We start from the raw sequence: 72,089 nt of genomic DNA, 5'->3' as shown, positions 1-72,089 counted from the left end.
TTTCTACACAATAATCTTTCATCTCATTTGACAGATATTCTCTGCCATTATCGCTATACAAGTGAACAACTTTTAAATTAAAATGAGCCTTGCTTCTGGTTACAAAATCTTTAAAAGCAGAAAATACTTCTGATTTATATGTAATCAGATATGTTATACGGTAAAGTGTATATTCGTCCACAAACAGGAGAAAATAATTCTTAGCGTTAATCGTTGAAGGAATGATAAAATCACATACATCTGAATAAATAATAAACAATGGTCGCTTTATATGCTCCATATTCTTTACCTTTTCGAATGATAACCGTACTTGCTTATCTTTAATGCAAGCCGCACATAAATTATCATACGACACTATCATTTCAATATGATTTACATCATTGAACATATTTTTATTCTTCAATTCTACGAATTTTATATTCCAACGTCGCCCAAACGCTGATGCCACAGTTCATAGTCATTATTTACTGTACTATGAATCTCGTGATTAATCAACTTTTCACCATTTTCCATTTGAAAATTAGTAATAGATAAGTTTCATACCTTTCATTGTTTTCTGACCAGTTTTCATTACCCCAACGTTTCCATCTGTCACAAATACGATGTTCATTTTTGCTTCTTGCATCCTTTTAATGGACAGCACTTTCCTACCACCGAAATCTTCAAGGGTGTACTCAACTCGTCGAATGTCAAAAAAAGATTGTCACATTTGACAATGTGATCCGACGTTCCGGAATCCAACAGAAACTTTAATTTGTTCTTATCGTCTTCGCCATTTTCATTGTACCCTGTCATAAAGACAAACGAGGATGTCCCAGCCTTTTGAATATCCAATTCTTCTGTTACTTGAGCTGCCTGGGCGATCACCTTTTTCTTTCCTGCGTGCTGGACCGTTTTTTTTATAATAAAAACGTTCTTTTATTTTATGCCCTTTCCTCCATAATGATGGCATTTTATATTTATCGTTTCTTTGACCATTGAAATTATCCCATCTTGCCGTTTCTATCGTTTTGTCTATTATGTACTTTTGGATTAAGATTATCTCTATCTGTATGTATCTTCTGAGTATGTAATATTTTCGCGCTTGTCGAGCAGCCTGTTCATAATTTTACTTCGTGGACGGATAAACGAGTTTTTTCAAACGCTAATGTTAGGTTGTCTTCGGAAAACGTTCAATCGCCGTAATTACTCGCCATAACACGTTGGAAGGGTTAGCAGTAAATGGGAAGCTTTATCCGTTTCTTCTAATTTTGCACACGCTGCTAAGAGTTCCGTGATTATGTCGTTGAGTATCGTAAAATGTTTGATCAAGGGCTGCTCTCCCTGTAGTTTTAAACGTAATAGTTTTTTCTAACAGCCAATTGCGTGGTTAAACTCTTCCTTTCATATATGCCATCTAATTTCTGCAAAATTTCAATAGCAGTCTTCGCATTATTTGCGAAGCCCAAAAAGGAACCTGCCACATATTCAATAATGACACCTTTCGCAATCCTCTTCGCTTTCTTCCAATATTTAGCTATTTTTACTGGAATGGGGTCATCAATATCTTTGATGACATCTAATTCGCTTGACAGTGCACGAATTCACAATTTCCACATTTTGTAGCGATCACTATCAAATTGTTTAATGTTCCTTTTGGTTTTTGCACTATCCTTTTTTTATTTTTAAAAGACAGATTTATATTCACTAATAATGTTTCTTTTATAGTTTAGTCACTTATTTATACTTCTAATATTACACTTATAATCACGCTTAATGTTTTCACTTATATTAAACAAAAGTTATCTGGAAACGATATTCTGTTGCATGCAAGTGTAGGATTCACATTCTTCTAAAGTCTAGATGCAGATAAATATAATATACATATTGCATAGAACATTGCAATTTACCACGAGTCATTGAAATGAGTTGCGACATCGCGTTGAATGAAGCATTCGATCTCTATTTCATCGACAGGTAGCTATCCCCTCATCCAGAAATGCTATCCCCTCGAAAGAAACTTTAGGATTTACATTCTTTTGAAGCGTGGACGGAAATAAACGTTACGCGTTGCATAGAATATTACATCTTACCTACTTTGAAACGTTGAAATGAAGTGCGCTATCACGGTCTATAATGCATCTATCTTATACTCTAACCGACTCGCAGTCATGCGTTTACCACTAAGCTTGCCGGGATCAGTGATATTGATTCGTTCAATTTAAATTATTATTTTCTTTTAAAGTTGTCAATTTCTTACTTTCTCTCACCACATCGTCTATTTCGTTGTATCTTGTCCTTACGGTATGATATATAATTTGATGTTTGATATCTCTAGAATTTGCTCTTAATAAATGCAATGTTTCCACAGATTTTCTTTTTTTTTCTTTTTAGTTACGTTGTTGCTATTTTATGCTCTTTATCCTCCACATTTCCTTTCTGCACCATCCCGGAACCGGCATTATACGATTACTTCATGATGGCGCCCTGGTCTCGCTACCCCGGAATCGAGTGTTCTCCCTTGCATCCGTCGATTTGTATATGTCCCATATTGGAGAATATTTCCACTTATCCTTTGTATCTTTCGAATTACGTTTTAGTTAGATGTATATTGGATTCGCGTCGAAATAATTGCCTTCCATAGCCGAAGGCGCTCCTGTATTTAAGGCAGACCCGCTCCGATAGAATCCGCCGATTATTATATTATGTTACGTGAATAAACGTTCAATCGGAGCGAATCTCTGCCACTCCGTAACTGCGGAAGACTTACTGTATAGCCACATCCCTGGGATAGTTGCGGAGGTTGCTTCCGTTCCGAGATGGAAGTGTGGTTATGTTAGACTTAGTTAGGTTACGCTCGGTTAGGTTAGGTTGGGTTAAGTTTGGGAATGTTTGTAGGTTGTTCGTTTATGTTGGATTAGATTTAAGAAAGCGTAGGTTTGATTTGTTTATGTTTAAGAAAGGTAATGTTAGATTGCGTTAGGTTGGGTTAGATTTGAGTGAAGGCAGAATAAGTCAGATTAGGTGTAACTGAGGTTAGCTTGGTTTAAATTAAGTTTAGAGTTAATATATCATCAGTTATCGACCGCAGGCATCACCTACTGTCGATATATCGTGAGTTACCGACTACACGCAACACCAGTCGTTGATAAGTCTTGAATTACCTACTATCGGTTGCAGCAGCTGTATGTGAAAGTATGCGCTATCGGTTGTTGGTAACACCAGTCGTCAACAACTTATGGATTATTAAGCACAAGTATCACCAGCCGTCGGTCGATTGTGAATAACTGACCGCCAGCAGCACCATCCATCGGTAACTTATAAGTTATTCTTAATGGGAACAACCATCCGTAGGCATGTATTGACTTGTTTCACCATCTCTTCAATCATTGCTGAAACAGAATTGCGATTAGCTTGAGCAGTTTTCACAGAGATGACGCCACTGGTCTGACAACAACGAACGACACATATGGGTTCTCACAAAACCATTTGTCACACAACTCAGGCTGAAAAGGTTAATAATGCTAGCGCCATTACTTTAACCAGGCATAGAATCCATAGGTATGAAAAATTATGATCTTGTAAATAATATCAATTCTAGATGAACATTTCCAGTGTAAGAATAAAAGTTCTGTTTTAGTTGTAGAAATAAAATTCACTAATATGACATTATACTTATTTCAGGTCCAAGATATGCTTACCATATTTAAAGAAAGGCACAAATCCTCAAAAAATAAATATCAGCCCACCACTAAGTATAAAAATTAAACAAATATGGTTTCAAACTCGTGTCAATTATATAATATCCAAGATTGAAATGTTAATGTTAATGTGTGCTCTTGAAAGGGCCTATCTTGAAAATGAATATGAAAATGATGGTATTGTTGTGAATGCAGTCTTTTCAAAGACTGCAGTAAATTATACATATTCCTAATTTCATTGTTAAGAAAAATAATTCTCTCAATTTAAGATTGGCTTACGCACGTGTTGTTTCAGGTATACAAATGGCTGCGATAGAGACGTTAGTTGGTTCAGAATCACAAAATTATAGTGGGAAGCTGGAAATAATGGGTGATGAAATGTACGCTTTTATTTTCCAAAGACAGTAAATCTGTTATTAATCAGTCTTTAATCAATAAGGCAATATTAAAACACTGAAGGAATGTCCTATTTTACCCATTATGCGTGTAATGCAGGTGTGAATAATTAACTAATGGTTTACAATTAATACATGAATGTATAATTTATATTTTAGTAAACAAATCAATTTATTTGACAGAATATAAATATTATTGATAAGATAAATTGTTGCCTGATTCCATCTTAGAGGAGAATTTGGAACATAAATTTGGATAATTATATATGACAATTGAAAGGAGCGAACAAATTATACAGATAAATCAGAGGAAAAGATCATGCAAATGTTAATTGTCATCCAAACTAATTTAAACAGCGAGTTTGTTAACAAAACTGTAAGCTCAAATACTATATTGTTCATTATATTAAAAAAAAATTTACTATTCCTCGTACATTACAGCACATCATAGATCAGTCTGATTTATTGCTCAAGCAACCATAATTCAAGAGTTCATTAATACCACTTTTGCAAAAATTTACAGTATGTAAATTTCGTAAATTTTAAAAGTGACGATGCTGGTAAACGGTTATTGGATCTTAAAAATGATAAAAAGGTGTTGCAGGGTGAGGAGAACCTAGTTAACCGCTAGGTACAACATTAACAATGGATTCTCAAAATTTTCTCGCAATGCTATCTCATAAGAAGTATATATTTTTTACGTTCAAATTAATGAGAAATGCAAAATAATTTTACTAATAACACAATACTATATATCTTTGGGAGAATTAAAACTTGCATCGACAAAGTCGTAATGGGAAAGTTGAAAATTAACGGTGATCTATGAACAGTAATGAAATTATAAAAATTGATGGTCAATTTAAAGTCGAAACATACTTTGAAAAATTAAATACCATCTTTTTAAAATGAATCGACATATTAACTAATTAAGGAAAAATCATTCCTACTTATAAAAATTTTGTTACTTTTTGTAAAAGTTTAATATGATAATATAAAATATTTAAAATATTAAAAAAACTAAAGTAAAATATATTTTTATATATTTTTTAAACATATTTTGTAACGCTAAGTGATAAAAATTAAATAAATTACGTTTGAAAATATTTATTCATGTAGATTAAACTTTACTCATACATTTATAATAAAATGAACATAGTTATTCGTATTTAATATTTTCTTTGGAAATAATGAATAAAGATATAAATTACTTTATATTTCTAGCTACTTCACCAGTTCCGAAAATGATAAAATAGACCAACGCCAGAAAAAAGTCTAATGTTTCATAATTATTTTATAGTTGAAAGGTTATCAAGTTTCATGCCGGGATGGATGCTTATATATAAGTATAACTGCCAAAATGAAATGAGATCGCAAAGTGATATTTACACACCTGCGTGCTGCAATTTTGACGTATTTAAATTTCTGAGAAAAGCATATAAATGTTTATAATCCAATTATCAATTACAAATTGAATTCTGCAACTTATCCATGTAATAGTCCTTTCTTTTTGTATGCGTCCCCCAATACATACACAGTATCTTTAATCTTGATGGTTTTCGTATGTGCATGTGCGTGTGTGTGTATGTGAGCGTGCGTGTGGGTATTCCAGTGGGCGTTTCCAGTGATTCGGTGAGCGGAGTAAAGAAATATTCTACTTTCGATATTGTCATTCATCTGCCGACATCGTGAACACTGTTTTTTGGCTAAATTACAGACAAACAATTATATTATAAAGAATATAATAAGCATCGTAATATTAAATTTAACGTTGCTCATCGTTGCCTTGTTGGACACATCCGTAACAATATACAAGGTAGGGCAGTAATAACTACACCTCAGATATCCTTGAAACTATAAGTTTCATAGACATTTCAGCTGATATAAAATTGCACAGTACAAAGGGCCCATCTGTTGATGAAAATAGTTTTTTTGAAAGTGGAGGTATGCTGGACATTTAAAGATTACCTTCATATTTTAAAATGAATTGGTGTGTTCATTCTTCCGTAATACGATAGAGTATTTTAAAACGAGTTCAACGACCAGTAACATGAAGCCATTGAAGGTAATAAAAAGTAAAGAAAGGCGATAATACTTGCGGTTTTGATAGTAAATGAAACATACGTTTAATTTAATAATGTTTACTGTTTACTTCACTGTGAAAAACACTGTTCGAAGGGCATTTTAATAGTTTGCAGGATAAGTTAAACATGCTAAGATTAGTATTGAAAAATCGGTTCGATTACTTTTGTTTAGGCTGGTCTTTGTGTCGTCCATTTTATATGTACTGAGTTGCGGATTCCTGAGGACAGCTCACCGAATTGTTGAACTACGGAAGATTTTCATTGTGAATTTGAATCAAAAGGTAATTATATTCCATTAGATTGTAAACAAATCTTAATATTTCATTCTAAATAGTAAGATAAAATACTCTTTACAAAACTACAAGACTGGATACATACCTCTCTATTATTACTATGTCATAAAGTATTCTAATTGCAATTATATAGCTCACTACGATAAAAAATATTTCTCAGGAAATTCTAAATATTAAATTAGAGAACTATGCAAAACATTTTCAATAATTACGAATATAGAAAATACCTGAACATTCCAATAGAAAACTGTTCTAAACAGGAGTTAGAAAAATCAAACGTTCAATTTCAATTCCAGAATGCATCTATAGGAGATAAAATAATTTGAAAACTTTAATTACAGTCTTTAGTACAATCAGTTGGACAGTACTTTAATTTTTAAGAAAATTGATGAAGGTCAACCATTTTGAAATGGTCAGAATCTTTGCCGTTTGAGCTATAAGTGACTAACAAATAACTGCATAAATTTCAGGCTTATGAATAAGTTGATTAAATCTTATGCAGACACGTTTATATACCAGTTACTAAATAATAATCAACATTAAGTAATCATTTTAAAACTTAAACAACTACATCTCGCATACATTTATGAATATTGCAAACGTGAAAAGTAAGTGGTTTATTAAAAACTCTTCTAAAAGAACGGACGAAGCCAATAGAAATCTTTGTTGAAGTAAGCAAGTTCTAAAGTTCTAAGCAACGCGATATCTGCCTACGTTTCATAGCAAGTAAGCTCTGAAGATATATGAAAACGAATAGTGGTCCTCACTATCAACGTATCAAAGGAAGTTCTTAAATTCTCAGTTCAACGTTTAAAGCAATGTGTGATCTATATATCTAGCGCTTCTCATTTCTACGGTTCATAGTAAGCACTTTCTAAATCTCCATGTAACGCGATGCAGCTTGACAGTCCTACGTTTCAAAGTAATTCCTAAAGTTCCACGAAAAGGGATGTCGCATCAGAGCGTCTACGCGTCAATGTGAGTAACCTTGAAGTTTTCTTGCAACAAGGTGGAGCATCTCAGCACTATAATTCGTCGTAAGTAATGCAAAATGTTCTGTGCAACACGATGGTGCTTCTCAGTTTCACGCTTCGAAGCAAGTATGTTGCAATATTCTATGCACAGAAATATGCCTATCTGCTTCTATACTTCAAAAAAAGTGAAATCTACAGTTCCACGCAACGGCATGGCGCTGTATTGTGTCTGGGCCTCAGTGCATTAGAGTTCTAATACTCCATGCAAGGTGATGGCGCATAACATTTCAACGTTCCACGCTAAGTAAGCTGTAATTTTCAATGCATATCATTATGCTTATCCGCTTCTACATTTCCAAAGAATGTGAATTATACAGTTCCATGCAACGTATAGAGGCGCATCACAGTGTTCGGTGTCACAACAGTAGAATTCTAATGCTCCATGCAATGCGATTGCGCATCTCATATCAGCCTTTCAATGTAAGTAAGCTGGAATGTCTGTAGCGGCTAGCAGTGCAAAAGTTAGATTCATTTACTTCGGAATTTAAAGACAGAGAAATTAACTTAAATTCATTGTGAAAGATGAAATGGCCATCCATGATGTTTACTGACGTATTTTCGCTCTGGTTAAGTTCATACATTCGTTATGATCGTATCGATAACGAACAGCGTCACAGCCGGCAGTACAAAGTTCGATTAAATAATGTCTCAGTTAGAATCAAAGTACGCCATCAAAGTTCAAGATATTTTTACCAACCCGCTGGAGACTCAGAAGTATGAAACGCTGAAGGCAGAACTAGTGCTTAGACCGTCCTTATTGCAAGCACAAAGGATATGCCGTCTACTAGAACAGGAGGAAATAGGAGATAGAACGCCGTCGCAGTTCTTATGTCATATGAGGGATCTGGCAGGAAGTACGGTGTCCGATGAATTCCTAAGGCCGTTCTGGTCCGGTCGCCAGCCGTTTATGGCCAGGGCATTCCCGTAGGGGACTGTATAATTAACATTCTATTGAGTTGTAGAAGCTGATAAGCATAATGCTATGCATAGAATGTTACAACTTACTTACGTTGAATCGTTGGAATGAGATTTGACATTGCATTGCATGGAGTACTGGAACTCTATTGCTGTGATATGTAAACACTGTGGAGCCCCATTCCAATGCATGGAACTGTAGAATTCATATTCTTTTAAGGTGTAGAGGGACAGATGAACATAATGCTATGCATAGAAGGTTACAGCTTACATACTATGAAACGTTGAAATTAGATGCACCATCGCATTGCAAGGAGCATTAGAACTCTTTTGCTTGATACGCAGGCACTATGAAGTCCCATCCCGATGACTGCAACTGCTGAATTCACATTCTTCTGAAGTGTGGAAGCAGATAAGCACAATGTTGTGCATAGCAGATTACAGCTTACTCTGATACATTGAAGTGGGATGCGCTATCGCATGGCATAGAGCATTAAGCCTCCATTGCTCTGAAACGTAGGTACTACAAAGCGCCGTTTCAAGGTCCTGTGGCATTCACAGTCCTTTGAACTCTAGAAGCAGGTGAGCATAATGCGTTGCTTAGAACATTATAACTTACTTATGTTGAAACTATGAAACGAGACACGCCACCATATTTCATGGAGCATTAGAACTCTAATGCTTTGAAACGTAGATACAACGAAGCGCAATCCTGTTGGAGGGAACTGTTAAACTCACATTCCATTGATGTGTAGGAGCAGATAAGCATAGTGCAATGCATTGAAAATTACAGTTAATGGCGTATTTATAGGGGCTATTTTAATTAGAATTAACTATAATATATGAAGAGTGTAAGTATACATACTAATTAGGAATTTTTATTTAAAATATCATGAAATGATTGAAATTTAGATAGTATTTTAGATGCAATGGAGTATTTAGAGGGAATATTTCATTTGCAGTTATTTAAAATACATGATTAGTGTAAATATACACACTAAATTGAAATATTTGTTTAAAACTTTATGAAATGATATAAAATTAGTTAGGATTTTGGATGTAATGGTGTATTTAGAGGGGTATTGTAAGTGTAAATATATGTAGTAATTTGCAATATCTATTTAAAATATTATGAAATGATATATAATTATACAACATTTTAGATATAATGGAGAATTTAGTGGGGACATTCTATTTACAATTAACTAAAATATATGATAAGTGAAAATATGTGCACTCAAATGAAATATTAATTTAAAAACCCTGAAATGATTCAAAATTACATACGATTTTAGATGTAATGTAGTATTTAGAGGGGATATTCTATTTACTACGAACTAAAATATATGACAAGTGTAAATGTACACATTAATTTTAAATACTTAGTTGAAACATCATGACAGGGTGTAAAATTAGATTGAAGTTTAGGTGTAATAGAGCATTTAGAGGGAATATTCTATTTTCATTTAACTAAAATATATGGTAAGAATTATTATACATACTAATATGGAACATTTTCTTAGAACGTCATGAAATGATGTAAAATTAGATAGAATTTTGAATACAATGGGTTATTTGGTGAAGGCAATCTATTGACAATCATCTGAAGTATATGATAAGAATAAATATATATGCTAATTTGAAATATTTACTTAGAACATCATGAAGTGTGATTTCTGTTGATACTTCAAATTGTGAAGTTTGAATATTATAACTGAGAAACACCATGGCGTTGCACGGATCTCTGGAAGCCAATTGCTTTGATAAGTTGACACATACAAACGCTATACAGTGTGACAGAAATCCGTCTACAATAAGTCAGAGAAGCTCGACAAAAGGGTTACTATTTAGCACGGTAAACTGAAAACGTATTTTTAATACAGGATATACAATAAGTACAATTTAATCGATCGTGTACAACTCTTCACGGGCTTGCGATCGCAGAAATAATCGACAGAATGGGAGTATTTCGAAGCTGCGAGTCTAGAGTTTCTTGTGCACCAGCTACTCAAAAAGTAACAAGGAGATGAACTACATGACCCGGAGAACCCGGGACAGTACAACTCTCGAAACTTCGAATTGCTCCTTCTCTCGACTACGTCCAGCCGAGTACGCAAATTCGGGTAGCGGGATACTGAAGTCGCGGCTTCTTTGTTTATAGTCTTGACGCGGGTTTAATTAATAAGGGCTAAGAGAATTACGCAACACGCCGCGAATGACCGGGCATCACTACCCGTTTCGCGATATAAAATACGATATATCATACGCGACAAAAGAAATGCGGCAGGAAAATGGGACGCTTTGGCGTATAAGGACTCACGCTTTCTTTTCCAAGCTGTCCTGGCTGGCTATTCCTCTCGTTTTTTTCCTCTCTCTCTATCTCTCTCATTTTCACGATCGCTCACTGGATCTAATTCGCTTGCTAATTGATCTTTCTTTGGTCCACGGGCTTTCTGGGCCCTCCTCCGGGGCTCTTGCAGAGCCACTGGACTTTTAACTTTTTTTTAGGAGTTAAGAGGCTGGAGATTCTTCTTGCATCCTAAAGGACATCCTCTTCATCGTAGTGGACGGCGGGTAGCAGTCACGTCATCGCAGGGTATATTCTAGTGTTCCCCTGATTAATGGGTGTCCTTCACTGTCCAATTTTTCGACTCCTCCACCGTCGAGTCTCTAACGCTACCACGAGAGACAACTTCTTCAGGGTCGTTTCTTCCTCGAGAATGGGGAAAAGGTCCTACCAACGCGTACTTTACACTTCTCGCAAATACGGCTATCACGATGCTCCGCGTCGCGCATTTTTGCACGCGTGGTTGTCTGCGAACTAAGGCTAACAAAATTGGGGGGGGGGGGGGTCGAACCTTGTGACGTCACAACGTCACAATAGTTACATGAATCTGTAGGAATTACATAACTCGTAACGTAGAAGCAGGTAATTTAAACTGCGTTCTATGGAACTTTACAAATTACATACCTTGAAACGTAGAAATGAGATGGGCCATCGCGTTACATGGAGCATCAGATCTCTACTGTATTGACACGCAGAACCTGTGAAACGCCATCCCGTTGTATGGAACTGTAAAATTCGCATTCTTTAGAAATGTAGCAGCAAAAAAGCATAATATTATGCCTACAAGATTACAGACTACTTACTTTGAAACGTTGAAATGATATGCGCCACCGCAATGCATGGAACACTAGTACTTCGCGGCTTTGACGCACGGACACTATGAAGCCCCATCGTATTGCATGGACTTGTAGTATTCACATTCTTTCGTAGTGTAGAAGCAGATAAGAATTATGCTATGCATAGAAGATTACAGGTTACTTAATATGAAACTTTGTAATGTGATGCGGAATCGCATTGCATGGAATATTAGAACTTTACTGTTGTGATACGCAGATAGTATGAAGCTCCATTCCGTTGCATGGAATTGTAGAGATCATGTTCTCCTGAAGTGCAGAAGCAGATGAGCATAATGCCATGCTTAGAACTTTGCAGCTCACTTACATTGAAGCGTTGGAATGAGATGCACCATTGTATTTCATAGCGCATTGGAACTCTACTGTTTTGACACTTAGACACTGTGAAGCGCCATCGAGTTGCATGGGACTATCGAATTAACATTCTTTTGAAATTTAGAAGCAAATGAGCATAAAGCGACGCATAGAATATTAGAGCATACTTAATTTGAAGCATTGAAATGCGATGCGAGAGCTATAGAAGTCTATCACAAGTAGATTCTATGAAGCATCATCTGAGTGCATAGGAGAGTAGAATTCACATTCTTTTAAAGCGTAGAAGCCGACAGGCATTGGGCTATTCATATAGAATAACAGCTTACTCACTTTAAATCGTTGGAATGAGGTGCTCCATCGCAATTGCATAGAGCATTAGAACCTTATTGCATTAACACGCGGACACTATGAACTGCCATTTCGTTGTAATGATTTGTTGAATTCACATTCATTTGGCGTGTAGGAACAGATACGCATAATGTTATGCATGGAAGATTACTGCTTTCTTACTTTGAAACGTTGAAATGGGATGCTCCTTCGCATTGCATGAAACATTAGGACTCTATTGCTTTTTACTGTCTCAGTCACACGTATGGAGGGGTGTTACCCGCTGTCTTGCTCAATCCAAGGACGTCCCAACAGGACCAATCCCTGCAGGAGCCAATCTCGAGAGCTCTCGCTATACCGAGAACACTTCGACTTCTCGTTTCCCGGTATTCCATCCACAAAATACTATTTTTGGAACTATGTGAATATCTGCTACATTCTAAGTTCGTGTTTCAAAATCATAGTATATAAATTCTGCACGACACAATATTGTACTGACACGAACAACACACAATTTACTTTCAAGCCATAACTTGTAGGTCCATGTTGTATTCTGTATTCTTACGTTGCGAAGATATGATTCGTCGCGATGCGCAAGAACGCGGCCGCCTCAGCGGCACGCGGCACTTATCTCATCACGCGACGCCGAGATCCCACTCGGGCATCTCTTACTCTAACCTGTCGAGGAGGTCGTTAACACACTCTGGGAGATGTGATTCGATTCCTGGTTCTCACCAGAGCATCCCTATTCCAAGTCGCACCATAAAGGCCTCTCGTTGCCCCAATTTGGTTACTAGTACTAAATTCATAGTCTAATAACCATTTCCTTTTTGTAACTTAGTTTATACTTAGAATAATTACTCATTATACCAAAGACTTACAATACACTTTATTATATTTTTATTATACGCAGTTCTAGTTCTTGATTACAATTCCTTCCGTTTCCATTTGCTGTTTTGGAACAATTCTTCCTTGCTCCTAACAACTAGAGATAGAGTTCACCTTCGACTTCAAGTAGTCGCTACGTTGCTAAAGAGTTGGCGCACCTCATTCCAATGTAGCAAATTAAGTAAGCTGAAATCTTCTATGCATAGCATTATGCTTACCTACTTCTACACTTCAAAGGAATGTGAATTCTACATTTCTATGTAGCGGGATGGGACTTCATAGCGTCTACGAGTCAGAGCAGTGGAGCTTTTATGCTCCACACAATGCGATGGCACATGTAATTTCAAAGATTCAAAGTAAGAAAGCTGTAATCTTCTATGCATAGAATTATGCTTATCTACTTCTACACATCAAATGAATGTTAACTCTACAGTTCCATGTAAAGGGATGGCTCTTCCTACTTTTTTTTTTTTTTTTTTAACGTGGCGAAATCCTCATGGATCCCCCGGAGCTGGGGAACTCTGGGGGTATGCCGGACTCTTATCGGCTAAAACCCCACGGTGACCTTCCTCGGCGCTGCTGGGAGTGGACCGGGAACTCTGGATGAACACGTCCGGTCCCCTCCCGCGCCGGGGTCCTCAATGGTGACTGGGATGACCCCCTTCCCGGAGGGGAGTGTGGTCGACGAGACACACTGCCCCGTCAGAGGCAATGAGCGATGGCTTGGTCACGCAGCCACCGCTCCTGCCCCGGGGAACGCGTGCAATGATCGGTACTATCCCCCAATCGTACCGACCGCGCCCCCTGGACGACGCCCGTGCAAAGAGGTGGGGCACGACCAAATGGTCCACCCCGCACGGGCGTCGTCGACGCCTCGGGCCAGGCTTGGCCCGGAGTAACTGGGTGCCTCAGGTGCGCCAGACCCGATACCACGACCCGACAAATGCCGAGTCGTGGCCCCTGAGGCGTAATGGCCACCATCGTGGCCCGCAGGCGCGGCGAAGGTGGCGAAGTCCCGCCCCCCGAAGGGTTCTTGGGAGTGACTTCCACCCGAAGGTGGAAGCCCCCCCTCCCCCGTGAGGCGGAACGGGGCAAACTTCTACGACGCCGACCCCGCAGGCAACGTCGAGCTGGCAGGGAGCGCTCCCTAACTCGCTCGGCGGCCTCCTTCGCGACCGCAACCTCCTCGCAAAAGGAGACTATGGCCTGCCAGACACTCCCGCGACCAAGCATCCCCGAAAGGATGCTCGGCAACGAGAGGTACGGACTCACCTCCGCCGCTAACACCCGACGCGGCACCTCCCACGCTGGACACTCCTGAAGAGTGTGCCGCGCAGAGTCCTCCGCAGCGCCACAATGGTGGCTCCGCGCGGTCGCCTCGAGTCCGATTCGGCACAGGTACTGACCGAAACAACCATGGCCGGTCAGCACCGGTGTGGCGGAAAGTCAGCCGTCCGTTGCTACGGCCTACCCATCTATCTAGGATGGGCAGGACTGCCCCGACGTGGCTCTTCATACTCTCTGATTATCAAAGCACAATCCCGTTACACGGGGAACTGTAGAATTCGCATTCTTTTAAAGCATAGAAGCAGACAGATATAATTGCACGTATAGAAGATTACAGCTTACTTACTTTAAAACGTTGGAATGAGATGCGCCATCGCGTCGAATGAAGTATTAGAACTCTAGAAACGCTATCCCCTTGCGAGAAAGTGTAGAAAACACATTCCTTTAACTGGTAGAAGCAGATAAACATAATGAGATGTATAGATCATTAAAGTCTACTTACATACTTTGAACTGTTTATATGAAATGCGATATCGTGTTTTATGTAGCATTAGAACTCTATTGCCACGATAAGTAGACATTTAGCCACGCTATCCCGTAGCAAGGAAATGTGGGACTTACATTCTGTTGAAGTTTAGATGCAGATACACAAAATGCGTTGCATTGAACATTACATCATATCATGAAACATTGAAATGAGATGCGACATCGCGATGAATGGAGTACAATAACTCTATTGCTTCGACACGTAGACATCTAGAAATGCTATGCCTTTGCAAGGAAGTACTGAATCCACATTCTTTTGAAGGGTAGTAGCAGATAAGGATAATGAGGTGTATTGAGCATTAAAATTTGGTTACATACATCGAACTGATGACATGAAATGCGATATCACGTGTTGCTTCGATACGTGGACATCTTGATATGCTATCCCGTAGGAAGTATGTGTGGGGATTACATTCTTTTGAAGTGTAGATGCAGATATACAAAAAGCATTGCATTGAGCATTACATCTTACCATGAAACATTGAAATGAGATGCGATATCGCGTTTTATGAAGAGTTAGAACTCAATTGCTTCGATATGTAGACATATAGAAACGCTATTCCGTAGCAAGGAACTGTGGCATTTTCATTCTTTTGAAGTGTAGGCGAGATGTACATAACGCGTTGTATTGAATATTACATCTTATCATGAGAGACAGAAGTGAGATGCGATATCGCGTTATATGAAGAATTAGAATTCTATTGCTTTGAAACGTACACATCTAAAAACGCTATCCCCTTGGAAGGAAGTGTGGGATTTACATTCTTTTGAAGTGTAGTGTGACGTTAGGCGTAGCGCCTGCCAGCCATCAGCCTCATCGCCGCCTCCAACACTCGCACCTACGAGCACTTCTGTCTCACGCGCGCCAATACTCATCGCTGTCTCGCTCGCACAATCGAGCAGCTCTGTCTCGCTTGCAGCGTAGAACAACTCTGTCTCAGTCGCACCCATTCGCATCGCCTTCTCGCTCCCACCTACCAGTATCCCTGCCTCCCTTGCACCGAGGACTCCGTCCAGAAGGAATAAGCCGCAGCCCGTCACCGGAATGGGGAATGTTCCTGTTCAAGGAACCTACATTGCCAGGACCTATATTTTATTTCTAATGTTATACTTGTATCATACCCTAGATCTAAGTACTCATGACATATTGTAATACACCACAACAAACACGTTATTCTAAGACCGTACGTATAAGATTAGATATTTAAACGCACCTGCGCCAACGATACGCGCAGCTAGCACCACCACGCGCCTCTAGTCCCCACTCGCTGGACCACGCGCTCGCCACTACTAGCGACCGCGACTGAAGCGCCTCGCGAACCGCGGATATCTGAGGCGTGACTCCAGAGAGTCAGTCTACATCGAGATTCCTCTTCAAGCAGTCGAATCCTCCAGAACCATATCATATACTCGAGCCATTAGCCGCCTCAATGTGGGGATTAGGGTACGCGCTATTATTTCTATTTCATTAGTTTTAACTTAGAATAATTTTGACTTTGTATAATTTTAACTTAGAATATATTCCATTTATTTTACTATATTCAGTTTGCAAGTTCATTACTATATTTAATAGTTTCTAAATCTACTAAATCTAAATACTATTTCTCGCGTTTAATACAATCCTTAACTAAGAATACTTCCACGCGTCTCTTCCATACGACTGGGTAGCTTTCGATCACCCTGAAGGAGTATAGAACTCAGCTTTGCAGAGTTGCGATAGAGCCGACCGCCGTTTATCCTTCCGAGCATTGTCTGTTAATACAGAAGAACTTGGTGAATGGGATGTGATTCTGGTTCGCGAAGAACATGACCCTCAGGTAGGAAGGAATTTCCTTCGTTCACTTGTATGTGAGTACGTGGGTGACGTATCCTGGATCCTCGTATAACAGTGACATGTCTCCTTCACACCGGTTCAGCCGCAGCTCTCCGAAGTCTCCAGCAAGGCTGAGTCTCCTGTTTCCGCAGAAGAGATTGCTGCTTTATCTACGGTGTCTGCCGAATCCGAGCCGTCGTTTCTCGCTTCGCTAGAAGCTGACTGAAATATCATATACATCTACATCGATACCAGTCAACGATCCACGGTGAAAATTCTACTAACGCATCGAATACGACACCAGCGAAAGGTAGGATTTACTACTTCTATTCTCCGAAAATCGCCAGTGTTTTGCCCGTGCCTCGCAAGCTGTAATAGTCGGAACCGGACGTAACGCGTTTCCGCGGACCGAATCTGGAACCAATAGGCTAGTGTTGTGAAGTCTTCGGATAAACGGAAAATCATTTTGCCGAACGTGACAGTAGATGCAGGTACACCAAACGCATTAGCATTGAACACTACATCTTACATTAAACATTGAAATGACATGCGACGTCGCGATGAATGAAGTATTCGAACTATATTGCAACGATACGCTGTGCATCTGGAAACTCTATGGTTTGCAAGGAAATACAGGATACACATTCTTTTGAAGTGTAGAAGCATCTTAAAACGCGATCGCACTGCAAGGAAGAGTAGGGTCCACATTCTCTTGAAGTGCGGAAGAGCTGAACATAACGCGTTGAATTGAATATTACACCCTACATTAAACATTGAAATGAGATGCGACATCTCGTAGAATGATATATTCGAACTCTATTGCGTCGGTATGTAAATATGTAAAAATGCAATCCCCTTGCAAGGAAGAGTAGAAATCACATTCTTTTGAAGTGTAGATGCAGATACACAAAACGCGTTGCACTGAGTATTACTTCTCATCATGAAACATTGAATAGAGATACGAAATCGCGTTGAATGAAGTATTAGAATTCTATTGCTTCGACACCAAGGGATAGCGTTTCTAAATGTTTAGTAAGTAAGTAAGTAGATTTTAATGCTCAATGCATCCCATTAGGCTTACTTACTTCTACTCTTCAAAAGATTGTGAATTATACAGTTTCTTGCATCGGGATGGCACATCGTACTGTCTGAGAGTGAAAGCAGTAGAGTTCTAATGCTAAGTGCCAAGCAATAGTGCGTTTCGTTACAATGTTGCAAAGGAAGTAAGTTGAAATTTTCTATGCTTCACACTATGTCTATCTGCTTGTACACTTCATAACAATATGAATTCTACTGTTCCATGCAACGGGATGGCACTTCATAGTGTTTGCGTGTCAAAGAAGTAGAGTTCAAGTGCTCCATGCAATGCGAGGGCACATTACTTTTCAGCAATTCAAAATAAGTCAGCTGTAATATTCTATGCATTGCATTACGCTTATCTGTTTCTCCAAATCCAAAGAATGTGAATTGCACAATTCCATGTAACAGGATGGCGCTTCCTGCTGTCGGCCTGTAAGAGGAAAGCAGTTCTAAAGCTCCATGCAGTGCGATGGCTTATCTCATTCCAACCTTTTAAAGTAAGTAGGCTGTGATCCGTAATGAATAGCAGTATGCTTATCTGCCTCTACGCTTCACGAGAATGTGAAACCTACAGTTTCTTGCAATTCGATAGCGCTTCATGGTATTTGCGTTTCAAAGCAAGAGTACTAATGCTTTATTCATTCCTGTGGCGATTGTCATTTATCGTTTCAAAGGAAGTAGATTCAAATTTCTTATGCATCGTTTAAAACATATCTGCTTGTACGCTCTAAATTATAGTGAATCCTCCTGCTGAATGTAAAGAGGTGTCGTTTCATAGTGTCTGCGTTTCAAAGCAATTGGGTTCTAAGGCTTTATATATTGCAATGGTCACTTTTATTTTCAACGTTTCAAAGTAAGTAAGATACAATCTTCTAAGGATTCCAATATGCTTAATTCCTTTTACACTTCTAAAGGATTTGAAGTCTATAGGTCCATGCAGCGAGTAGGCGCTTCATAATGCCTACGTGTTAGAGCAATAGAGTTATAATGCTCCATGCAACGCGATGGTGTTTCTCAGTTCAACCATTCAATTTAAGTAAAATGTATAGTTACCAGGTTCTTTGATACAAAGTATGTAATTTCTACAGATATATGTAACTGAGTAGCGCTTCTAAGTATCAAATTGTCTAAGTAATTTACTTGCAAGAGTCCATGCAACGCGATTTTGTTTCTCAGTTCAGCGTTTCAGTGTATGTTAGTTCTGAGTTTCAATACATATCAATTTTGCATACTAGGTACTTCATAATAATGTATGCAATTCCTACAGATCCATGTAACTGTTTGCTCTTCTAATTACCAAATTGACATAATAATTGACTTCCCATGGTTCACCCAACGCGATGGCGCTTCTTAGTTCTACGTTTCAAAGTAAGCGAGTTGTAAGTATGTACACAACGCAGTTATGTTTACCTGGTGCTACGTTACAAAATGTGCAATTTCTACAGATCCGTGTAACTGTTCTGTACTTCTAAGTGTCAGCTTGTGAAAGTTCTTCATCTAAACGTGTCTGTAGAAATAGCACTTCATAATGTTCTAAGCACATATTTTAAGTTATTACATATATTTATTCTTATAATATATTTTAGTTGATTGTCAATAGATTACCATCACTAAATGCCCAATTACATCCAAAATCCTAATTAATTTTACATCATTTCGTGATTTTCTAATAATAAATATTCCATATTAGTATATATATTTATTCTTATCATATATTTTAGTTAATTGCTAATAGAATACCCCCTCTAAATAGTCCATTACATCTAAAATCCTACCTAATTTCGTACTATTTCATGATATTTTAAATAAATATTACAATACATTATATATATATATATATATATATATATATATATATATATATATATATATATATATATATATATATATATATATATATTTAATTAGTTAATTCTACTAATCCTATCTAATTTCATATCATTTCATGCCGCTTTAGATAAATATTTCAAATTGGTATGAATATTTACAGACAACATTTTTTTTTTTGTTAATTGTAAAAAGCATTGCCCCCCCCCCCCCCCCTCCGAAACGTTACATTACATCTAACATTGCACCTCATTATATATTATTTCATGGTATTTTAAATAAATAATCCAAATTAGTCCATATATGCATTCATCATATATTTTAGTTAATTGTAAACAGAATATCCCCTCTGAGTACACCATATCGTCTAAACTCCTATCTAATTTTGTTTCATTTCATAATGTCCTAAGAAAATATTTCAAATTAGTATATATATTTACACTTATCATATATTTTATTTAATTGCATATAGAATACTCCTATCAATGATCCACTACATTCAAAATCCTATGTAATTTTATATCATTTCATGACGCTTTAAATAATAATTTCAAATTATTATATATGCTTCAACTTAACATATGTTTTAGTTAATCCTAAATAGAATGTCCTCTAAATACTCCATTGTATCTAAAATCTTATCTAATTTTACATCATTTCTTGACATTTTAAATATATATTCCAAATTAGTACATATATTTACACTTGTCATATATTATAGTCGATTCTGAATAGAATATCCCCACCAAATATTCCATTAGATCTGCATTCCTATCTAATATTACATCATTTCACTATGTTTGAAGTAAATATTTCAAATTAATGTATATACTTACACTTACCATGTATTTTAGTTAAATTCAAAGAGAATATCCCCCCTAAATACTCCAATACATCCATATTCCTATGTAATTTTATATCGTTTTATGGTGTGTTAAATAAATATTTCAACTTAGTATATATGTTTACACTTATCATAAATTTCATTTAGGTGTATATATAATATCCTCTCTAAATGCTCCATTACACCTAAACTCCTTCTAGTTTTATATCATTCCATACTGTTTTAATTAGTTACATATAATTGGTACATATGCTTAGACTTATCATATATTTTAATTACCTGAAAATAGAATATTCCCCTAAATACCAATTACAGTTAAAATCTCATCTAATTTTATATCATTCCGCGATTTGCTGTGCGTACTGGTGCCGACTATAGTCGGTGCCGCGTATGCACCTACGCTGACTCTGTCGATAAAACAGAATCTACCGTATCGGTAAAATATCTTTTGAATCTAGTGGCTCGTACTGTACTAAAACCTGCTAAACACATATTCGGCATACGAAGTATTTGTAAGGCACAAAACTATAATGAAAAACAGGGATTATAATATCAGATCTCTGTTGAACCGATATAAGTCGGACAACATGCAGGTTGACTAGATTATTGTCGATTTTTACAGTTGAGGTAAATTCTGAGGTTATAAATGTTTATCTAAAAGTTTTAGTTTTAGGTTTGCGTAAAATTTGTTTTTTAATTTTTATTTGCATCCTCCTTAGAATTTCTAGACGGAGTTCAAAAGGAATTCAATTCTTGATTGGATTAACGGATTTTGAAAATGATACCGAGAGTGAAAACGAAGATAATTTCGCTCAGTACAAAAAAAGAAGGTATATATGTAATACCGCAGACTCAGAACTAGAGAACAATGAGCGAGACAATAACGACGATTGCGATTTCTGGACGTCAAACACATTCATCCCTAAGTTACATCCATTCACCCCAGAAAATACAGGAATTATACCAAACATTAGCATATCAGAAAAAGCAATTGATTACTTTGAACTCTTTTGCTTCAGACGAGTTCGTGTAATTTATTTTAAATGAAACAAATGCCTATTGGATAGAATTAACAATAATATGAAAGATGGTGAAGCGACAACGCTGTCCGAAATATACTGTTCCTTTCGCTGTGTCATTTCTAATAACACACAACAAGAAGTTGTCCTTAGGAGGATACTGATGGGTAGACAAACTCCTGCGTAGTGACATTTTTGCTGAGATTATGCATAGAGACTGTTATTTTAAATAGTTATCGTTGCTACATTTCGGTTAAAATATCACATATACCAACAATAAATTGTATAAAATAAGGAACGTGGTTGATATGCTCCGAAAAAAATTCAGCCAATCATTCCATTCTTATCAAAAATTATGCATCGATAACAGTATATTTCTATATGAAGCTCGGCTTTCATTCAAACAATACATTCCTCTGAAAAGAAGTAGATTTGGGATAAAATCATATATTCTTTGTGATTGTCGAACTGGTTTTGTACAAGACTTTATTGTTTACGCCGGGTTATCGACTATAATTAGCCAAATAAGAAAATTGAAAAATCGGGAGCGATAGCAGAAGCCCTAATGGCGCCCTATCTAGGAAAGGGACATACAGTTTACCTAGATAATTGGTATTCAAGTTCAGTCTTGTTTAATTTACTATATAATAATCATACAAATGCGTGCGGGACCGTAGCAAAAAAGCGACAAGGAATATCAAAAATTACTGATACACTGAGAAAAATAGGGGCATCTTCCCGGCAAACTAAAAATTTATTAGTTGTGAAATGGCTGCACGACGCGGTGCCGCGTTCAGTGGCGCTACTCCCGCGGAACGAACTGCCGTTGCGAAAGGGATAAATATAAAGGGATAAAGGGATATTTCAACTTAGTGTATATATTTAAACACATTATGAGCTTTCTATAAATGTAAATAAAATGTCCCCTCAAAATACTACATTACACCTAATACCCTACCTACCTAATTATATATTGTTTCATGATATTTTGCATAAACATTTCAATTTGGTATATATATTTACACATATATGTCTCAGCTATTTGTTAATAGAATATCCCCACTAAATACATTATATCACCCAAAATTCAATCTAATTTTGTAGCAATTAATATTGTTTTAAATTAATATTTTACACTAGCACATATAATGACCCTTATCATATATTTTAATTAACTGAAAATAGAATAGCTGTCCAAATACTACATTATATCCAAAATCCTATTTAATTTTATACCATTTTGTGACGTTTTAAATAAAGATTTCTAATCAGTATATGTACTTACAATATTCATATATTATAATATATTATAGCTAATGATAAATACTACCGAAACTATAAATGCTCCATCAGCTTTAATCTCTTATGCAATGCATTACGTTTATCTGCTTCTACACTTCTAATGAATTTTACAGCTTCTACAACTGCATGGCGCTTCATAGTGTCTGCGTTTAAAGTCCGAAGAGTTCTACTGCTCCATGCAATGCGATGGCACATATCTTTTCAACGTTTGAGAGTAAGTAAGCTGTAAACTCCTATGCATAGTATCATGCTTATCTGCTTCTACTCCTCAAGAGAATGTGAATTACATAGTTGCGTGCAAATGGATGATGCTTCATAATATATGCGTATCAAAGCAATGGAGTTCTAATGCTCCTAGCTTTGCGATGGCGCATCTCATACCAACGTTTCAAAGTAAGTAAGCTGTCATCGACTGTGCATAGCATTATGCATATCTGTTTCTACTTTTCTAATGAATGTGAAATCTACAGTTCCATGCAACGTGATGGCGCATCTCATTCCAACGTTCCAAAGTGAGTAGGCTGGAATCTACGAAGCATAGCATTACGCTTATCTGCTTCTACACTTTCGAAGAATTGGAATTCAACAGGTCTGTGTGTAAAAGCAATGAAGATCTAATGCTCCATGCAATGCGATGGCGCTTTTTACTTCAACGTTTCAAAGTAAGCAAGTTGTAGTCATCAGAGCATAGTGTGATGCTTATCTGCTTCTACACTTCAAAAGAATGTCAATTCTACAGTTTCATTAAACAGGATTGGTCTTCATATTGTTTGCGTGTTAAAGCACCGGAGTTCTAACGCTACATGCAATGTGATGTCACATCTCATTTCAGCGCTTCAAACTGAGTAAGCAGTAATATTCTATGCATAGCATTATGCATATATGCTTCAACATATCAAATGAATGTTAATTCTACAGTTCCATGTATTGGGATGTGGCTTCATAGTGTATACGTAACAGTACAACGGAGTTCTAATTCTCTATACAATGCGATCGCATTTCACTTCAAGGTTTCAAAAAAAGTGAGATGCAATCTTCCATGAATAGCTAATGCTTATCTGCTTTTACTGTTCAAAAGAGTATGTATTATACAGTCCCATGCAAAGGGATGGCGCTCCATAATGTCTGCGTGTCAATGCATTGGTGTTACACTACTCCATGCATGCAATGACGCATCTAATTTAATCGTTACATTAATCGTAATCTTCTATGTATAGCATTATGCTTATATGCATCTATACTTCAAAAGAATGTGATTTCTACATCTCCTTGCAAGGGATAGCGTTTCTAGATGTCCAGATGTCAATGCATTGGATTTCTCATGCTTCATGCATCGCGATATCGCATTTCATTTAAGCAGTTCAAAGTAAGTAAGTAGATTGTAAAGCTCTATGCATCGCATTACGCTTATTTGCTTCTATACTTTATAATGCTTTGGGATGTGAGAAAAACCTCAACCCTCCCTTAACCGCCTAAAGAGAAGTCAAAAGTCCAGCGGCCCTGCAGGTGGGCCATGGGAGCGCAGCGCGCGAGGCGCTCCGCAATTTAAATGTTCAGGAGGACTCCACTCAGGGACACCGAGGGGGCGGGAAGAGGTGATCGCCGAAATCCACTGACCGATGGCCCTGAACAATACCGAAGCGTACAGCCCACCCCATCAAGGAGCCCAGCGGAGGATTCAGGAGACCCGAGGACCACCAGCGAATTCAAGGAACCTGAAGTAGAGAACGTAAGTGCTTATTCGCTAAAGCGTCCCATTTTCATGCCGCATTTCTTGTATTGCATATTGTATATTGTATCTTATATCGTGAAGCGGGTGGTAAACCCTGCTAATTCGCAGCATGTTGCGTAGCTTCCTGTATCCCTTGTTAGATAAACTCACGTCGAGGCCACAAATAAAGAAGCCGTGACTTCAGTATCCCGCGACCCGAGTGTACGTACTCGGCTAGGTGTAGCCGAGAGGTGGAGTATTTCGAAGTTTGGAGGGTTGCTCCGCCCCAAGTTTCCCGGGGTCGTGTAGTCTATGTCTTTGCTGCTTTCTGAACAGCTGGCGCCCAAGAAACTATAGTCTCACAGTTTCGAAGTACCCCCCGTTTCGGTGATTATTTTTGCGTTCGCCAGCCAATGAAAAGTTGTACGTGACCGGACACCTTGTAACGATAGATCGCTTTAGGTTAAAGTACGTTTTACACCTTAAAGCATTTGGATAATTAACTCCTTCAAGCTTCCCTGACTTACTGTAGATATCTTTCCGTCATAACTGACGGGGACCATCACTTTACATAGATATATAGAACACATATAGCTTTAAACGTAGAACTGAGAATTTGAGAACTTACTTTGAAATGTTGATAGTGAGGAGCTCCATCGGATTTCATAGAACTTCAGAACCTACTTGCTATGAAACGTAGACAGATAAGATCTATCGCGTTGCTTAGAACTTTAGAACTTGCTTACTTCGACAAAGATATCTATTGGCATCTTCCGTTCTTTTAGAAGAGTTTTTGATAAACTACTTACTTTTCACGTTTGCAATATTTTTAAATGTATTCGAGGTGTAATCGTTTAAGTTTTAATGATTACTTAGTGTTGCTTATTATATAGTAACCCGGTTATAAACGTGTCTGCATAAGATTTAATCAATATGTTCATAATCCTGAAATTTATGCAGTTAATTGTTAGTTACTTATTGCTCAAACGGCAAAGATGCTAACAATTTCAAAATGGTTGACATTCATTAATTTTCTTAAAAATTGAAATACTGTCCAACTGCTTGCATTAAATACTATAATTAAAATTTTACCTCTTATAGATGTGTCACGTCTCGTGTCGTGGAAAATTAACGGTTTGCCGGAGCAACACGCAGCCTCGGACGGTTCGGCTCGCATAATTGCGTAGAAGACCGGGTTCTTTTTGGAACGCCGAACACTCCGCGAAAGTCACGGACGCAAGGATACAAAAAAGGGTGCTTAACTTTCAAAGTCTTGGAAACCGATAATTACTAACCTCGTTCCAGGTATCGTCGTCGGCGAGGATCGTCCTCTGGTATGGTCCCTGCGTACGGGCTGTGAGGCGGAATGGACAATGGAATGAGAACCCAGGCAGGCTGATCTCTGGTGCGGATCGATGATAGAGGCGGCGATGCAGAATGGCTGTCCAGTCGGCAGACAGCAGGAGATGAGACGGTGCAGTGGTGGACGATGGAGTAGCTGCTTGTACCCACGTATTCCCGCACTAAAGAACGCAGGAAGTTCTTCCTTCCCACGCGTCGAGTTCGTTTATTCGTAGCGGAACGGCGCATTCAAATCGGATTCCAAAACGCTAGATACGAGTCCACTAGCGGACGGGGCCGCTCTAGTTTGCCGATCCAGAGATAGGGAAAACGATGGATATCTTCTCCTTAGTCGAACTGTGGCTCAATGCAGCTAAGCGGAGGGCCACTCTAACTGGTTCGGTAACCAAGCATAACTAAGGATCAGACCTCCTTGAATGATTCTGGAAGACTCGTGAACTCGTGGAAGACTTCGTACCGTAATGAATTTAATTTAATATAAGGCAAGGAATGCTTTGAGAATAATGAGTGTTTGTAAATACTGGTAAAAATAAAATATGTTCTAAGTAAAACCTAAGCTTACACTTTACTGTCCTATGCTAAGAATGACTAAGTACTGAAATCCTTGTTTTAGAATAAAGCTAAAGTTAGAATTGGAAATAGCAACTTGAATTCTGAGTTAGAATAGAAACGAAATAGCAAACACCTCCAAGTGAAGTGGAGTAAGGCCCGGAGGCATGAAAGGTACAGTCGCGATGAGCTATAGTTGGCTCGATCTGTACTCGTCGAGCGCTGAGCTTGATCTCTCGGTTCATTTGCGGTTCCGCGTCCTCCTCGGATCGCGCGAGTCGCTGTGCCCTGGAGTGGGGTATACGCTCGACACTCGTGGTGGGGCGGACGGTCGTAGCGGGGCGTATGCGGTCGACGTGAGCTACGCGCGTCGGGAGCTCGCTCCAGCGCTTCGCTAATACTCTTGTTATGAATAATACGCTTTTTAAAATTATGATTACACATGAAATGACTTATGCTATGCTTGTGTGTTGTGTCGTGCATGTAGATAGAGTGTCGTGTGCTTAAATACTAGAATTCGCTTGGTTATAGACATGAGTATAATACGAATATGTGTGCGTAACTGTGGGCGTCTCCTCATGGTGCGTAGAATGGTCCTCGTGCGGAGGCTGTGGTTGGTGTCTGCTCCAACTGTCTGATGTATGTGCGTCTAGGCGTGATCGTGTGGTCCAACTCCTTGGTGCGAGGGTGGCTGTCTTAGTTCGGCGATCGGACTGTGTTACCGTGTGTGGGTATGCTCGTCTCTGCAATGGCGGCAGGCGGTGTTATGCAGCTTATCCGGGGGGTGTAGCAGGTACCGTGAAGTTCGGCGGACGTCAAAGATGCATTCTGGAATTGAAATTGAATGTTCGAATTTTCTATCTACTGTTTAGAACATCTTTCTGTTGGAATGTTTAAGAATTTTTCATATTCGTAAATATTGAAAATATTTTGCTTGGTTCTCTAATTTATATTTAGAATTTCCTGAGAAATTCTTATTTAATTCTTATAAATAATTTTTTATCGTAGTGAACTATATAATGGACAATTAGAATTCTTTATGAAATAATAATAACAGAGAGAGAAATTACTATTTAAAATGAAATATTAAGATTTGTTTATAATCTAATGGAATTTAATTATCTTTTGATTCAATTTCACATTGATAATCATCCATAGTTCAACAATTTTGTGAGCTGTCCTCAAGAATCTGCAGCTCAGTACTTATAAAATGGGCGACACAAAGAACAGCCTAACCAAACGTAATCGAACCGATTTTTCAATACTAATCTTATCATTTTTATCTTATTCTGCAAGCTATTAAAATGCCCTCCGAAAAGTATATCGTCAATAAAATCTGTTAAATAAAGAACTATTGCAAGCAGCAGGTATAATCAATATTACTTATGCTCAAAAGCTATAATAGAATTGGACCGAAAGTGATATAAAATAGGAATTTATATTTATACGTTCCATTCTATGCAAAGGTAAATATTTCAAAGAGAAAAAATGTATTACTTACAAATTACTTATGGTTACTGAGATCTCACTAAATCAGGCTTCTCGTCTTGCGGAACTAATCATTCATTTAACATGGAAAGGGATCGAGGAATAACAATAGGTTTTCATATTTCATAGCCTTACCCGATATGTCGATTGGATCACGTAAAACATCGGACACTAATTCCATCTACACCTTTAGACCTGAAATGTATAATTGAAACAACATATTTAATACCGTTTTAATAGTATTCTTCTAATTATTTACATCTATGCCTAATAAATATATGTTAATGGAATAGGTTGCTTTACCAAAGAGTAAAAGAATCTAAGGATTACGAATTTGAGCATTACATAACAAAAGTGCATTACATATATAATGTTACATGTAATAAAAGGTGAATATCAAAAAGATCATACATAAGTTGAATCAATAGTGCGGACATAGAGATACAGAAACGGCAATAATTCCAAACAATAATTAACAAAATTCACAAAGGGTGGAGTGAAAATCAATCTCCTTGATGATGATAAGAATCAAGTCTTCCTCATGCACTACAATATCCCAAACAACCAGCGATTGGCACACCAATGACAACGGATGGGACGACTTCCGTGGCAGAACTGAGCAAAGACTGTGCTCCTACGTAGCTCTCGTAACGGCATACTCTTAGTACTGAGGCGACACTCGTATTACTGCACTATTAATGCACTGCAGTATAGCACACAGGCTCTACGGCCGTGGCAATGACACTCTCAGCTCACCATAGCTACACACGTGGTAGTGACGTAGGCTGACATTTACTAATGGGGACGCTGTTTCCATAAAAATTATAAGCGAATATGAAAAATGACTAAACTAAGTAATTTATTTATTTTGATTCCAAAATAGACACACCGGCACGAAACAAAGATGTCAGAACTCGATTTTATTATTCTCTATAAACTAGCTCGGTACGGTGATTTTTTCGATAAAGTCGTTAATTACTTTATCATAAAAATATATACATTTATCATAATATATAGTTTTATATTCTTATATCGCATTGATTACAAAAGTATAAGAGAGCCGTATATATATATATATATATATCTTTTTCAATCATCGTTACAAATTCATGCAATTGAGGCTTATATTAAATACGATGACAACATGTTATTTAAGACATTGCACAAGGTGAAGTTAGGGACGCAACGGCATGCATTATTATTTTATAAGTAATATTTTCTTTTATAAATAATATTTTTAGTCTATGACGGGTTGAAAGAAATATATACGGCTCTCTTATACTTTTGTAATCAATGCGATATAAGAATATAAAACGAAGAACTATCCACTCTTGTCAGGAGTAAAAGCAATGTTTGGTATGCAAGGTTCGTTGTAACATATAATCAAGCAGTTAATATATCAAATCACAGCATATAATAAATCAGTGAAAGTATAATGATATGAAAAGTAAGATAAACATATTCATTTGTTAGGTGTTTATAAATTCAAATTTAAAAGTCCAAGTCACGTTTAATATATTATTGTTTAACAAGGTCATTTAATGTTGCTTCAAATAGGCATGGAGTAATTTCATTTCTGCTGGATACGGTAAAAACACATTTGCAATCTAAGCAAGGTTTCATTAGATCTGGTGGATTTTCCAAATTTTAGAAAGGGGTGATGGCAGTAGTAGTTGGTTCAGTGCCAGGTGATAAACATATACAACAAGCAAAGTAACGTAAACGGATTTAAGATGTTCAAGATTATGTTAATTAAACTAAACACTTGCAGTGTTTCTGTTCTTTGTAACTTACAAGGAGTCTTAAGAAAGCAACACATAGTAAAGAAGTTTGGAAACAAAGAAAGCAGGTCTTAACCTCAGATAAAGGAACCTTGGATCTGTTGGCTATCGTGGTTACCGGCGTGCTGTATTAAGGGATATGCCATTTAGTTTTAATTTTCTAAACGAGAACAATTCAAATAAATCTGGAGTCGACACATTGGAAGAAAAATTCTTCCAGTGAAAAATGCTCTATGCAGTACAATAACAGGTTCACATCCCCTTGATAATCTACAGAAAATCTTATGCCATTTTACTCGATTTACTAGAATCGAAACTATGAAACCTATTAGGTGGTATTTCTGCAACTGCTACCGCAAATACACACACACACGCACACACGAAATCCATCAAGGTTAAAGATACTGTGTATGTATTGGTGGATGCGTACAAAAAGAAAGGACTATTACATGGATAAATTGTGGAATTTCATTTGTAATTGATAATTAGATCATAAACATTTATATGCTCTTATCAGAAATTTAAATACGTCAAAATTGGAGCACGCAGGTATGTAAATATGACATTGCGATCTCATTTCACTTGGCAGTTATACTTATATATAAGCATCCATCCAGGCATAAAGCTTGATAATCTTTCAACTATAAAATAATTATGAAACATTAGACTCTTTGCTGGCGTTGGTCTATTTTATCATTTTCGGATCTTGTGAAGCAGCTAGAACTATAATAACAAAGTACTTTATATCTTTTTTCATTGTTTCCAATGAAAATAATAAATATGAATAACTATGTTAATTTTATTATAAATGTATGAGTAAAGTTCAATTTACATATATAAATATTTTCAAACGCAATTTATTTAATTTTTTTCATTTAGCTTTACAAAATATATTGTAAAATATATAAAAATATATAAAATATATAAAAATATATTTTACTTTAGTTTTTTTAATATTTTAAATATTTTATATTATCATATTAAACTTTTACAAAAAGTAACAAAATTTTTATAAGTAGGAATAATTTTTCCTTAATTAGTTAATATGTCGGTTCTTTTTAAGAAGACGGTGTTTAATTTTTCAAAGTAAGTTTCGACTTTAAATTGACCATTAAATACACTAATTTCATTGTTTTCCGTAGGTCACCGCCAATTTTTAACTTTCCTATTACGGCTTTGTCGATGCAAGTTTTAATTGTCCGAAAGATATATAATATTATGTTATTAGTAAAATTATTTTGCATTTCTAATTAATTTGAACGTAAAAAATATATTTCTTTTATGAGAAAGCATTGCGAGAAAATTTTGAGAATCCATTGTTAATGTTGTACCTTGTGGTTGACTAGGTTCTCCTCTCCCTGCCGCACCTTTTTACCATTTTTAAGATTCAAAATGCGTGTTCCAGCTCTGAGACCTTTAAAATTTTGCGAAATTTGCATATTGTAAATTTTTGCAAAAGTGATATTAATTGACTCTTGAATTATGGTTGCTTGGACAATTAATCAGACTGATCTATGATGTGCTGTAATGTACGAAGACTAATAAATTTTTTGTAACATAATGAACAATAGATAGTATTTGAGCTTACAGTTTTGTTAACAAACTCGCTGGTTAAATTAGTTTCGATGATAATTAATATTTGTATGATCTTTTCCTCAAATTTATCTGTATAATTTGTTCGTTCCTTTAAATTGTGATATATAACTATCCAAATTTAGGTGATGCATGCAGTCGACAACTCATGATATTATAATGGCTGGTATTGCCAATAGACGGTAATTCAAAATCTATCGACAGATGGCATTGTCAGCTATCGGTAATCCATCTCTTACTTGGCTTAACTTAATCTAACATCCTCTAAGCTTAATTTGAACCAAGCTAACCCCAGTTACACCTAATCTGACGTAACCTGCCTTCACTCAAATCTAACCTAACCTAAAACAATGTAACTTTACATCTTTTAAACGTGGACAAATCAAACCTACGCTTTCTTAAATCTGACCCAACATAATCGAGCAACCTACAAACATTCCCAAACATAACCCAACCTAACCTAACCTAGCGTAACCTACCTAATATAACGTAACCACACTTCCATCTTGGGACGAAAGCAACCTTCGCAACTTTATCAGGGATGAGGCTATGTAGTAAGCCTTCCGCAGTTACGGAGTAGCAGAGATTCGCTCCGATTGAACGCATACTCACGTAATGTAACGTAATGATCGGCGGTTTCAATCGGAGCGGGTCCGAATCGAATACAGGAGTGCCTTCGGCTAAATGAAATCGAACAGTCGGAAAAAAATAAAACTTTACTAAAGAATCGTACGGAAATCTAATATTTCGACGCGCATCTAATATACATCTAAGTAAAACGTAATTCGAAAAATGCGAAGGATAAGATGAAATATTCACCAATATTTGACATATATAAATCAACGGATGCAAGGGACAACACTCGATCTCGGGGTAGCGTGACAGGGGCACCATCCTGAAGTAATCGTATAATGCCGATTCTGGGATGGTGCAGAGAGGAAATGTGGAGGGTAGAGAGTATAAAATAACAACGTAACTAAAGAGAAAGAAAAAGAAAAACTGTGGAAATATTGCATTTATTGAGAGAAAATCCTAGAAATATCAAACAACAATTATATACCATACCGTAAGGGCAAGTTACAACGAAATAGACGATATTGCGAGAGAAAGTAAAAAAATCGAGAAACTTAAAAAGAAAATAATAGTTTAGATTGAACGAATTAATATCAGTGATTCCGGAAAGTTTAATGGAAAACGCGTGACTACGAATCGGTTAGAGTATAAGACTGATGGTGGTCGCGGTTCGAGTGGCCCTGGAAGTCCTTCGCCCGCATCACGGCAGGCAATAGATTGGTGGAGGGCCTGCAGCCGCCCCCAACTCCCACCCGCGGCGTGAGCGAGGCTGCTGTGCATATGCTGCTGAGTTGTACTGCCAGCTCATAATTCGGAATCAGCCCCATCGGGCTCTGGAAGATTAAAGGTTGGGCAAGCGGTTCGGAGCCCCCTGTCGATGACACAAAAGGAGTGGAAAATAGAAAAGGATACGAAATATGAATGAGAAAAAGAAAGCCTCGGAAGGAAGCACAGACAGGAAAGGAGAAGCATCAGGAGCCGAAGTAAGGGAACCAAAAAGAAAGAGCAGGATAATGAAAAGTCTGCGGATAAGAATAACGTTTACATTTTCAAATAGAAGAATAGGCAGCCACACATTAGACATAATGATAGATATTATGAGCGAGGATATGGCGAAGCTAATGGCATATTAGAAAACGTTAAGGGGAAACATCAGGCACATAAAAAAGAACTGACATCGAGCACTTGATGAAACTAGCGCCGAACGTTTACAGAGAAAAATGAAGCAATTCAGGAGCAGCAAGCATTCGAGGACAAGCAACGAGATGAGGAAACGCAGGAAAAACGATAGAAATACGAGAAGATGGCGCAAGAAAATGGAGGGTGGGAGATATAATTCTGGAATTTAACAAGAAAACAGGTACAGAGAACAAAATAAACGAGATAAAAGGATCTCAGAAAAAAGGATTCGAAGTGATGCATACGACTGCGAGTATTATGCTCCGACTAAGGGACATATACCCGTTGGCTTACCAGAGAAGAAATAAAGGAGGACATAAGACGAACATTGAATAAAATGGAAGGAAAGGATAGCGGTGGTAGCGAGGCAACCAAGTCGTGTTAGTTGAATGTGAACAGGAATACAGCAAAGAGCTGGAGAAGGTAAACCGACTGAGAACAGCATTGACTTCTTGTCCCTGCTAAGTGCTACTAAGAGTAGAGAGATGCTTCAAATGCTATAAACTGAGACATATCAGCAGAAATTGCGAAGAAGTCAAGGATAATAAGGAAATCTGTAGAAGATGTGGATTCCAGAATCATGCGAAGATTGATTGCATTGCGAACAAACCGAACTGTATCATCTGCAGCGAGGCAGGAAGAAGGAATCCGTACATCAGACACGTTACCGAAGCTTTAATTCTCCGGCCTACAGAAAAGCGTTGATAGAAAAGAACGAGAAACGAATATGGAATTGAGAGTTCTACAAATCGATCTGAACAAATGCCGAATCGCCCAAGAAATCATGCAGAGAACGTAAGAATACTGACTGCAAGACGAGAACGGTGACGCTCCGATATGGATAACCGGCGTTAATGGAAAATGTTTCACATATGGCACCACATACTCCTCGACCGGAATCGTTCATGCAATGGTCGAAGGAACAAAAGCTACTAGCTGCTACTTCTCGCCGAACAGGAACGGAAAGAAATCGAAGAATATATAAACTAAATTGAGGTTAACATGGAAAAGGCAGAGAAAGCAAACAGAATAATGATCGCAGGTGACCTGAACGAAAAATCGATAATCTGAGGTAGTAAGAAGAACAATCATAGAGAGGAAAATATCATCAAACTGGCTCTAAGAAACGATCTAATAGCGATGAATCCGAAAGAAGACTATACATACTTTTAGAATCGAAACAGATCAAAAATAGACATAATGTTGATCGGATGTTGCATATATGCTAAGTTGCGTAAAGCAGAAGAGTTTGAGATATTTTCAGCGTCGGACTGTCAATACGTATTATATACCTTCCAAAGTACGAATTACAAGAATAACGAAGAGGGATTTGCAAGCCTCGATGGAAAGAAAGCGAACTGGGCCGATACAAGTAAATGATCGACTTATACAAAATATATATATAAGCGATCGCGTTTCATAGTGTCTGCGTACCAAAGCATTGCAATTCCCATGCATCATAGATCGTGATAGCGCGTTTCAATTCAACGTTTCAAAGTAGGTAAGATGTAATATTCTATGCAATGCGTTACGTTTATTTGCTTCCACGCTTCAAAGGAATGTGAATCCTAAAGTTGCTTTCAATAGGTTAGCATTTCTAGATGTCTTCGTGTCGACGAAATAGAGATCTAATGCTTCATTCAACGCGACGTCGCAACTCATTTCAATAGTTCATGGTAAATTACAATGTTCTATGCAATATGTTATATTCATCTGCATCTAGACTTTAGGAGAATGTGAACTCTACACTTGCTTGCAACAGAATATCGTTTCCAGATTTCTACGTGTCCAAGAAACACATTTCTCATGCTTCATGCACCGCGATGTCCTATCCCATTTCAACGTTCCGAATTAAGTAAACTGTAATCTTCTATATATAGCATTACAATTATCTGCATCTACACTACAAAAGAATGTGAATTCTACAGTTCCATGCAATTGAATGGCGTTTCATATCTGCGTGTAAAAGCAATAGATTTCTACTGCTCCCTCCAACGCAATGACGCATCTCATTTCAGCGTACCAAAGTAAGTAAGCTGTATCCTTCTATGCATAACATTATGCTTGTTTGCTTCTGCACTTCAAAAGAATCTGAATTCTACAGTTTTTTGGAATGGGATGGCGTTCCATAGTTTCTGTGATTTAAAGCATTGGAGATCTAATCTCCATGCAACGCGATGGCGCATGTCATGCCAACGTTTCAAAGTACGTAAGCTGTAATCCATGCATAGCGTTATGGTTATTTGCTTCTGTACTAAATAAGTTTGTAAATTCTACACATCCATGCAACAGGATGGCGCTTCACATTGTCTACGTCTCAAGCTTATAGATTTATAATACTCCATGCAAAGCGATAGCCCACCGCTTTTCAACGGTTCATAGTAAGTAAACTGTAATGCTCTATGCTTCGCATTATGCTTATCTGCTTCTACATTTGAAAAGAATGTGATTCTATGGTTGTCTGTGTTGGATTATTTCACACGTCAACGGTGCAACAAAAGTGAATCTTGTGTTAGGAAATATATTCCAGTATATAAACTGTAGAATAGTTCTATCAGTTCGAGTAAGGTTCCCGACTGTTTATACCTAGAGGCCTGAAAGAATAACACGTGCAGACTTTGCGTCGTCAATTCTCTTTTGGTGGGGAGGACCATAAATGTCCTATGCGGAATCCACGAAATTAGTAGAGCTTTTAATGCGTACGGACGTGCCTTCAAACTTTAGGTATAATGTTAAAGACTATAAAGAACTCTGGGCAGCTTTTCATTTATTATTACTACCAATAATTCAATATTAATGACGTTTATTCTACCGATCCATGCAACGGACTGGCGCTTCATAGTGTCTGCGTGTCAAAGCAATGGAGTTCTATTGCTCCATCCAGTGGGATTGCGCAACTCATTCCAACGTTTCAAAGTATGCTGTAATCTTCTATGCATAGTATTATGTTTATCAGCTTTGGCGTTTTAAAAGGATGTGAATTCAACGCTACATACAACAGAATGGCGCTTCATAGTATCTGCGTGTCAAAGCAGTAGAGTTCTAATGCTCCATGCAATGCGATGGCGCACCGAGTTTCAAAGTATCAAAGTATGCAAGCTGTAACCTTTTATGCATAGCATAATGCTTACCTGCTTCTACACCTAAAAAGAATGTGAATTCTACATATCCATGCAATGGGTATTCGCATGATAGTGTCTGTGTGTAAAAGCAGTGGAGTTCTAATGCTCTGTGTCATGCGCTAGCGCATCACATTTCAACGTATCGAAGTAAGTAAACTGTAGTTTCTATGCTCAGCAGTATGCTTGGCTGCTTCTACACTTCTAAAGGACGCGAACAGTAGTAACTACTAACGTAGTAACGTGTCGGAATGATATTATAAGTTGGGGACGTGGTTAGGGCACTCTCTCCGGTTACACATCCGAATCTTGTTTTTTGAAGATTTAAATCTGTAGAAACGATAGGGCGACTCAAGTGCCGAGGAGCAGGTCGACTGGCGCTGGGCGATAAAAAGTTGCATCGGCTAGTTGTAGATTTCTCGGAATCTTGATAGCCGAATGATCAATGAGTTGATCGGGAATGAATGGTGAGATATTTGCGACTGTAAGAAAGGTCAGATCTCGTTCATAATCTCTGACCCTTGCTTTAAAGGTTGCCGTGGTGGAGTGTTTTGCTATTGTGTACATTGTGTTTAGAACAGCGGTGGATACGGAGCAGCGTTTTTTTGGAATGCCGAGATTCGCGAGATTAAAAGGTGAATTTGTGTGGTTACGAGTAATTCATTCGTGACTGAATAGACGACAAACACGTTTTGATGTCTCCCTTACTTCCGTGCCTCAACATCCTGAAGTCATTCGGACATTGAAGATTCTTCGTTCGTTATCGGTTCTTGTTATTCGTGTGGAGTGATGGTTGGCGGTTTAAAAGTAGTCTGTTTCCAGGTGCCTTGCGCTTGGTGAAGTATTGTGTGGTATTGCTTGTTACGTATGCGACAGGGACCCCTGTGGCACAGGCTATATTTGTGTCCCTTGCGTCAGCAATTTACGCATAGTGAAGCCTTTTCGACAGCTGCCTTGCAGTCCTGGACTGAGAGCCCGTGAAATTCCTCACATGCCCAGATGCTGATTCCTCCGTGCCATACTGAACACTTTTGGGTTCCTATGATTGTCCTGTTTGTCCAGCTTTCGGTTTAATCGCCATTACAATGTCCTTGTGACAAGAACACCTGGTTTCGCGTAGTACGTTGATTCGTGAAGCGTGAATGGTCCGATGGTTTTCCGTTGACTCAACTTGCGGTTGAACTTGCTTTTGCGTTCATCTCTGGTACACAGTTGGCTCATTTCTCCGGAAACTCTAGAGTATACATGTAAGGCGGCACCTTGTTGTCCTTTACCGTGAGTTGCCATTGGAACAATGTATTAGCATTTATCTTTGTTCGTATGATAGAAAGTAGAAGTGTTCCATTGCGAGATATTTTCTTGCGGAATTTTTCAGTGCGCGAAGATGTTGGTTGATGGTGTCGACGATGTTGCCTAATGTTTCTGCAGTATCTCTTGGCAGTTTTGGGATATATTAGATTGTATCACAATGTTTAAAGGCAGCCCGTCTTATACATTCGAATTTATCTTTCAATAACTCAATCGCGTCGCTGTAATTTGCATACGTTGTTCTAACTATTCGTTGCACACAGCGGCCGTTCCAGTTAATGTCGGCGGCAGGTATTGCAATTTTTGAACTAGAGTTAGGTTGTCGTTGCGATCGATGATCGATGAGAATACAACATATAATGATACTCAATTTTCGTATGTTCCATCGAATGTTGGAAGTTGCATTTCTGGTAATTTAATGGCATATGGGATGGTTCAGAAAGTGGCCGATGATTTGAACGTGTTTCGCCTCGCCTTCGGAACTCTTCTCTTGATTAAGGATTCGGCACGAGTTATGATAGAGAAGTAGTTGTTTTGAATTTTGTAGCGACGTGACGTTTCTCTTTCGTGTAATTCTTCGAAGTCAAATTGGATGTCAACGAATCTTTTCCATGTTTCAGTTAACGCGTAAAGGTGGGTTTTTGGTAAACGTATGTCCGGTTGTTCTGATCCTTTTGCATGTGTTTAGAAGTCGCAGTGGTGGAAGTGAAGGCAGTGGTGTTACCAAATATGATACCGCATTTACGCAGCAGGGAACTGAGAATAATTTCATAAGGATTGGACTGAGCTTGTTCGAGCGATCGGGTTGTCATCGTGGAATATGGATAAGAAAGGAATTGACGAATAAACGAGTCTACTTTTTCGATGTGAAGATATCAGGTTTGTTAGGATCTGCCATTATATCTGGATCCGCTGGGATGTCTGACTTGTTGCTGCTGAGAATCTCAGTTTGTCCTGGAGCATTGGCCTGATCACCGGCTTGATTCTTCGGTCGCTGAGTGTTGATTGAATGACACTGCAGTTCGGGCACTCACATCACTGATTTTAACTGTTCGTTTTTATAACTCGTGGTCTGCCGGATTTTGAATCAGGCTCGAATGATCAAAATGCACGCGTTACAACAAGGCTCATGTTCGGTTGATAAACCAATGAAGGGCGTAAATCTTCGTCAAGAACCTTTTCGTCACCCTTACAACGTGCACTCTAATGCATGTTACAGTAATAGGGAAGGAGGTAGATACAATTTGAATGGACGATTCCTTAATAAACAATTATAGTTAAATGAAAATGCATTAACAAATATTTAGTGTTGTTCATGTTCCCTGACGTGTCTGAATCTGAATTCCTACTAAGTTCATCAGCCATGAAGTCCGACTCCTTTAATGTGAATTCGTGTCGAGGAGTGATCAAGGGCATTGCAATTTGATGAGACGTTATTGGTGGAAAATCTGTAAATTTGCTTCTTTCTAGGGAACTGGGAGGAGAGAAGAAGGCACGAAGAGTGGGACCATGGTTTGTAGATCAGTTGCAACTGATGTGAGGAGCAGGAAATAAAACAAGAAAACGGCCAGCTACATGGTATACACAATTTGAAGATTCACTACGAAGACTTGATTTTGAAATTTATGATGAGACGACATCTTGTTGCTTTACAAGTTTATTTCTGCTGTGTTTAATAGGGATTTTGCAGGATTTGTGAAATAAGGGGTTTGGTAGCCAGATGTATCGTTGAATGAATCATGACGAGTGTCCGAACAAGGATGAATGGCTTAAATATTATAGCATGAACCGCATGTTTGTCGCAAGATATAATGCATGCAACATTACAATACTACAGCTTTGACATGCAGACACTACGAAGTGTCATTCCGTCGCATGAAATTGTAGAATTCGCATTATTTTGAAGTGTAGAAACAGATAAGCAATATGTTATGCAAGGAAGATTACAGCTTACTTACCCTCAAACGTTGAACCGGTATGCTCCATCGTCTTGCATTGAGAATTAGACTACTATTGTTTTAACACGCAGATACTAAGGAGCGCCGTCCCCTTGCATGGAACTGTAGAATTCACAGACCTTTAAAGTGTAAAAGCTGATAAGCATGCTGATATGCATTGAGGAATACTGGTTCCTTACTTCGGAACGTTAAAATAAGATGCGTCATCGCACTGCATGTAGCATTAGATCTTTACTGTTTTTAGTCCTGGACAATATAAAATCCTATCCCGTTGCAAAGAACTGTAAAATTCACATTATTTTGCAGTCTAGATAAGGATAACGCGATTCATAGAATACTACAACTTACTTGCTTTAGAACGTCGAAAAGCGTTTAGCCCTGAATTGCATATGGCATTAGAATTATATTGCTTGGACACGTAGACACTATGTAGTGCTATTCTGTTCCATGGAAATGTATAATACACAATCGTTGGAAATGTAGAAGCAGATAAGCAGAATGCTTTGCTTAGAAGTTTTAACTTACTTACTTTGAAAATTTGGAGTGAGATGCGCATTTGAATTGCATGGAGTATTAGACCTCTTCTGTTTTGACAAGCATACTCTGTGCAGCGCCATCCCGTTGTTTGCAGCCATGATTTATATTGCCCTTCCAAGATTTTTCATCAAACAAGGTTTCTCAGGTCTTATCATGAATATAAGCTGTGGAACCGAAAATTCGTAAATACTTTACTTTTGGCTTATTATCAAGCATCATTTCAAATGGCGTTTTACTTTGTTTTAAAACCTTTGTTGGGCTTAAGTTTATTAAATACGTCGCAGCTAAACCTGCTTCCCCCCAAAACACTTTATTTAAATTAGTACCACTTATCATCGTGCGTGCCTTTTCTGTTATGGTTCTGACCATTCTCTCAGATACACCAATTGGGGGGTTCGTGAAACTGTTAGATGGTAACTAGTACCTTTTTCTACATAATAATCTTTCGTCTCACTTGACAGATATTTTCTGCCATTATCGCTACACAAGTGAACAATTCTTAAATTAAAATGAGCCCCGCTTTTAGTTACAAAATCTTTAAATGTAGAAAATATTTCTGATCTATATGTAATCAAATATGTTACACGGTAAAGTGTATATTCGTCCACAAACAGGAGAAAATAATTCTTTCTGTTAATAGTTGAAGGAATAATAAAACCACATACATCTGAATAAATAATAAACAATTTCTGCAAAATTTCAGCAGCAGTCTTCGCATTACTTGCGAAGCTCAAAAAGAAATCTGCCAAATATTCAGCAATGACACCTTTCGCAATCCTTTCTGCTTTCCTCCAATTTTCAGTTATTTTTTATTTTTGCTGGAATGGGGTCATCAATAATTATCCAATTCGCTTAACAGTGCACAAATTCTCAATTGTCATATACTGTAGCGATCACCCTCAAATTGTTTAATGTTCCTCCTGGTTTCTGCACTTTCCATATTTCTCTTTTTTTCTTAAGGAAAGGTTTATATTCACCAATAACGTTTCATTTATAGTTTAATCACTTATTTATACTTCTGATATTACACTTATAATCACATAATCAGATACACGAAAGTTATCACTAAAGAGAATATCTACTAAAATGTTAATACTATTAAAATACGTAAACTGGGTCTATAACCTATTGAATTATGGATAAATATAAATGAAATGCTGTCAAAAGTTCTTTATAGTCTGTAACATTATTCTTAAGGTTTGAAGGTACATCTTTACGTTTTAAAAAAGCTCTAATAATTGTGAGGACTCCGCATAGGAAACATAGGGCCCTCCTTCTTAAAGAAATAGACGACGCAAAGTCTGCACGTGTTCTCTTTTCAGGCCACTAGATATAAACAGTCATGTACCCTACTCAAACCGACAGAACTATTTCACAGTTTATATACTGGATTCTATTTCCTAACTCAAGATTCATTTTTGTTTCTCGGTTGACATGTAAAATAACCAAACAGTAGTATGCTGTTATGCATAACACCATGTTTATCAGCTTCTACGCTCCAGAAGAATGTGAATTCTACAGTTTCATGCAACAAAAAGGCGCTTTCTAGTATCTGAGCGTCAAAGCAGTAGAGTACTGATGCTCCATTCAATGCAATGGCACATCCCATTTCATCGTGTCAAAGTAAGTTATTTGCATTTTTCTATGCATAACATTATACTTATCTGCCACTACACTTCAAAAGAATCTTAATTCTACATGTCCATGCAATAAGATGGCCCTTCATACAGTCTGCCTGTTGGAACAACAGGGTCCTATGCTCCATGATATGTGGTGGCGAATCTCACATCAATGTTTCCGAGTAAGTAAGCTGAAACATTTTGTGTATTGGATTACGCTTGTCAGCTTTTACACTTCAAAGATATGTGAATTCTACAGTTTCTTGAAACGGGATCCGTTTGCATAGTGTCTGCGTGTCAAAGAAGTAGGGTTTTAATGCTTCATGCCATGCGACAGCGCATCTCATTTCAACGTATAGGAGTAAGTAAGCTGTAATCTACTATGCATGCTATTATGCCGTCTGCTTCTACTCTAAAAGAATGTAAGTTTTACAGTTCCATGCAACACGAAGGAGCTTCATAATGTCTACGTGTCAAAGCAACGGAGTTCTAATGTTCCATACAATACCGGGTTGAATGTCATTCCAACGTTTCAATCTAAGTACACTGCAATCCTCTATGCATTATGCTTATCTGCTTGTACACTTCAAGAGAATGTGAATTCGGCAGTTCCATGCACGGTATGATACTTCGTAGTGTCTGCTTGTCAGAAGCAATGGAGCACTAAGGCTCCATGCAATGCGATGGCGCATCTCATTTCAACGTTTCGAAGAACGTAAGCTAGAATCTTCTATGCATAGCACTATGCTTATTTGCTGAAGCTCTTGAAAAGAATGTGAATTATACAGTTCCATGCAACAGGATGGCGGTTTAAAGTGCCTGTGTGTCAAAGCAATGGTGTTCTCTTTCTCCATGCAATGCGATGGTGCAAACCATTACAACGATTCAAAGTAAGTTAGATATAACTTCGTACGCTTTGCGTTTTGTTGATCTGTTTCTACACTTCAAAAGAATGCAAATTCTATAGATAACTGCATCGGGGTGGCGTTTCATGGTGTCTATGTGTATAAACAATAGAGTTCTAATGCTGCATGCTGTGTGGTGGAGTGTCTCATTTCAACGTTCGAAAGCAAGAATGTTGTAATGTCCTATGTATCGCATTATCTTTACGTACTTCTTCACTTCAAACGAATGTAAATTCGACTGTTGCTTGCACCGGGCTGGGGTTTCATATTGTCTGCTTGTCAAAGCTGTAGTGATCTAATGCGCCACGCAATACGATGGCACATCTAATTTCTACGTTTAGCACGTTGACGCCAGCGTGCATCACAGGTGGGTCACACGTGTCTATTTCGTGAGCCGGCGTGCATCACGATGGGTCGAACTTATATTTCACATAGTAGATAGTACCAAATAGGTTTATTTTTCAACTCCCAGCATTATAAACAGACATTACAATTAATATTTAATATTAATTATATAATTAATATTAAATATTAATATTAAATTTAAAAAATATTAATATTAAATATTAATATTATATATAATTAATATTTAAAAGATGACAAATCAATATTATAAACCTAACATAATTACTTAATTTTTATATGTAATTTTTCAAAACATGTTGGGTAGAGTTCTGGTTGGCCCTTACATCGGCTACAACAGGTTTTCTCTTTTCTCGCCTTATTGGAGGCATACTGCCTACCATTTATCCTAGACATACGTTTATGACATTCTTTACATCGCTGTCTCGTTTTTCTCGCGCGTCTTTGGAACGACCGCAGAAAATGTATAAGTTTCTTGGGCACTGCTTCACTTTCAGATGACGTATGTTCACCATGATGATCCACTGTACTGAGGAAATAATCAATAATTTTTTTGCGGAGGTTTAATGTTTTCATAACTTTAGTACTCCATTTTATATGTATATAACAGGCATTGCCGAGAGAAGTCCCGCATACTAGTTCGATAAATATTTTTCTATACCACTTTACTGTTCTGCGTAATCAACTGTAATAAGAAGACATCTGATCAGATGGTCAAACCCCTTCTTAGCTTTGTTATAAAGGAACACTGTTTCCGGCTTTAACTTATTATTACTACACTGGACAATAACACATTTGTGGTTTTCAGAAGTGGCAAGAGTGCATACCGGCCTTTTATCCGTCGACTTAAAAAATTTAAAGCCGCTCTGGTTTTGAAAATACATAAAGCCACCCCGTTGCATTTTCCGTTTGGCCTGCAGCGGAAGAAATTTTATATTCATTTTTACTGTACTATAAATAATTGTTATTTTTTGCAGATGTTTCTCGGCCAAAGAGACACAAGTATATAAGCTATTTGCGTATAATACGCGACTTTCAAATAATAATTCACCCTCCAGCGTTATTACTACAGCATGCGCATGTGATTTCGCTATTCTGGTTGCATTGTTTCCGGTGTAAATAAGAATGTTATGTGTGTATCCTTCCGGAAGGCACAGTCTGTAAAGTTTTATACCATATTTATGCCGCTTTTCTGGGAAATATTGGCAAAAACTGTGGCGTCCTCGCCATGAAACCATGATTTCGTCGATTACAATATTTTTACCGGGCTTAACACGCTGAGTGCTATGTCAATCCCCAGAGACTGACAGTGAACTTTCCGTTCAGGTGGCATCAGTCCCCAGGGACTGACTTTTCGTTTGGACAACGTGGATTCTAGAGACTGACAGCGAACTTCTTGTTTTATCGTAAAGTTTGATTGTAAAGGGTTAAACTATTAATGACAATTAAAAAATTGATATTAATATTTAATGAAGTCTATTAAAACATTTTAAACAGAGATGTGGCTGTGATTTGCACATATTACAGTATGTAGTAACTTTCTTCGTTATTTTCCTCGCTAACTGGCGTCCGAACATTTTTGTTTGTGCTGTAACATTCAACACAATATTTTCGTACTTCATGCGCTTTTCCTTCCTTCTTATGAAATTTCTGAATTCGTCTACTTGTATCGACCCTAATTGGGGTTTCTTCATGTAAATGTCGTGTGAGAGGCATTTACCAATTGGTTTCGGAATGTTGTAATTGACATCTTTCTTCCTGTTACATTTTGGAACATATGTAACGCATTCACGACGGCAATATTCAAAAGAATGTCGAATGCCAGTTTTCTATACCATTTTAGTGACCTTCTAAGTGGACTGCTGTAAGCACCCGCTTGATCAGACAGATCAATCGCTTTTTTACCTTTATTATAATTAATAATAATTTTTGGTTTGCAGGATACCCCTGTTCTTGTTATTACGAATTTCATTTCGTCAGAATCCTTGATCGAAAGAACTAAAACATCCCTTTTGCCTTTCCATTTCATGATTGTAATCCCTCTACTGTTTTCTTGAGCAATGACTCCTCCGCGTCGCAATTTGGCTGTCACAACTTTACTTGGATTGCCTCTTCGATTTGGTCGAAGAGTACCAACCAAATGCGTATTTTTTATTATGAGTTTGTTTGCTAAATCCACACTCCTATAATAATTATCCGTGTATAAAGTATAGCCTTTGTGAAACACATTTTCACATAAATTCATGACAACATTTGTGGGTGCTGTATTTTTTTATCCAATGATTGGCCGGTGTAAATGCAAAGATTATATGTGTAATGATTATCGCAGTACAATTTAAGTATTTTTATCCTATATCTATGCTTTTTTGGTTTCACGTACTGTCTAAATATGATCCGTCCACGGAATGGTATTACCGTCTCGTCGATGCATAGTACTTCAACGGGATCATAATATTTTTTAAAATTTATATTTAATCCTTTTATTAAAAATTCAACCTTTGAGAGACGGTTGGAAGCAACCACTTTTGTATTGTCGGCAAAATGCAATATTCTCAACAGAATTTGAAATCTGTCTCTACTCATAATTTTCCGCGGGAATGTTTGAATAAACAATGGATCCTTAGACCAATAAAGATGCAAAGATGGGAGCTTTACCTATCCCACCCATAAAATCACTTCAAAAAATCTCTTTATTTCATCCTTACCTGTTGGCACTCACTTTTCAACACGTTTGGAAGCGATTGTTCTTTGTGTCGCATAAATATTTGTTCGTTTGCTTATATGTTGAAATAGTTTATACGTCACATAAAGGCCGTAAAAATTTTCCACTGTGCTGCAATTTTGCATTTCTTCATGAGCGAGTTTGGCACCATGGGGACTTGAGAAAGGTATAACGTTTGGCTGGTTGCCTCGCGGATCAAACCAATCATTTGGATCACATGTTTCAGTATTCCTTAGTGAACTACTAGATGAATTGTCACTATCTGAAGATGGTAGTGGTATTACACGCTGACATTTGCGTGGTACAAATAGCTCACTCGACGAGACACTATTTGTTCGTCCTCTCAAAATTTTTAGTTGATGGATACCAAAACTGTTTCAAAATAGTCACTATAAAACTGAATTCTCTCTGCTGCAATAGGTCTTTATTCCCCCGTGGCTTTTTTCAGAATGACTCTCACCTTGTATTTGCTCTTTCGCCTCTCTGGTATTCCCCATCCCATTATGTTATGTTTATACATTATAAAAAAATGCATTGCTTGTATCATTTCGACAGTCCAAACGAAACGGATACAGTGTATCAACGTTATCGTTTGTTTATACCCATCAGTCAAGTGTTCGGCTTCAAGTGCTCACGCGCTGTCGCCTGAGCGAGAAGTATAGCAAGATCGGCGTAGCACTCAACGTGTTAAAACAGTATTTTCGAAAGTGTAGACAATTGCGTTCACAATAATTCTAAGTTTATACTAACGGTCGTCAGTCCTAGCCGTGGAAATGATGGTGAAATGAAAATATTTAAGTATGGATATAAACCGAGAGTTCTAATGCTTCATGCAACGCGAGAGCCCACCTCATTTCAACGTTTCAAGGTAAGTTATTTGTAATGTTCTATGCATTGCATTATACTTAACTGCTACTAAGTGTAACGTCGTGCGTAGCGCCTGCCACTCATTCCACACATGAGCCTTTTCGCACTTCGGTCATCAATCCCTGGGCTCAGGCAACCTGCCGCGCTCGCCTACAGCACCGGCAACCGGCAGCTTTCACGCATGCACACCTGCACGCGCTCACACGCACCAAGCACTGCTGTGTTACTCGAACCGACCGGTATACATGGCTCGTTCACACCAGGCCTTGCTGTTTCATTCTCACCGATGAGCACTATTGTTTCATTACCTCTAACGAGTATATATGCCTCGCTCGCACCAAAGACGAACACCCTTGTCTACCTCGCACAAGTAATTTCGTCCTACTAAAAGGCGGAGTCGCAGCCCATCACCTTAATGGGGACTCTTCCAATTCAGGGAGCCGACTTTACCAGAACCTGTATTCTACTTTTAAACGTCTTACATGCATATATATACTACATCCGGACTAATGTATTGCTGCATATAAGAATTCATAAATCCATGTTACACACGTTAAGAATGCAAGACACGAACAACACACACGTAATTGTTAGTTCATGCTATACTACTTTATTATACTATTTCATAAGTTAAACGCGAAAGACGCGCCGATAGTCCCACCACGAGACGCGAGTCCCCACTCGCTGGACCGCATGCACCTCGCAACGATCCGTTAATCCCCCACACGCTGGACCACATGCTTTCATGCTTTTCAAGTAAATATTTCAAATTGGTATAAATATTAATACATACTCTATATTTTAGTTAATTCTAAATACAATATCTCCTTAGATACTCCATTACATCTAAAATCCTATCTAATTTCATATCATTTCATGATGTCTTAATTAAATATTTGAAATTGGTTTATATAATTACACTTATCATATATTTTAGTTACTTGAAAATAGATCATCCTCTCTAAATAAAAATAAATATCTATATATTATATAAGACGATCATATATATTCTTGGCTTCAGTTCGCTTTCTTTCCATCGAGGATTGCAAATCCCACTTCGTTATTTTTGTAATTCGTACTTTGGAAGGTATATAGTACGTATTGACAGTCTGACGCTGAAAATATCTCAATCTCTTCTGCTTTACGCAACGTTCAGGTCACCCGCGATTATTATTCTGTTTGATTTCTCTCCCTTTTCTATGTTATCCTCAGTTTGGTTTATATATTCTTCGATTTCTTTCCGTTCCTGTTCGGCGAGAAGTGGCTGCTTATAGCTTTTGTTCCTTCGACCATTGCATGAACGATTCCAGTCGAAGAGTATGAGGTGCCATATGTGAAAGATTTTCGATTAACGCCGGTTATCCATATCGCAGCGTCACCGTTCTCGTTTTGCAGTCAGTATTCGTCCATCTTGTGTGCTTCCAATATTATTACCAGGTCTGTCCCTTGAATCATTCGCATTTACTGCACGATATCTTGCGTCATTTGGCATCTGTTCAGATCGATTTATAGGACTTTCAGTTCCATATTCGTTTCTCGTTCTTTTCTATCAACGCTTCTCTGTAGGCCGGAGTTCCAATACATCACAAAACGCGAGGTCGCATTTCATTCCTTATGTATATCTCGTACACACTTGAAAAGAATGTAAAGCCCACACTTCCTTGCTACAGAATATTGTTTCAAGTTATCTACTTATCGAAGTAATAGTGCTCTAACGCTTCATATAACGCGATGCCGCATCTAATTTCTGTGTCTCATGATAAGATCTAATATCATTGCAACGCGATATGTATATCTCGTCAGTACTACAAATGAATGTAAATAACACACTCTCTTGCGACGGAATAGTGCTTCTAGATGTCTACGTATCAAAGCAATGGAGTTCTAATGCTTCATAAAACGCCATATCGCAACTCATTCCTATATCTCATGATGAGATATAATATTCAATGTAACGCGTTATGTATATTTCGTCAATGCTCCAAGAGAATGTAGATCCCACACCTCCTTGCTACAGAATAGTATTTCTAGATGTCTACCTTTCTAAGCAATAGCGTTCTAATGATTCATAGAGCGCGACATCGCAACTTATTTCAATGCGTCATGATAAGATGTAAATTAATGCAACGCGAAAACTATATCTCGTCTATACATCAAAGGAATATAAATCCCACTCTTCCTTGCGATGGAAGTGCGTTGCTAGATGTTTACGCATCGAAGCAATAGAATTCTAATACTTCTTAAAACGGGATATCGCATCTCATTTCTATGTTTCATGATATGATACAATATTCAATACGAAGTGAAATGTATACCTCGTCTGCACTTCAAAAGAACGTAAATGCGGCACTTCCTTGCTAGGAAATAGCGTTTCCAGATGTCTACGTATCGAAGCATGGAGTTGTAATGTTTCTTAAAACGCGTCATCGCATCTCAGTTCTATGTTTCATGATAAGATATAATATTCATTGCGAAGTGTAATGTATACCACGTCTACACTTCAAAAGAATGTAAATGCGCCACTTCCTTGCTAGGGAAGTGTAGGATTCACATTTATCTGAAGCGTAAAGGCAGATAAACATAACGCGTTGCAATGAAAATTACATCCCACACTAAACATTAAAGTGAGATGCGACATCGCGTTAAATGAAACAATAGAACACTATTGCTTCGAAAAGTAGACATCTAAAAACGCAATCCCCTCGTAAGGAAGTGTACAAATCACATTCTTTTGAAGCGTAGAAGCAGATAAGTGTAATGAGATGTACAGAGCTTTAAAATCTACTTACATAGATGAACTGTTGATGTGAATTGCGATATCGCGTTTTGTGAAGCATTAGATCTCTATTGCTTCGATACGTGGGAATCTAGAAAAGGTATCCCCTTGCAAGGAAGTGCAGGATTCACATTCATCTGAAGTGCAGTAGCAGATGAACATAACGCGTTGCAATAAATATTCTATCTTATCATGAAACGTTGAAATGAGATGCGACATCGCGTCGATGGAAGCATTAGAACTAGTAGTGTAACACCACTGCATTGACACGCAGAAATTATGGGGCGCCATCCCTTTGCATGGGACTGTATAATACATATTCTTTTGAACGGTAAACGCAGATACGCATAAGCTACACATAGAAGATTGCATCTTACCCTTTTAGAAACGTTGAAGTGAGATACGATCGCATTGCATAGAGAATTAGAACTCCGTTGCACTCTTACATGGGCACTATAAATCCACATCCCGATAAATAGAACTGTAGAATTAACAATCATTTGAAACGCAGAAGCATATAAGTATAATGCCATGCATAGAAGGTTACAGCTTACTTACTTTGAACCCCTGAAATGAGATACACCATCGCAATGCATGGAACATTATAATTCTATTGCTATGATACTTTTAATCGCGATCCTGCTGCATGGATCTGTAGAATTCACGTTCTTACGAAGTGTAGTAGCAGATAAGAATAGTGTTATGCATAGAAGATTACAGGTTACTTACTTTGATACGTTGAAATGAGATCTGCCATCGCAATGCATGGGGCACTAGAACTCCAATGCTTTAACACGCAGGCACTATGAAGCGCCATCCCGTTTGAAGGAACTGTAGAGCTCACATTCCTTTGATTTGTAGTAGCATACAAGATTAATGTTATTGAAGGATAATTAAATTATCTTAACTTAAATGTTAATTAATTATTCATGTTTCAAGTGTTATGTACATGGAATATTCTAGATTGCGAGCGAGTGTGCGGAATAAATGAGTTTTTCGTGTGAATATTTGAAAACGATGATGCTGTTGTTCATTAGCATTCTTTGGAGTTATTTCACAGTTGAGAAGAACTATATAAAGATTTACAAAATCTTTTAGTTGTCTTTAGTTAATAAATTTTCTGCAATTTTTGGGCTCAGGCGTGGTAATTATCGAGAAGACATTCAAAAATTTAATCGGATACGTTCAAAAGTTTGGAATATTATCGAGTATTTGAAGACAGAACGTTGGAGAAAATGACTGGACGGTCTAGAACCCTCGAGAAGTTACTCATGCGACGCGAGTGCAGTTTTGAGAGATGTTGGGAGGACGAAAATTAAACTTTCATGTAGAGACAATTCGAGTTTATAGGCGAGTGTCGAATAAAAATTTTCACCATGAAAGATTAGAGTAAAATCACAATTACTGCGCTAAAAGAGATATTAATGGAGCATAAACTACCAACTGCTGATTTGAAAGCTAAATTAATTGCGCTTTGAGTTAGATGCAATAGGAAGGCAATTCAATTAATTACAGGTTGAGTATAATTTGGAAATTGAGCAGCGAAGATCGACGCGCAATTTTGAAGGCGAACAGTATGATGTTGTTAGTGGCGGTGACAATCTCTTGGCATTGAATAATGGCAATGAATGCAATGTTTTATCTCAATTCTGTTAGTCGCGAACGAATATTTCGGCAGTTGCAAATTTACTTTTTAAATTTGATGGCAAATGTGGTGATAGTGAAATTTGGAAGAAGTAGATCAAATTGTTGAAGACGATATATAAATTGGAAGATGACGTTGCATTATTACTTATGGGTATGCGACTGAAGGGAAAAGCACTTGAATCGTTTCATTCTAACCGAGAATATATAACTATGCCATTCAACCGACTGCTGGAAGAAGAGGAACCAGACATTTGATGAATATTTGCACGAAAAGATCATTCTCGGAAATCGAGCACCAATCAACGACCATGAAATACTTGAATATCTAATTGACGGCATCCCCGATTAAATGCTCCGGAACTAGGCGCGTATTCAACAGTTTACAACAACCGATCAACTTTCGAAAGCGTTCGAGAAGGTAATTCTTCGAGATTAAGGTTTGTCGAGTGTGCAAATGTCAACAAAGATTGAGAAGTGTGAAGACAGTTTCGTTAGAAATGAACGAAAAGAGGTGGTCAGTGTTGGTAATGAAGGAGTTCACCGGTAATATTGTACGATGTTATATTTGTGGTGGGCACGATCATATTAGCGTGAATTGTTCAACGAAAGATCGCGGTGTAAAATGTTTTATATGTCAAGAACGTGGACATATTGCGTCGAAATGTCCCAAGAAATTTAAAGCGAGTGAAGAGAGCTGCGCGACATTAGAAGTATCGTACCGAAAGTATCTCATAAATGATTTACTTAACGGATACGAGAGCGAAGCTTTAATGGATTCAAGAAGTGATTTTATTTTAATTCACACAGACGACTTTATTAAGTTCGGTTCTCCGCATTTACGACGCAATGAATTACATTTCGATGGTACAGGTTCAAAGAATGGTACAACATTTGGTGAATTTCATGCAGAAATTACCGTAGATGGGCACTGATATCCGATTTGTATAGAAGTAATCTCTGTTACAATTGTTCGACACAAGCCTTGTTTGACAAGTTTTGTCACGCCTGAAAGAGCAAGCGACTATTTTCTGTAATCTGCATCGAATAATTTGTAATAAGGGAATGGCTTTCACGGCAAATGATTTGAAGCGATATTGTCAAGAAGAAAATACAGAACATGTTTCATCTACAACAAGAATTCCTGGAGCTAATGGTCAAGCTGAACGTATTAATGGAACATTCATACTGTTGTTAGCAAAATTAGCAGCTCCTAAGCCCTGTGAATGATGCAAGTATTTAGAAGTAGATCAACAATGTTTGAAATCAACCATACATCGAAGTACTGGCACGTCACCATTTCAACTTCTCTCTGGGACACGTTCACGTCTTAAAGGTCATATAGAGATTCGAGACATACTTGAAAAGGAATGAATCGCACGATACTTGAAAAGGAATGGATCGCACGTTTTCAAGATAAACGAAATGAAGTTCGACTCAAGCAAGCAAAAATATATCCAGGATCCAATAAGAGAATAGGCGAACTTTTAACAAGAGTAGGCGAAAAGCTAGAATTTATCGTGAAGAAGATCTAGTAGCAATTGATCGTATGCAACAGAGTCCTGGTCTAAATATAGCTCATAAATATTTTAAACCGTATGAACTTGAACGAGTTTTACCCAATCAACTATTTGTAGTTTGAAAGGTAGGGGAAGGAGAAGGACCCCTATAAACATCTACGTCAGCAGATTCTATGAAATTGTGGATCGACGAACTCAATGTTGATTTATCTGAAATCGAAGACGACATGAATGAAGACATTCGGGACAAATGCTCATGCAGGACGGCCGAGTGAAGGATAACGAAATTATCTTAATGTAAAAGCTAATCAATAATTCAAGTTTGAAATGTTAGGTGCGTGGAATATTCTAGAATGCGAGCGAGAGCGAATGTGCGGAATAAATGATATTTTGTGTGTATGTTTTAAAACGATGAAGCAGTTGTTCATTAGCAGTCCTTGGAGTAATATCTCAGTTGAAGGGAACTATTTATTGATTTACAAAACCTTGTAATTGTCTTTAATTAATGAGTTTGCTACAATATGCATTGAAGATTACGGCTTACTTAATTCGATACGTACAAATGAAATGCGCAGTCGCATTGCATGGAGCATTAAAACACCATTGTTTTGACAAGCAGACACTGTGAAACGCCACCCTGTTGCATGGAAGTGTAGAATTCTCAACCTTATGAAGTGTAGAAGCAGATAAGCATAGTGCTATGCATGGATGATTACACCTAACTTATTTTGAAACGTTGAAGTGAGATGCGCCAATGCATTGCATGGTGCACTGCAAATCTACTTCTCTGACATGCAGACACTATGAACCGCCATCCTGCTGGATGGAAATGTAGAATTCTCAATCTTTTGAGATGTAACATACTGATGTTAACATACTTTGAAACGTTGAAACGAGATGAGTCATCGCAATGCATGCATCATTAGTACAGTATTACTGACGCGTAATCATTGTGAAGCACCATCCCGTTGTATGAAACTATAGAACTCACATTATTGAAGATTGTCGAAGCAGATAAGCATAATGATATGCATACACGATTAGACCTTACTTACTTTAAAATGTTGATATGAGATGCGACGTCGCATTGCATGGAGCATTAGGACCCTCCTCATTCGACACGCAGACACTATGAAGCGCCATTCCTTTGCATGGAACCGTAGAAATCACTTTCTTTAAAGTGTAGAAGCAGAGAAGCATAATGCTATGCATCGAGAATTGCAGTTTACTTTCATTGAAACGTTGGAATGAGATTCGCCCCGGTATTGAATGGGGCACTAGAACTTCGTTGCTTTGACACGTAGACATTATGAAGCTCCTTCCTGTTGCATGGAACTGCAGAACTTACATTCTTTTAGAGTAGAAGCAGCCGGCCAAATGCCATGCATAGTGGATTACAGATTACTTACTTCTATACATTGAAATGAGACGCGCTATCGCATGGAATGGAGAATTAAAACCATACTTCGTTGACACGCGGACACTATGCAGACGCACCCCATTGGATGGAACTATAGAATTCATATTCTTGTGAAGTGCATACGCAGATAAGCATAATGCTATACACAGAAGGTTACAGCTTACAAAGTTTGTAACGTTGAAACGAAATGGCCCACTGCATGTCATGGAGCATTAGGATCCTGTTGTTCCAACAGGCAGACTGTATGAAAGGCTATCTTGTTGCATGGACAAATAGAATTAACATTCTGTTGAAGTGTAATGGCAGACAAGTGTAATGCTATACATAACAGCTTACTGCTGTTGCATTGTTTCGCATATCAACGAAGAAATAAAAATGAATCTTGAGTTAGGAAATAGAATCCAGTATATAAACTGTGAAATAGTTCTGTCGGTTCGAGTAGGGTTCACGACTGTTTATACCCAGTGGCCTGAAAGGAAAGCACGTGCAGGCTTTGCGTCGTCTATTCCGTTTGCAGGGGAGAGCCCTATATTTCCTGTGCGGTGTCCTCACAATTATTAGAGCTTTTAAATCGTAAAGACGTATCTTCAAACCTTAAGAATAAAATTACAGACTATAAAGAACTTTGGACGGCTTTTCCTTTATATTTACCCATAATTCAATAGGTTATGAGCCCAGTTTACGTATTTTAATAGTATTAACACTTTAGTAGATATTCCTTTTAGTGATAACCTTTGTGTACGTGATTATCTGATTATAAGTGTAATATCAGAAGTATATATAAGTGATTAAACTACTAAAGGAACATTATTAGTGAATATAAACCTTTCCTTATGAAAGAAAAGAGAAATATGGAAAGTGCAAAAACCAAGAGGAACATTAAACAATTTGATGGTGGTCGCTACAGTATGTGGCAGTTGAGAATTGTTGCACTGTTAAGCGAATTTGATAATTATTGATGAACCCATTCCAGTAAAAATAACTGTAAATTGGAGGAAAGCAGAAAGGATGCTGAATATTTAGTAGATTCCATTTTGAGCTTCGCAAATAATGCGAATACTGCTGCTGAAATTTTGCAGAAATTGGATGACATATGAAAGGGATAGTTTAGCCAAGCAACTGGCTGTTAGAAAAAACGATTAAGTTTAAAACTACAGGGAGAGCAGCCCTTGATCAAACATTTTACACCACACAACGACATAATCACGGAACACTTAGTAGCGTGTGCAAAATTAGAAGAAACGGATAAAGCTTTCCATTTACTACTAATCCCTCCAAAGTGATATGGCGACTAATTACGGCAATAGAACATTTCCAGAAGACAATCTAACATTAGTATTAGTAACAACTGGTTTATTGGTCCACGAAGTAAAATTACGAACAGGCTGCTCGACAAGCGTGAAAGTATTACATACTGAAAAGATACATACAGATAGAGATAATTTAAATGGCCAAAGAAACGACAAATATAAAATGCCATGATTGTGGGCGAAAGGGCATAAAATAAAAGAATGTTTTTATTATAAAAGAACGGTCCAGCACGCGGAAAAGAAAAAGGTGATCGCCCCAGCAGCTCAAGCAACAGAAGAATTGGATATTGCAAAGGTTTGGACATCCTTGTTTGCCTTTATGACGGGGTACAATGAAAACGGGGAAGACGATAAAAACAAATTAAAGTTTCTGTTGGATTCCGGAGCATCGGATTACATTGTCAAGCATGATAATGTCTTTTCGACATTCGAGGAGTTGAGTCCACCCTTGAAGATTTCGGTGGCAGAAAGGTGCTGTCCGTTAGAGGGATGCAAGGAGCAGGAATGCACATCGTATTTGTAACAGATGGAAACGTTCAGGTAATGAAAATTGGTCAGAAAATAATCAAAGGTAAGGAATAAAATAGCTTATCTATTACTGACTCTTAAATCAAAAATGGTAAAAAGTTGATTAATCACCAGATTCATAGTGCAGTATGTTTTGACTGTGAACTGTGGCATCAGCGTTTGGGCCACATTGGAAGATCAAAATTCGTAGAACTGAAGAATAAAAAAATGGTCAATGATGTAAATCTTATTGAAATGATATTGTAGAATGATAATTCATGTGAGGCTTGCATTAAAGGTAAGCAAGCACGGTTATCATTCGGAAAGGTAAAGAATATGGAGCATGTAAAGCGACCATTGTTTATTATTTATTCAGATGTATGTTGTTTTATTATTCTATCAACTATTAACGGAAAGAATTAGTTTCTCCTGTTTGTGAAAGAATATACACTTTACCTTCTAACGTACCTGATTACATATAAATCAGAAGTATTTTCTGCACTTAAAGATTTTGTAACTAGAAGCGAGGCTCATTTTAATTTAAAAGTTGTTCCCTTGTATAGCGATAATGGCAGAGAATATCTGTCAAATGAGATGAAAGATTATTGTGTGGAAAAGGGTACTAGTTACCATCTAACAGTTCCACGAACACCCCAATTGGTGTTTCTGAGAGAATGGTCAGGAACGTAACAGGAAAGGCACGCACGATGATAAATGGTGGCAGTTTAAATAAACTGTTTTGAGTAGAAGCAGCTTTAACTACGACGTATTTAATAAACTTAATCCCAATAAAGGCTTTAAAACAAAGTAAAACGCCATTTGAAATGTGGCTTGATAAAAAGCTTAAAGTAAAGTATTTACGAATTTTCGGTTCCACAGCTTGTATTCATGATAAGACTCGAAAAACCATGTTTGATGAAAAATCTTGGAAGGGCAATAGAAATCATGGCCAATAGCTAAACTGTCTCTAATAATTGTGATTTCTACTGTTCCATGCAACAGGATGGCGCTGTACAGAGTCTGCTTGTCAAAACAGAAGAGGTCTAATACTTCATGCAATTCAACGGCGCATCTCATTCCAAATATTCAAAGTGAGTAAGCTAAAACTTCTAGGCAAAGCATTATGCTTATCTGCTTCTACATTTCCAAAGATTGTGAATTATACATTTCCATGGAACGGAATAGCGCTTCATAGTGTCTGCGTGTCAAAGCAGTAGAGTTTTAAAGTACCATGCAAAGCGATAGCGCATCCCATTTCAACGTTTCAAAGTAAGTAAGCTGCAATCTTCAATTAATAGCATAATGCTTATCGACATCTACACTTCTTATGAATATGAATTCTACAGTTCTGTGCAACGGGATGGCGCTTCATAATGTCTACGTGTCAAAGCAATGGAGTTTTAATGCTCCATGCATTGCTATGCCGCATATCATTGCAACGTTTTAAATTAAGTACGCTGAAATATACTAAGCATAGCATTGTGCATATCTACTTCTACATTTCCGTAGAAAGTGTGTGCTACATCTCTATGCAAAGGGATGGCGGCTCGTAATGCCTGCGTGTGAATGGAATGGAGTTCTAATGCTCCATGCAATGCAATTGTGCATGTGATTCCATGATTTAAAATTAAGTAACCTGTAATCCTCCATGCATAGCATTATGCTTATCTGCTACTGCACTTCAAACGAATGTGAATTCTACAGATATATGCATCGGGACGGCGTTTCATAGTGTCTACGTGTAAAAACAAGAAGTTCTAATGCTGCATGCGGTGTGGTGGAGTATCTTATTTCAACGTTCGAAAGCAAGAATGTTGTAATATTCTATGTATCGCATTATCCTTACCTACTACTGCACTTCAAACGAATGTAAATTCGACTGTTCCTTGCGCCGGGCTGGGGATTCATATTAGAATATATATTCATAGTAGAAGCAAATAAGCATAACGTTATACATAGAAAATTACAAATTACTTACTCAGAACGTTGAAATGAGATGCGCCATCGCATTGCATGGAGCATTAGGACTCTACTGTATCGACACCGAGACACTGTGGAACGCCATCCAGTTGCTTGGAACTGTAGTATTCACTTTCTGTTGTAGTGCAAAAGCAGATAAGCATAATGCTATCCATGGAAGATTACAGCTAACTTACTTCGAATCATTGAAATGAGGTGGGCCATTGCAATGCATAGTGTTTTTTAGAACACCATTGATTTGCCATGCAGACACTATGAAGCGCAATCCAAGTGCAGGGAACTCTAGCATTTACTTTCTTTTGAAACGTAGTATACCGCTAAATGAAGTATACCGCTTACTTACCTCGAAGCGATGAAGTGCTATGCGCCATCTCATTAGTACTCTTCTGCTTTGACTCGCAGACAGCATGAAGCTCCATTCCATTGCATGGAACTGTACAATTCACATTCTTTTGAAGACCTGAAGCCGTTAACACATTGACAGCTGTCCCCGCGATAACGCAGGTTTTTGAGTAAGTCACTTGAGTGCCGGCCCCGCGAAAGCACGGGTTTTTGAGTCTGACGCTTGTGCGCTGATCCCACGATGATGTGCAATTTTTTTGCTGGTTTGAGTATCTTGTACATCGATTTGTATGTACTTGCCATGATTGTGTCGATCATCATTTCTTATGCCCAAGACATAAAACTTATGCGATAGTTTAGAAACAATCAAAGCAAGAATTATTCTAGAACAATGCATTCCATAGTCATCTTCTGTTTCATAGGCTTACGCTTCTAGTTTTCCAGTATAACAAGGTTTATTATTTTGTAACTTTTTACCCACATAATATGAGTGATATTATTGATGAGTATATTGCTGACTCTGTCGGATTATTCGGTACATTCAGAAGATTCTGATATAAAAGTCGAGAACAGCGTTATTGATGTGGGTCCAAGAATAAGATCAACAGCTATTCCACTACAGTATTCAAGCGATTCCGATGATTCCAGTCATTATATATGAATAATGTTCACAGAATTGTATAGTTACAGTGAAGTATGGTCAGATGTCGATAAAATTCCTACCACATCAGATTTTACAGGTGAGCCAGGTCCAAAAATTTTCCCTATTGATAAGATAAGCGTAAAAGGAATCTATTCTAATGTTGCATGCAACTGGATAGCGCTTCATAGTATTTGCGTTTCAAAGCAATATTCATTACTGTGACGATTGTCATTTTAACGTTTCAAAGGAAGAAGGTTAAAATATTCTGTGCATTGCATAAAACATATCTGCTTGTACGCTTTAAATGATAGTGAATCCTCCTGCTGAATGTAAAGAGGTGTCGTTTCATAGTGTCCGCGTTTCAAAGCAATAGGGTTCTAATGCTGCATATATCGCAATGGTCGCGTTTAATTTCAGCGTTTCAAAGTGAGTAAGGTACAATCTTCTAAGCATTCCAATATGCTTAACTCCGTTTACACTTCTAAAGGATGTGGAGTCTACAGGTCCATGCAGCGAGTAGACGCTTCATAGTGCCTACGTGTTAGAGCAATAGAATTATAATGCTCCATGCAATGCGATGGCGTTTCTCAGTTCAACCATTCAATTTAAGTAAAATGTATAGTTCTATTCAAAGCAGCTACGATTACCAGGTTCTTTGATACAAAGTATGTAATTTCTACAGATACATGTAACAGAATAGCGCTTCTAAGTATCAAATTGTCTAAATAATTTACTTGCAAGTATCCATGCAACGCGATTTTGTTTCTCAGTTCAGCGTTTCAGTGTATGTTAGTTCTAAGTTTCTGTACATATCAATTTTACTTACTAGGTAGACCATAACAATGTATGCAATTCCTACAGATCCATGTAACTGTTGGCTCTTCTAACTGTCAAATTGACATAGTAATTGACTTCCAATGGTCCATACAGCTTCTTATTTCTACGTTTCAAAGTAAGCGAATTGCAAGTATCTACACAACGCAGTTATGTTTACCTGGAGCTACGTTACAAAATGTGCAATTTCTACAGTTCCGTATAACTATTCTGCACTTCTAAGTATCAGCTTGTCAAAGTAATTGACTTCCGAAGTTCAATGCAACGCGTTGGCGCTTCTCAGTTCTACAGTTCAAAGTTCTTCATCTAAACGTGTCTGTAGAAATAACACTTCATGATTTTCTAAGTGCATATTTCAAGTTATTATATATATTTATTCTTATCGTATATTTCAATTGATTGTCAATTGATAACCATTACTAAATATCCTATTACATTCAAAATCCTAATTAATTTTACATCATTTCATGATTTTCTAATAATAAATATTCCATATTAGTATATATATTTATTCTTATCATATATTTTAGTTAATTGCTAATAGAATACCCCCTCTGAATAGTCCATTACATCTAAAATCCCATCTAATTTCGTACAATATCATGATATTTTAAATAAATATTTCAAATCAGTATGTGTTCACACTTATCATAAATTTTATTTAAGTGTATATATAATATCCCCTCTAGATGCTCCATTACACCTAATGTCCTATCTAGTTTTATATCATTCCATACTGTTTTAATTAGTTACATCAAATTGGTACATATACTTACACTTATCATATATTTTAATTAACTGCAAATAGAATATTCCCTAAATACCAATTACATTTAAAATCACATCTAATTTTATATCATTTCGTGATGTTCCAACCCTTCCATTACGGACACCGACTATAGTCTGCTGTGTGTACCGGTGCCGACTATAGTCGGTGTCGCGTGATCACCTACGCTGACTCCGCTTCTTAAAACAGAATCTACGGTATCGGTAGAATATCTTTTGAATCTAGTGGCACGTACTGTACTAAAGCCTGCCAAACACATATTCGACATACGAAGTATTTATAAGGCACAAAACTATAATAAAAAACAGGGATTATAATATAAAATCTTTCTTGAACCAATATAAGTCGCACAACATGTAAGTTGAATAAATTATTGTCGACTTTTACAGTTGAGGTAAATTCTAAGGTTATAAATGATTATCTAAAAATTTTAGTTTTATCTTTGCGTAAAATTTGTTTTTTAATTTTTAATTGCCGCCTCGTTACAATTTCTGGACGGAGTTCAAAAGGAATTCAATTTTTGAATGGATTAACTGATTACGAAAATGATACCGAGAGTGAAAACGAAGATAATTTCGCTGAGCACAAGAAAAGAAGGTATATATATGTAGTATCTCAGACTCAGAAGTAGAGAACAATGAGCGAGACAATAAGGAGGATTGCGATTTCGGGACGCCAAACACATTCATCCCTAAGTTACATCCATTTACCCCAGAAAATACAGGAATTATGCCAAACATTAGCAGATCATAAAAAGCAATTGATTACTTTGAACTCTTTGCTTTAGACGAGTTCGTGTAATTTATTTCAAATGAAACAAATGCCTATTGGAAAAAATAACAATAATATAAAAGATGGTGAAGCGACAATGCTGTCCGAAATATAATGCTTTTATAAGAAGTTGTCTGCTGAATAACAGTCCTTAGAGGAGTTGTTGTCCTTAGAGGAATACTGGAGGATAGACAAACTTATGCGTAGTGGCATTTTTGCTGAGATTATGCATAGAGACGGCTATTATAAATTTTTATCGCTGCTACATTTCAGTCAAGATAGCACATATACCAATGGTAAATTATATAAAATAAGGAACGTGGTTGATATGCTCCGAAAAAAATTCAGCCAATCATTATATCATTACCAAAAATTATGCAGCGATGAGAGTATACTTCTATATAAAGGGCGGCTTTCATTCGAACAATACATTCCTTCGAAAAGAAGTAGATTTGGGATAAAATCATGTATTCTCTGTGATTGTCGAACTGGTTTTGTACAAGACCTTATTGTTTACGCTGGGTCATCGACTATAATCAACAGCCAAAATATGAAAATTAGAAAATCGGGAACGATAGCAGAAGCCCTAATGGCGCCCTATCTAGGAAAGGGACATACAGTTTACCTAGATAATTGGTATTCAAGTCCAGCCTTGTTTAATTTACTATATAATAACCATACAAATGCGTGAGGGGCGGTAGCAAAAAAGCGACAAGGAATACAAAAGATTACTGATACATTGAGAAAAGGAGTAGCACCTTCCCGGCCAACTAAATATTTATTAGTTGTAAAATAAAAAGGAAATATATATGCTATCCACTATGCATACTTCAGAGTGTGCAACGCATGTTAGGCATGGAGGAAACAAAATTATTCAAAAACGCCTATGCGTCATTAACTATAATAATTGTATGGGTTGTATCGACCAAGCCGACATAGTGATAAGCATTTTAAATTCGACACGGAAATCTGTAAAACGGTAACGTCAATATTTTTTCATTTGCTGGACATATGAGTATGGAATGCATATTGTCTTTATAAGGATAACACAAGAAAACCAAAATCTATGGCTAAATTTCACTTGAATTTAATCCAAAGAATACTGAAAAATTATCATATGAATATTTCTTAACATCATCAAGGAAACAACAACATTCCATTACGGCCAACAAAACGGCATTTTCCTTCACTGTATGAATCACGAAGAAAAACCCGAAATAGAAGATGCATCGTCTATACGACAAACAAGAGACGCGAGTCTCGATATGAATGTAAATATTGTAATGTTGGACTCTGCGTGGAACCTTGCTTTAGAATTCACCATACTGAATTGCATTACTAAGAATTAACATATAATTTAATATCTCGCTAACTCAACTGTATTTCTATTTGTAATAACAGTAAAATTTTTTAACATGTATATTTCTGAATACTCAAAATATACTCATTTTTATATTTTTCATGTAATATAACGAAACAGTTGTGACATAACTTTCAAAAAAGTATGTATTCAAGAGAATTCCAAAGTGCCAATGAAAGACGTAAGTGCGAACATCGAAGCCTATAGATAGGTAATATGCACACTGCTCGGCGCGGTGCCCCGTTCAGTGGCGCTACTCGCGCCGAAAGGACTGCCATAGCGAAAGGTATAAGTAAATATTTCAGGTTAGTGTATATATTTAAAGACATCAAGAACTATCTATAAATGTAAATAAAATGTCCCCTCCAAATACTACATTACATCTAATACCCTACCTACCTAATTATATATTGTTCCACGATATTTTGCATAAACATTTCAATTTGGTATATATATTTACACATATAATATATCTCAGCTATTTGTGAATAGAATATCCTCACTAAATACATTATATCACCCAAAATTCTAACTAATTTTGTAGCAATTAATATGGTTTTAAATTAATATTTTACGTTAGAACATATAATGAACCTTATAATATATTTTAGTTAACTGAAAATAGAATATCCGTCCAAATATTCCATTACACCCAAAATCCTATTTAATTTTATACCATTTTATGACGTTTTAAATAAAGATTTGTAATCAGTGTATATACTTACAATGTTCATATATTATATCTAATTCTAAATGCTACCGCCCCTATAAATGCTCCAATAGCTTTAATCTTCTATGCAATACATTATGCATATCTGCTTCTACACTTCTAAAGAATCTGAATTTTACAGTTTCTTCAACTACATGGCGCTTCACAGTGTCCGTGTTTGAAGGCCGAAGAGTTCTACTGCTCCATGCAATGCGATGGCACATATCGTTTCAACGTTTGAGAGTAAGTAGGCTGTAATCTCCTATGCATAGCATTATGCTTATCTGCTTCTATTCCTCAAGAGAATGTGAATTACACAGTTGCGTGCTAACGAATGGTCCTTTATAGTATATGCGTATCAAAGAAATGGAGTTCAAATGCTCCCGCCATTGCGATGACGTATCTAAGTCCAACGTTTCAAAGTAAGTAAGCTGTAATCTACTAAGCATAGCATTCTGCTCATCTGCTTCTACAATTCAAATGAATGTGAATTTTACAGAATCATGTAACGGGAGGGCGCTTCATAGTGCCTGCGTCTCAAGGCAGTAGAGCTCTAATGTTTCATGCTATGCGGTGGCACATCTCGTTTCAGCGTTTCATCAGCGTTTTTACAGACTTTGATACGTTGAAATGAGATGCACCATTGCAGTGCATGGAGCATTGCTGCCCCATTGCTTTGACACGCAGACACTATGAAGCACCATTCCGTTGCATGGGACTGTAAAATTCACTATCTTTGGGAATGTCGAAGCAGATAAGCATAATGCTATGCATATAATACTACAGCTTACCTACTTAGAAACGTTGAAATGAGAAGCGTCATCGTCTTGCATGGCGCATTAGAATTCCATGGTTTTAACATGCAGACAGTATGAAGTGCCATGTCGTTGCATGGAACTGTACATTTGACATTATTTTGATGCAGAAACAGATAAGCATTTTGCTATGCATAGCAGTCTGCACCTTACTTCCTTTGAAACGTTCAAGTGAGATGCGCTATTGCACTGAATGGAGCATTAGAACTCCATTGCTTCGACAAGCATACACTATGAGGGGTTATCCTGTTGCATGGAAATGCAGAATTTACATTCTTGTGAAGTGTAGATGCAAATAAACACAACGTGTTGCATTGAATATTACAACTTATCATGAAACATTGTAATGGGATGCGACATCGCGATGAATGAAGTATTAGAACTTAATTGCTTCGACACGTACATACATTCAGAAACGCAAATCCTTTTTAAGGAAGCGTAGGATTCACATTCTTTTGAAGTGTAGGAGCAGATAAGCATAATGCGATGCATAGAGCATTACAACCTAGTTACTTACTTTGAACTCTTGAAATGAATTGCAATATTACGACGCATGAAAGATGCCTTATGATTACTAGCTTCAAAGAATATGAATAACTTCACTTCAAAATAAATCACTTATAAAATGAATAAATCGCTTCAAAAGAATATAAATAATGCTCTTTCTTGCAAAGGGATCACGTTTCTTGATGTCTACGTGTAGAAGCAATAGAATACTAATACTTTATTCAACTGGATGTCGCATCTCATTTCAGACATTCCTGATATCATGTAATATTCAATGCAAAGAGTTATGCTTTCCAGATTCAACACTTCAACAGAATGTAAATCCTGCACTTCTTTGCAAAGGTATAGCGTTTTTATATGCGTGCGTGTCGAAGCAATAGGGTTCTAGTACTTCATTCAAGGCGATGTCAATTCTCATTTTAATGCTTCATGATGAATTGTAATATTTAATGCAACGCGTTAGTATTATCTGCATCTACACTTCAAACGAATATGAATCCTGCACTTCCTTGCAACGGAATAGCGTTTTTGGATGTATGAGTGTCGAAGCAACACAGTTCTAATGCTACCTTCAACGCGATGTCGCATCTTATTTCAAAGATTCGTGATAAGATGTAATGTTCAATGGAACGCGTTTTGTGTATCTGCATCTACACTCCAAAAGAATGTAAATTCCACACATACTTGCTAAGGGATAGCGTTCCTAGATGTCTCCGTATCGAAGCATTTGAGTTCCAATGCTTCATGCATCGCGAAATTGCATTTAATTTCACCAGTTGAAAGTCAGTAAGTAAGTTGTAATGATCTATGCATCGCGTTATGCTTATCTGCTTCTCTTCTTCTGAAGAATTTGAATCCCACACTTCCTTGCAACAAGATAGTGTTTCTAGATTTCTAAGTGTTGAAGCATTTAATTTCTGATGCTTCATGCATCGCGATATCGCATTTCATTTCAATATTTCAATCGAAGTAAGCTGTCATTTTTAATGCATAGCATTATTCTTATCTGATTCAACACTTCAGAGAAATGTGAATTTTACAGTACCATGCATCGGGATGGGGCTACATTGTGCCTAAGTGTCAATGTAACGGAGTTTTAATGCCCCATGCAATGCCATGGCACATCTCATTCCAACATTTCAAAGCGAGCAAGCTGTAATCTTGTATGCATGGCACTATGCTTATCTGCTTCTACTCTTCATTAGAATGTGAAGTCTACAGTTGCATGCAGCGAAATGGCGCTTCATATTGTCTGCGTGTCAAAGAAGTATATTTCTAGTGTACCATGCAATGCGTTTGTGCATCTCACTTCAATGTTTCCAAGTAAGTTAAGTGTAATCTTCCATGCATAACACTATGCTTATCTGCTTCTACACATTATAAAGTTGTGAATCGTACGCTTTCATGCAACAAGGTGGCGTTTCACAGTGTATGCCTGTCAAAACAATAGAGTTCTAATTCTACATGCAATGCGATAGCGCATCTCATTTGTTCGTACCGAATTAAGTAAGCTGTAATTTTCTATCCATAATGTAGGAAACTTATTAATGAAAGACAATTACAAGATTTTGTAAATCATTAGATATCTCCTTTCAACTGAGATATTACTCCAAGGACTGCTGATGGACAACTGCTCTCGCATTCTAGAATGTTCTGCGCACATAACATTTGAAACTGGAATTATTAATTAGCTTTTACATTAAGATAATTTCGTTATTCTTCACTCGGTCGTCCTGCATGATCATTCGTTCCGAATGTCTTCATTGATGTCGACTTCGATTTCAAATAAATCAACATTTATTTCGTCGATCCACAATTTCATAGAATCTGCTGACGTCGATTTTTGTAAGGGTCCTTCTCCTTCCCCTACCATTCGAACTACAAATTGTTGATTGCGTAACACTCGTGTAACTTCACACGGTCCAAAATATTTATGAGGTGCTTTTAAACCAGGACTTTGTTGCATACGTTTAATTGCTACTAGATCACCTTCACGATAAATTCTAGCCTTTCGTCCATTCTTGTTAAGAGTTGGCCTATTCTCTTGTAGGATCCTGGATATATCTTTGCTTGCTTGAAGTCGTACTTCATCTCGTTTATCTTGAAAACGTGCGATCCATTCCATTTCAAGTATGTCTCGGATGTCAAGATAACGTTTAAGTCGTGGATGTGTCCCAAAGAGACGATGAAGCGGTGATGTACCAATACTTCGATGTATTGCTGATTTCAAACATTGTTGAATTACTTCCAAATACTTACACCACTCACAGGACTTAGGTGTAGCTAATTTTGCTCACAACTGTATGAATGTTCTATTAAGACGTTCAATTTGACCACTAACTTTAGGAATTTCCGTTATTCCTTTGTGGTTATTTTGTTATATCTTATCACGAAACATAGAAATGAAATGCGACATCTCGTTTTAAGAAGCATTAGAACGCTCTTGCTACGATACGTAGACATCTGCAAAAGCTATTTCCTAGCATGGAAGTGTCGCATTTACATTCCATTGAAGTGAATACGAGGTATGCGTGACACTTCGCAATGGATATTATATCTTATCATGAAACATAGAAGTGAGATACGATATCGCGTTCTAAGAAGCATTAGAACTCTATTGCTACGATACGTAGACATCTGCAAACGCTATTTCCTAGCATGGAAGGGTCGCATTTACATTCTTTTGAAGTGAATACGAGGTATACATAACACTCCAAAATGAATATTATATCTCATCACGAAACATAGAAATGAAATGCGACATCGCGTTTTAAGAAGCATTAGAACTCTATTGCTACGATACCTAGACATCTGCAAACAATATTTCCTAGCATGGAAGTGTCGTGTTTACATTCTTCTGAAGCGAATACGAGGTATACATAACACAGCATAATGAATATTATATCTTATCACGAAACATAGAAATGAAATGCGACATCTCGTTTTAAGAAGCATTAGAACTCTCTTGCTACGATACGTAGACATCTGCAAATGCTATTTCCTAGCATGGAAGTGTCGCATTTACATTCCATTGAAGTGAAAACGAGGCATACATGACACTCCACAATGAATATTATATCTTATCACGAAACATAGAAATGAAATGCGACATCTCGTTTTAAGAAGCATTAGAACTCTCTTGCTACGATACGTAGACATCTGCAAAAGCTATTTCCTAGCATGGAAGTGTCGCATTTACATTCCATTGAAGTGAATACGAGGTATGCATGACACTTCGCAATGGATATTATATCTTATCATGAAACATAGAAGTGAGATACGATATCACGTTCTAAGAAGCATTAGAACACTATTGCTACGATACGTAGACATCTGCAAACGCTATTTCCTAGCATGGAAGGGTAGCATTTACATTCTTTTGACGTGAATACGGGGTATACATAACACTCCATAATGAATAATATATGTTATCATGAAACATAGAAGTGAGATGTGATATCGCGTTTTAAGAATCATTAGATCTCTATTGTTTCGAAACGTAGTCATCTGGAAACGCTATTTCCTAGCAAGCAAGTGTCGCATTTACATCCTTTTGAAGTGAATACGAGGTATACATAACACTCCAAAATGAATATTATATCTTATCACGAAACATAGAAATGAAATGCGACATCTCGTTCTAAGAAGCATTAGTAATCTATTGCTACGATACGTAGACATCTGCAAACGCTATTTCCTAGCATGGAAGTGTCGCATTTGCATTCTTTTGAAGTGAATACGAGGTATACATTACACTTCGCAATGAATATTATATCTTATCATGAAACATAGAAATGAAATGCGACATCTCGTTTTAAGAAGCATTAGAACTCCCTTGCTACGACACGTAGACATCTGCAAACGCTATTTCCTAGCATGGAAGTGTCTCATTTACATTCTTTTGAAGTGAATACGAGGTATACATGACACTTCGCAATGGATATAATATCTTATCATGAAACATAGAAATGAGATGCGACATCTCGTTTTTAGACGTATTAGAACTCTATTCTTTCGATACGTGGTCATCTGGAAACGCTATTTCCTAACGAGGAAGAGTCGCATTTACATTCTGTTGACGTGAATATGAGGTACACATGACACTTCGCAATGAATATTATATCTTATCATGAAACAGAGAAACGAGATGCGACATCTCTTTTTAAGATGCATTAGATCTCTAATGCTACGATACGTAGACATCTGCAAACGCTATTTCCTAGCAAGCAAGTGTTGCATTTACATTCTTTTGAAACGAATACACGGCACACATAACACTCCACAATTAATATTAAATCTTATAATGAAACATAGAGGTGCGGTGCGATATCGCGTTTTAAGAAGCATTAGAACTCTACTGCTTCGATACGGAGACATCTGCAAACGCTATTTCCTAGCAAGCAAGTGCCGCATTTACATTCGATTGATGTGAATACGAGGTATACATGACACTTCGCAATGAATATCATATCTTATCACGAAACATAGAAATGAGATGTGATATCGCGATTTAAGTAGCATTAGATCTCTATTGCTACGATATATAGACATCTCCCAACGCTATTTCCTTGGACGGATACGTCGCATTAACTTTCTTTTGAAGTGAATACGAGGTATACATTACACTTCCCATGAATATTATACCTTATCACGAAACACAGAAATGAGATGTGATGTCGCGATTTCAGTAGCATTAGAACTCTATTGCTACGATACGTAGACATCTGCAAACGCTATTTTCTAGCAAGGAAATGTCGCATTTACATTCCTTTGAAGTGAATACGAGGTATACATGACACTTCACAATGAATATTATATCTTATCACGAAACATAGAAATAAGATGTGATATCGCGATTTTAGAAGCACTACAACTCTATTGCTACGATACGTAGACATCTGCAAACGCTATTTCCTAGCAAGGAAATGTCGCACCTACTTTCATTTGAAGTGTAAGCTAGGTTTACATGACACTACGCAGTGAATATTATATCTTATCATGAAACATAGAAGTGAGATGCAATAGCGCTTTTTCAGAAGCATTAGAACTCTATTGCTACGATACGAAGACATCCGTAAACGCAATTTCCTAGCAAGGAAATGTCGCATTTACTTTCATTTGAAGTGTAAGATAGGTATACATGACACTACGCAGTGAATATTATATCTTATCATGAAACATAGTAATGAGATGCAATATCGCGTTTTTAGAAGCATTAGAACTCTATTGCTACGATACGAAGACATCCGTAAACGCTATTTCCTAGCAAGGAAGTGTCGCGTTTACGTTCTTTTGAAGCGAATACGAGGTATACATGACACTCCGCAGTGAATATTATATCTTATCATGAAACATAGAAATGAGATGCGATATCGCGATTTAAGAAGCATTAGAACTCTATTGCATCGATACGTAGACATCTGCAAACGCTATTCCCTAGCAAGGAAGTGTCGCCTTGACATTCACTTGAAGTGAATGCGAGGTATACACGACACTTCGCAATAAGTATTATATCTTATCATGAAACATAGACATGAGATGCGATATCGCGTTTTGAGAAGCATTAGAACTCTATTGCTACGATACGGTGACATCTGCAAACGCTATTTCCTAGCAAGGAAGTGTCGCATTTACATTCTTCTGAAGTCAATACGAGGTATACATGACACTACGCAATGAATATTATATCTTATCACGAAACATACAAATGTAATGCGACATCTCCTTTGAAGAAGCATTAGGATTCCATTGCTACGATACACAGACATCTGCCAACGCTACTTCCTAGGATGGAAGTGTCGCATTTATATTCATGTGAAGTGAATACGAGGTATACATGACACATCGCTATGCATATTCTAACTTATCACGAAACGTAGAAATGAGATGCGATATCGCCACTTAAGCAGCATTAGAATTCTATCGCTATGATACGTAGGCATCTGCAAACGCTATTTCCTAGCAAGGAATAGTCGCATTTACATTCTTTTGAAATGAATACGAGGTATACATGACACTTCGCAATGAATATTATATATTATCACGAAACATGGAAATGCAATGCAACATGTCGTTTTAAGAAGCATTAGAAATCTATTGCTACGATACGTAGACATCTGCAAACGATATTTCCTAGCATGGAATTGTCGCATTTACATTCTTTTGAAGTGAATACGAGGTATACATGACACTTCGCAATGAATCTAATATCTTATCATGAAACATAGAAGTGAGATTCGATATCACGTTCTAAGAAGCATTAGAGCTCTATTGCTTCGATACGTAGACATCTGCAAATGCTATTTCCTAGCATGCAAGTGTCGCATTTACATTCTTTTGATGTGAATACGAGGTATACATAACACTCCACAATGAATATTATATCTTACCACGAAACATAGAAATGAAATGCGACATCTCGTTCTAAGAAGCATTAGAACTCTATTGCTTCGATACGTAGACATCTGCAAACAATATTTCCTAGCAAGGAAGTTTCGCATCTACATTCTCTTGAAGTGAATACGAGGTATACATAACACTCCACAATGAACATTATATGTTATCACGAAATAAAAAAATGAAATGCAACATGTCGTTCTAAGAGGAATTAGAAATCTATTGCTACGATACGTAGACATCTGCAAACGATATTTCCTAGCATGGAAGTGTCGCATTTACATTCTTTTGAAGTGAATACGAGGTATAAATGACACTTCGCAATGAAAATTATATCTTATCATGAAACATAGATGTGAGATGCGATATCGCGTTTTAAGAAGCATTAGAAATCTACTGCTACGATACGTAGACATCTGCAAACGATATTTCCTAGCAAGGAAGTGTCCTATTTACATTCTTTTGAAGTGAGTACGAGGTATACATGACACTTCGCAATGAATATAATATCTTATCATGAAATATAGAAGTGAGATTCGATATCGCGTTTTAAGAAGCATTAGAAATCTATTGCTTCGATACGTAGATATCTGCAAACGCTATTTCCTAGCAAGGAAGTGTCGTATTTACATATTCTTGATGTGAATACGAGGTATACATAACACTCCACAATGAATGTTATATCTTATCAGGAAATATAGAAATGAAATGCAACATGTCGTTTTAAGAAGCATTAGAAATCTATTGCTACGATACGTACACATCTGCAAACGATATTTCCTAGCATGGAAGTGTCGCATTTACATTCTTATGCAGCGAATACGAGATATACATGACACTTCGCAATGGATATTACATCTTATCATGAAACATAGAAGTGAGATTCGATATCGCGTTTTAAGAAGCATTAGAACTCTATTGCTACGATACGTAGACATCTGCAAACAATATTTCCTAGCAAGGAAGTATCGTATTTACATTTTCTTGATGTGAATACGAGGTATACATAACACTCCACAATGAATATTATATCTTATCACGAAATATAGAAATGAAATGCAACATGTCGTTTTAAGAAGCATTAGAAACCTATTGCTACGATACGTACACATCTGCAAACGATATTTCCTAGCATGGAAGTGTCGCATTTACATTCTTTTGAAGTGAATACGAGGTATACATGGCACATCGCAATGGATATTATATCTTATCATGAAACATAGAAGTGTGATGCGATATCGCGTTTTAAGAAGCATTAGAACTCTATTGCTACGATACGTAGACATC

This window comes from Xylocopa sonorina, unplaced genomic scaffold, assembly GCF_050948175.1.
Source record: "Xylocopa sonorina isolate GNS202 unplaced genomic scaffold, iyXylSono1_principal scaffold0162, whole genome shotgun sequence".
NCBI classification, from domain to species: domain Eukaryota; kingdom Metazoa; phylum Arthropoda; class Insecta; order Hymenoptera; family Apidae; genus Xylocopa; species Xylocopa sonorina.
The sequence above is the reverse complement of the archived record's forward strand: the minus strand, read 5'-3'. Positions refer to the sequence as shown.